Source organism: Amblyomma maculatum, chromosome 1, assembly GCF_055883805.1.
Source record: "Amblyomma maculatum isolate TAMU_Amacu chromosome 1, ASM5588380v1, whole genome shotgun sequence".
Classification (NCBI taxonomy): domain Eukaryota; kingdom Metazoa; phylum Arthropoda; class Arachnida; order Ixodida; family Ixodidae; genus Amblyomma; species Amblyomma maculatum.
In genome coordinates, this window is record NC_139344.1 from 351,006,020 (window position 1) to 351,078,108 (window position 72,089).

The window sequence follows — 72,089 nt, forward strand, 5'->3', positions numbered from 1 at the left end:
CTATTGATTTCAGTTCTGCAGTGCTGCAAACTTGTTGCGAGCAAGCCGCTACTATGATCAAGAAACAAGAAATTGCTGGAGCGCTCGCTAGTGCCGGAAAGGACTATGTAGTTCTGACACGACTTATCTAAACGATTAACTTCACCGCCTGACGATGAGCGCCGTCCAAGATTTTACATTTAACTATACAGTCCTCATTCAGCGTACGGCGGTTATTAAACACGCCCAAGGACACCGATATACTTTATTCAAAACGAAGCAATATCTTCGATGCTCATTTTGGAGCCCAGCATAAGTTCGTTAACTGTCGCGTAGAGGGCGCTTCTCGTCTCAGCATGATACAACCACGGCGGGCACGTCTTACAGCATGCTGGATACGTCCAAAAAGGGAGGCGGAGGAGCGAGAAATGTTTATCCGCCCTTTGAATCTGCAACTGATACGCACTTGCTTATGTCCTCTTCGGCAATGTGTACAGGGAACACTGTATTTTTGTTGTTGTTGTAATGTCGCTAGGCAAACTTCTTGACTGGCGGCTGTCACTGCATCCATCTGCTTTATCAAGAAATGTGCTGTTCCTGTTTGTATACTGCATTTCTGCAATTCCTATTTTTCAGGGCTCACCGTTAGGGGAGTCTGGGACCCCCCACCAGTATTTACGAGAGGTCTGAGTCCCACCGCATTCGAATGTATAAGGACTGCATGAATACGAATCAGGCTGCCGTTTTTCTTTTTGTTGTTTAGTTTTGTTGTTTTTTTTTTTCGTCAGTAGCGTTCAGAACATTTCTTCTCTGTTGTTTCCGCAATATCGTAGTGGGTTTTAATAAGATCATAACCACATTTTTTTTCATTGTACTCAACTATAGTTGCGTACTATGAGAAAGAGTGAAGATTAAAGAGAGCGGAAATGTGAACACCATGGAGCTAGTCCTCGATTGGCTTTCGCGCTGGCAGGGAATCATGAGTCGCAAAAATTTGGCAGCCACAACAAACTAGCGTTTAATTGGAGTGTAGCACACACAAAAACTACTGTTTGCTCAATGTTAACAAGGAGCTGTTTGTCCCCAAAAGTATAGTCATTTCGGTGGCAAAGAACGCCATAGTCATTTTTAAAGCCAATTACAATATATTGAGAGATCCCACAATTCATAGCATGCATCATCTGCTGAGTCCTATGACAAGATATTATGTTCTATGCCTCACACAGGAGCACGCGCGCGGCAGCACGTCAGTAAGACATTTACTGACATAGTGGGCGTAACGTAAATGCAAAGAAACTAATAGAGTCTATGTTATATAAGGAGTAGACCGGTCTGTAGAGAGGGATCGGGGAAGTACCGACCTTATCGCGCCCCAATGAAAACCGACACCACCCGCTACTGCGTTGCCCACGCTCTTTGCTCACGCGCGCACACAACACCGCAGAATTTGTAATACTGTCGCACTTCACGTCGCTGCCTTTCGACTTGCTTTGGGCAACGCATTTGTGGGAGCAGGGAACCCCGTGTGGAGAGGCGACTGCTCAGGTGAGAAATCGGAGTGCCCTCTGAAGCGCGGCTGCTTTTGGGCTCGGCGGCGGGACGCGCGGGCCCTTATCTCGATGGGGGAATCTCTATTCACACAGCAACGAGTCCGCGCGGTGCGTATCAGCATATCTGTTTCTTTTCTCCATTCAGCTTTTAGCTACTGTTGCGAGAGTGAGGACCCGAATCTCGCGGTGTGAGCGAGCTTTAGACTTTTGCGATCAAGATTGGGTCGAACCCCAGTGGGGAGCTGCCAAATGTCCGTTAATCCGAGATACCTTACCCTTCCGTTGAAAAGGCGGCATGTTACTTTTCTGGAGCGTTGAGCCCTGCCTGTAGCGAGCTGCTATTTTTTTTTCTTTACTTTCCTAACAATTCTAAACATCTGTCCATTGGGAGCATCTCACGGCGTTGAAAGGCGGGACATGTAATTGACTTCCCCGTAGCTTTTCTGCGAATAAAACTTACATGAATGCATTGGTTTGAGCAAATGTGAAACATGGTTTATTCTAACGGGCGCAGAGTAGTCTGGGCAAATGATGGCATCCACTATTAACTTCAATTTGGTATTTTTGATTCATCGATTGATTGGTAAACTTTACTAACTGAAAATTTGGGCTTAGGGATAGTGGGTTAGGAACGAGTTTGTGATGGAGCAATGGTCGGCAGTCCTTGGTCCAAGAATCCGTTGGCCTCAACTGCCGCTCTAGCTCGCTGCACCAGCATGAGCTGCTGCACGTCCGAGTTGGCCAGAAGGTCCTCTGCTAAAGACTGGTGTTGTCTGTATTAGGCATTATGGAGCTAGCCTTACATCCACATGGTGTGTATGTATACCAGTGCCTACCCACCATGCGCATTCGATTTTGTATCGTCTTGATATTATTTTAAAGTGCTAGCCCTACTGCGTTCATTTGTCAGTTCAGCGTCATTCCGCGCTATTCCTGGACCAGTACACCATGCGTTCCACAGATGGTGCTACGTACGCGTGCACCGCATGCTTTTTTTATCTTACGTTGTGCAGCAAACGTCGTTGTCTTCATCGTCGTGCCCACGCACGAGAGCACTGTGCTATCGCCGCAGCCGATTACGCCTCGTCTAAAAGTGCAACACACTCTCGCGCAGTGCAGTTAACATCGTCGTCTTCGTGAAGTTCGAACTGTGAAACACTCGCGCTCTGCATTGAACATCGTCGTCGTCATAAAGTTACATCTGCACCACTCACTCATTTATCCTAGGTAAACACGTCATACACAAACTCCATCTAGCTAAAGACAAAGACGGCAGCCTTACCAGACAGACTGACGAAACCATCGAACAACGAGAGGCCAGAATATCCCGTTGCCGAGAAACTTACCAAGCGCAGAAACAACCAAGATCGAATTGGCAGTAGCAACTGCGGCCGATGGCTATCGCTGGTGAAACTGGGTTGAAGAATATAAACATCTGCAATTTATAAGCTATATTTGTACTAGTTAATTTTGTTGTTTTGAAGTCGCACAATTTCGACCCCGCATTTATTGAAATTAATCATTTGCTACTGTCAGCCCCACCGTAGTGGTGCTGTGGTTAGGGCGCTCGACTACTGTGCCCAATTAAAGATGCACGGGATGGAATCCGGGCAGTGCAGCGGCTGCTTTTCCATGGAGGCAAAAAGCAAGACGTCTGTGCGCTATGCGATGTCAGTGCACGCTAAAGAACCCCAGATGGTCGAAATTTCCGGCTTCCCCCACTACGGTGTCTCTCATAGCCTGAGTCGATTTGGGACGTTAGACACCATAAACCAAACCAAACCACTTGCCTCTTCCAACAAAACACGACAGCCCGACGCATCACTTCCGGGGCAGCATCGACGCACCACCCTTTTTCATTCTAGTGCTAACCTGGAGGCATAAGGAGTGAGAACTGCCGCAAGCCTAAATACGCAGCCTCTCCGGTGTGGCCAAAGAGATGACAAAACCTCGTCCTCCGGCATCGAATGAACATCTAGCTCAGGAATGGCTTTCAATCTCCCGCTCAGCGTGCTTGCTCACAAACACGCCAACAGAGGCGGAATCCTGGACGACAAAAAAAAAAAAAAAAAGGAAAAGAAAAAAAGATAACTAACTTTTGTGGCCCCACATTTGAGGAACGCGACAAATGAGTCGACAAATCTCCACGCAGTCCCCAAAGTCGACCGCGCTAGGAGGCATGCTTGCTTCGGAGGCCGTCCAGTGCATGCACAAAGGTCGGCCCCGGTCGGCTGCCCTCCAGGGGTCCTCAACGCCGTGGACGAAAAGAGGGCCAGTGAATAAATTCAGCAAAAAAAAAAAAAAAAAAAAAAAAAACTAAATAAACGTGGTCTCAAATGGCGTAGATTTTGCGGACCGTTTCCTCTTTTTTCACAGTCGAAGCCGTGTGTTGGAGCCAAAGAAGGAGACTATACCGCGAACGGATTTGCACCGTCGAGAACCAGGGCGGGACAAAACGGCATCGGATAAACGATAAAAGCTGAGGAGAAGGTTGGAAGGGGCAGAGGGAGAGAGTGCGGCCGACCAGGAGTGAAAGACCGAGCTCCTGTTGTTGGCGTCTAGTCCTCAAAGGCGGGGACTTTATCCGGAATAAGTCTGAAAGGCAGCTCGGAGTCTATTGATCGATGTCCCACACCCAACACAGCCGCCGCCTACCGTATGGCACCCGTTCCAGCGGACTTGGCGCAGCTCGGCTGAAATAGCCTTGGCTTCCTGCTTTGTGTGGATGCCACTGCTGGCTCCCTTCAAGAGGCGGCGGCAGGGAGAGGCGATCGCTGTTCGCTCACGATGTCGCCGAGTCGAGAAGAAAGATGGCGTATATACTTACCTTCCCAACCGGGTAGACGTGAAAAAAATGCAGGCCACTCGACGACAGCATAGCGTGTCCCGGTATCGAGCAGTACAAATGCAAAAAAGAAGGGGAAAAAACCTCAAATCGCAAAATGAATGAGAAGTACTGACAAGGCAGTCTACTTTATCCATAACGACAGAATTTTCTATATGGGGAGAAGTACCTCAGATACGGTGGTTCTTGAGCCCAATTCTTAAATGAAAAAAAAAAAAAAAAAAAAAAGAAAAAAGCAGGCTTACACAAATGGTTTAGCTGCTGGTACTCTCTTTGTTACATTTTTCTTTCCACGTTAGGAAAGCGTTGGAGGTGAAAAAAAAAAAATACTGCCTTTGCTCCTATAGTTGCTCCTATAAAAGAATAAAAGTACTATATACAGCGCCATACCACCCTATCATTGCGGTGGAAAATTGCTCGACTGCTCGACTGCTCGAGACACTGCTCCGCTTTATGAAAAGCACAGGACTGATCGAAAGGCTATTTTTTATGTTACGTGATATGACTGTGGCGTGATGTGATGTGACTGTACTGTCGTCACCCATCCCTCTCTCACCCACAACTTTTATAACCACTTACCCCTCTCCCCCAGTGCAGGATAGCGAACTAGTTCCTTTACCGGTTAACTCCCTGCCTTTCCTCCTCATCTTCCTCCTCCTTTGAAGACAATTTTTTACCTTAATTTTTCATAAGAAGCTGTTTTTATGCTGCCTTCGAGGCTTTCATTTACCTTTTCTGATATCGAAGGGATTTTCCGAGCAGAACACTGTCACTGCACACTACAAAAACAGAAAATTAAGGCATGAAAACTGCAAACGGCTAAGAAATCTAACTCAGCTGTAAGAACTCATCTGAGGGAAAAGGACGTCGTACAAAGCCGCAGCTGCTAAGTCCGTTCTTATTGGTTCACATTTATGGGCCAAAACGTTTTTATACTGTAGAACAGAAATTTACTTCGAAGGCGCTTTCTGGACATAAATTCTGTTGTGGAGAATCTATATACATAGAGTGCCGTCTTTGCCAAAAGCAACCGGGCTGCATAAGGTATGCTTCCCAGTTGTATATAGCATTTATGTAATCCCTGTAACTGTGGAAGTCGGTACAGTTAAGCCGACTTAGGCGCACACTTGTCTTTATATTCCAAAGTGATTTGTTTGTCTACGAAGCCTTACGGGCTCCATGATATCGAATGAGAAGCAAAACGTGCATTCTGCCTGGTTACATTTAGAAAAGACGGTATTTCTCAAGCTTTACATAAGGTTGTTCTATATATTATAAAATTCACTTTTTTAACAGCATATCCAGAAAATAAAAAGAGACTTGCTTTAAGCGATGTCACACTAGAAAAAATGAACCGATGCTGAGGCAGCAATCGATTGTCGTGGCAGCGGGAATCGAAGTGTGCTCTCACTTATATGGCAGAGACAGACTGTAGGCGTGGCACCATTTGTTGGAGTATACGTAGCACCATCTAGCGAATAGATTCGGCACTAATCTGGGGCACCAACTTTATATGTTGATACTATGGTCATGGTGTATAACCACCTTCGCTATATCTGGTGTACCTCTTCGTTATATCCGAAATAAAAGCTGCGAGCCATATTTAGACCGCAATATGTACAGCGCAAAATTGAATCGTTTGACATCATCCGGAACGTACAGCAAGTAACATTTTCGCCGCAATGGCTGTTTGAAGGTTCCTGGAGGGCATGATTTGGAAAAGTAAAGGTCGTCTCCTCTGAATCCTCCGAGTAGACTATATAGGCTCTGATTCAAGTAGCAGTTTTCTGCTCCGTGACCAGCTGAATCGTTTGACACCACCCCGAACCTTCTGCTTGAAACTGGCGGCCTACAAATTTTATACAGATAGTGGTACTAAGCGGTCCCGCTTCAAAGCCAGCCATATTGGGCTATGTACAGAGGGAAATAGCATGCGTCTGGTGACTGCGGCTCTCGAGCACCACCGCTACGCGTTCGTTGTTGCTATACAACTATCGTGTCACGTGGTATGGTACTGTCTTGGTCACGATGTAGTGCGTTTATGATACGCAGGCGACGGCCCCGCTGGGTTGCCATTTAGAAACTATGGCTCACATGACCTTGGATTGCAGAAAACATATGACCTTGAGAAACGTAACTAGTAGAGCTAGCGCTTTAAAAAGCGGTTATAGACGTACCATGTCTCTTCTCTTCGCCATCTACGATGGGATTTTATATGGGGTCACCTGTAATCTGGTAGAGTTGAGAAAACGCAAGTGTGTAGCTCATTGTGATGCGTATAGCTTTCATATCGCTCACAATATGAAATCAAAATTTTAGTTATGTTCTAATTGCGTAAGGATGCACAATTTCTGAAATGTTACCAAAACAAAAAAGACACAGTGGTTCAAAAGTTTACGCCGTAGTCCCCAAGTTAGAGAGACATCCCGCGTAAACTGGTCTGTCGATATTCTATACGGAATTATAACGAGTTAAAAGGCTCACTGCATTTCCCGTAATTCAGAGTAGATATAAGAATAAAACTGGTTTATTACGTTGATGCTCATCGCAAGACTGGACAACTCCCTTAAGTGTTTTCACAGCTGTATCTTACATTATTCCACAGCTTCCTTGCGATTAAATTCGATATCCAAGAAAGCTGGATTGGGAAAAATTCAATACTGCGACAAAATACGCTCGCTTTTGAAAAAATTAGTAGAGTTCGGTCACGCTGATGACAGTGTACTCGAGTACTGGTTTGACTCACAGTTTTGTTCAAAATGAAAGGTCACATTAAAGGTCAAGTCAAGGTCAAAGGTCGGGTCATGGTCAGTCATTGGTCAGCCATAGGCTAAGCTATAGCGACCTTAGTTTGAATTACTCGTGCTAGAACTAGTGGTTATGACATCAAAAGCTGCTAGCCAACCAGAGCGACGTCACATGATGTTGGACGGCGTTAATTCTCATCTCCACCTTCCATATCGAAGAGGCATGCATGCATTTGGCAGTTCTAGTTGGCAGGTGACAAGGCCAGGCACTTAATGGTGTACAGGCTGTGTGATGTCATTTGTTCTCGTGAGCTCATTCCAACTCGATCACGTCACACATGCCCGTTGACCGATGAGTGCCCGGCCTTGTCACCTGCAAAGTATACGACCTGACCGATACATGCTCGTAAGTCTCATGGTGTACGCTAGTGAAAAAAGCCGTATACATGATTCACAATAACCTCATACAGATTTCTCATACTAAACTCGTAGAAATTTCATTCAATCTCATACAGTTCTCATAGGTTTAATAAGAACTGTATGAAAGGATATGAAATTTGCACGAGTTTAGTATGAGTTTAGTATGATAATTTTTCTGAGGTTATTGTGACTCATAAGGTTTTTTTCATTAGGGTATGTTTGCATGACAGCGGCTGATGATGACGCCTTTCATCATATTGCTCCTTTCATGTATCGCTCGTGTCTTTACGTGTTTCTTGGTCGCCATTCCTGTTACCATCATAGGTATATCTGCACCTGCTGTACTGCCAGCCGCCAAACGATACCAATACCATGCTAGCCAGGCGTGCGCAGCTGTCAGAGGTCAGATGAGGTGTCTCATCAGCATAAAATAAACACCGCCTGTAAAACGTCTGGCAAGGGCAGCCGAGTTGCGTCCCTAATGTCAGCATCCCGAGAAGCCTAGTTCCTGCTCAACCACATGGGCTAACAAAAGCAGCAGGGACCCATCTGGACTTGTCGATTTGTTCGCGGTCCCTCTTTCAAAGCACACCCGCCTCCGGCAGTCTGGTGCCCGAACAACTCGCGAGCAGCGAGCGGAGATGTAATCTTCAAGGGGAAGCGCTACGCTGGCTTTTTCGCTGCGCCCTCTGACGTTCCTTTGTCGCGAACGCCACATCACTGCTCGTCAGTCGAAACCAATCGGTCCGTGTGCAAATCGGCCCGAGAACGGGGCTTAGGGGTTTGGCCAGTAGCGCACGTCAAGAGCGCATGCGATATGTGAAGATCAGGGGTACAAAAAAAAAAAAAAAAAACAACCCGTTTTCCCACACTATTCGTATGTTCTTGCACGTGCCGAGGCTCAGTGACGACGAGCTAACGAGAACAGTGGCGTTTTGTACTTGTCAGGAGCTACGTACACATTCTGTTTCCATTATCTATGCATAAATTTGGGGGGTTGGAGTGCATGGACGCTGGCGCTAAACTGCGTAGCTATTAAGGCAATCAGAAGCCAGCGCACAAAAATGTTAAATGGTTTCAAACATCGCGTCTTCGCGACGCATTTAATTAATCCCGTGGCATGCGGTGAATTCTGGCTGCAAATTGTACTTTACCCTTGCACGACGTAAATTATATGCCATGAAACCAGGGGTCAAGTGGATGCAGCTAGCACAGAACCGGGTTCAAGTGGAGAAATAGGGGAGAGGCCTTCGCACTGCAGTGGGTATACTCAGGCTGATGATGATGATTATGATGATGATGATGAAACCAGGATTAATGGTCGAAGTGAAGTTTACTGCTGATGGCGCTGAAGCTTGAGTCTTGTAAATAAATATTCGGTGACACTTATAATCTCTGTCTTTAAATGTATGACGCCACAGTGTTAATAGCGCCAATCTGCGGCTCCCTTTGTGGATCCCCGTTGACGCACATTTGCTTTGTTACTCGCTTAATTCATAATTCCTTAATCTGTGCGTCTATCGCTTTACACCATACTCTTCAAATTACAGGCATATGTAAGATGCTATATTTTTTGAAAGACCAACTGTCATAGAAGAAATCACACTTTAACCTCTTAATAAGAAAGTGCATGCCTGAGTGCCAAATAAAAAGCGCGTCCGAGTGCAGATTTCATCTGCCAATTCCTGCCCTCATGTGAGCTTCTGCCAATTCAGCCATGTGTTGATTCTCCTCAGATGTCACACAACGCATCGCCCAGTCAGTGCCAGGCAATGTCACGCCAATAAAATCTGCCAAGGCCATTTTGGTGATTTTCCTCTCACAGCCACGCAGACACATTTGTGCGGCTTGTTCAGAGAGAGTATTTTATCCATGTATGTTGGGTTTACGCAACGTGTTAGCTTAACACTACATGCTTATGAGTTTGCGTTAATAGATGCTCAAATTAAGTAACTGGGGATTAAGCGACTAACAAAGTGAACCAACAAGGATCAGAAGGAAGTCTCAGACGGGAATTATTCACAAAGTTTACACAAACTTTAAGAGCTAAGCTTCTGCCCAACCGCAGTAAAAGATTCCTTGACAACGTAAAACCAATATTTTGTTATTATCACTTATTTATTATGCGAGGGTAAAATATGAGCTTATCCAAAAGATGACATTAACTCAATTTCTGTTGGGCGGATAGTTCCGGTTGGCCTTTCAGACATGCAGATCACTTTTGACGCCGCCTAAATTGGCACTCTGTCCGTAGCCGGTGATGCATGCATGCATGGGGCAGGGCGCGCAGGTTGGATTGTGCCCAACCTGGTTTGGCCGATCTATCGTCTTCTATGGGTCGAGTACGATTTTAATAGACATTTATTTTGGCTGCCAATCTGGAGACCTCGTTTGGTCATTGCTCGGCGACCCACGCTGAAATGGAAAGCTTTCGTGACGTCACAGTTCTCAACACGCACACCCAACCTATACAGTCGAGCCTTGTTACATCCAGCGGAGATCTTTTGAATTATTGGCCATATCAAGCACGCTGATTATTCAAAATCTAATCCTGTTCGGAAGTATAACAATTAAAAGCATGCTATATTTATTTTATCGGAAATTCGGCGTATCGAACAGCGATTCCTTTTATATGCAAGTGGCGATTCTGTGGCCTCTTCGATCGCTTCCCTCACGCATAGTTGATTCGGCTGCACGACCTTGGACTGGTGCTAGCTGTAACACCATGAAACCGCCTGACAAGGTAAACGTGAGGCGCTCTTGAGGATGATCACTCGGTTTCTTGCACTCATTGTCCACGCCTCATAGCTGCCATGCGATGAAGCCAACCTAACTACCCAAAGCCCTGCGGCGGCTGAATAAAATGAAGGTATACAGTTGATTTCCGCAGCACGTTATTTTTCACTTGGAAGTCATCGCTCTCGTATGCAACACTATTTCGCTTACAATCTTTCAAACATCTTCGTTATACATAGAGATGGTGACAGAATAGCTTTTGTTCAAAATTGCAAGCATTTTCCATCATAATTTCCCGTCAGTCCGTTAGTCGGATTCTGCTTGCTGTACATTACTGGGGGCGTTTTAGTGATAAATGCTTGAGTCAGAGCTATTAACTATGATATTATCGAACAAATTTCTGCAACACGACCTTCATTTCTGAGCGGAATGCTTCACTGGCTTCCGGCGAAGTCGTAAACTACTCTAAAGCGAGGATTAAATTAAAAGAGATAGAGAGAAAAGGGAGGGGAAAAAAAAAGCGCGTGCGCTAGCGAGCGATGGAGATGGGAGTGGAGAGATGGACCGTGCTGGAGAGGGGGGGTGGTGGTAAGAACATTTATTTACACAAGGATGTTTGGATCGGCCCGTAAGGGGCCGGTCCTTACAAACACTAGGTGGAGGTCCCTAGTTGGGGACCCCAGTGGCGGTTGCCGCCGCTCGGGCGCGTCCGACTAAGGCTTGTTGGGCCTGTAAGTCGTGGCAGCCGAGCAGGACCGCCTCCCAGTTCTCCCGGGTTGGGTTGGGGATGGGGGGAATAGACGGGTTGGAGGGGCAGGCCCACACCATGTGATAGATGTCAGAAGACACCGCTCCACAGTGTGGGCAGCTGCCACTAAGGGAGGGGTCAAAATGTTTTAGGGCTGCCGGGCACAGCAATGTATTGGTGAAAAGGCGGAGAAGGAGCCGCTCATCCGCCTTTTTGAGTCCTTTACATGGGCTGGGGTAAAGGCGATGACAATTTTGATAGTACGTCGTGATATCTTTGAAGGTGTAGGCCGGATTAAAATCGGGTTCCTGATCGGGTAGGGAGGAGAAAACAGCCCGGTGAGAGAGCGCGCGGGCGGCTGCGTCTGCTGCCTCGTTTCCTGCCAAACCCTGATGAGCAGGGGCCCATATAAGGTAGCGGTGTGCGGGGTCCGTATCCCGTATGCAATTTAAGTAAATTTTATAGGCTAGTAAGGGAGTCCAGCCTTGTCTGACGTTCCGACAGGCTCCTCGCGAGTCGGTAATTATGTATTTTGAGTCGGAATGAGAGGCCGCGAGAGCAATCGCCACCTCTTCTGCGTGTGTTGTACTGGAGAGGGGAGATCCCCCACAAAAGATTGGGCGTCTCTCACCAGCCTCCGATCTGGTGTCGCCGTGTTAACGTCCCCCGACTTTTTTTTAGTCATGCGCATATTTCTCACTCGACATATCGCAGCGGTGGCAAAGCCACGTGATGGAAAAGTGTCGAATGTCATTGCGGTTTGCATGTGCACGCCATACGCGTGCCGTTTATTGGCGTTGATTTCTGAACTTGTTCTTTACATGAGTGAATCTTTATTATGTATGCATGCATGTGTTGCGAAATGACGATTGTTTTTCGAGTCATATTACTCATTTCCCTTTAGAGACGCTGTGAAGTACAATGAGGCACAATTTTTTATTTTTTTTTTATTCGTCGTGCATGGCGCTTCAACAACGATTCATTGTACGCACGAACAAAAGTTCCGAATTAGGGACATATGTTTATATAGTCTCGGTCAAAAAAACTTTATCTGGCTTAGAACATTACGATTGCGGTATTCGCATATGCGCAGCCGCGGAGGCTGTGTTACGTAATTCGTTAGAAACTACTTTCCTACGCGGTTTCTTTGTTAGCGTGCTCAGAATGAATTAGCATGGCGATAGTTCATGGGTTGCCACTTTTACGCAACTTCCGCCCATTATTACTTTTGTAGCGCTATATTTTGGAAGGATGGCTTTCCTTAAAATGAAAGGGAAAGAGAACACTAAAGTGAGCGCAAAAGCCCAGTACAGCGTGTCATTGAAATCTTGTAAGAACAAAAAGCCGGGATGTATTTGCCCATAATATGTATGTTGTGAACATCAATATGTCATCACGTAGTCCACGAGCACTACTAAAATATTTCGCGCTAAATTATTCTCTCAACAATTTACCTTTATTTTTATTTTTTTTCCTTAACAAAAAACCTTTATTTACATATATATTTACAAGGCTGCAACTGAGCCAATACCCGAGAGCATTGATTGCTTGTCGTGTTAACGCCACCCATAAAAAACACTAGGAGCTTAATGCACAATAGAGAATTATATCGAGAGGTCTGGTAAGAAAGGGTCAGAGAAAGTTAGACCTATTAGCCCGAAATGCGCCACCAAAAGACAAAGGAGAAACCAGGAAAAAAAAAAACACTTGGGCAACGCTGCGTGCAGCATCAGCAGCACCCAAACCGTTCGTACTGGCGTGTCTTGAAGACAACCACTGCGCGGCAGCCCCGCTGTAGTTGCTCCTGCAGGCTGTCGTCGGAGCCTGACGACTCGAGTGCGCTCACTGTCCACTCTGTTTTTTCCACCAGGTGCGCCGCAACGCTGGTTTCGGCCAACGCACACACTCTACCACATCCACGCGCGCACGCCAGAGGGCATGCAATGCAAGCACTATCAATAGAATGTCTCGAAGCTCTGGACAATCCAAAGGCGCGTCGAGACAAGGCCTGGCCATGCGACATCCAAATCCGTGACGAAAAATCCCCGTACTTCATCCGAGAATATGTGCGCCGTGTTGCATTCCATAAAGGCATGTTGAGCGGTCTCCTGTCGGCCACACAGGAGACAGTTTGCGTCCCATGGTAGGAAGAAACCCCGCTCTTCTTGACAGGCTTTCACGGGCAAACCTCCTGTGCGGAAACGGAAGAAGAAATCCTTGGAGCCTGTTGGAACGGGCAGCCTCCTAACTCGCTTGAGCACATCAGTCTTGCCCACACCTATGGGTGCACGTTGCCGATATACTGGAGGGTTTAGAAATTGTGCCAGCAGGTCCCAGTAAAGTTTTGTTGGTTTGATTGTGAGCAAGTACTCCCAGGAGAAAAGCCCTAGCTTGCACAGCGAGAGACTGCGCTACCTCCTTGTTGAAAGCTGTGGCTCACATGCCGTGACATATTGGCTTAGTTGTGGCCAACCAAGGGGCCAAGTGCGCCGAGCCGAGATACTGAGTGGCCGCGCGAAGAAAAAAGATCTTTTTGATTTCGAAAGAAAATGAGACTTTGGACGACGAGCTTAAGCTCTATGTTCACTAGGCCCGTCCGCCTCACTCCATACTCCAGAAAAGATTGCTTCGGCGCATGGGCTAGCCGTAGAGCGCCAAATGAAGACTGCCCATGATCTGTGTAGCCTGCCCACAGAGCCCCTGTCGATTGTGGTCACTCTGGCTGAGTGCGGCCGGGTAAACCACCGCGTTGCATACATATATGCTCTCGTAAGCGTAGCTATGTGTCTCAGCCGCCATAGATGGTCTATATAGCTTCCTTTCAGCGGCAGCTAGTTTGGGTTGCCACCTGTTCATGATCGCTTTGCAAATGTTTAGATTGACGCCTAGGTATTTGTCAATTTTTTCGGTCCATTATACTCCAAGAGTTGGCAGAGCTTCCCTCTCCAGTCTCCAACCGGGCGCCTTGCGATTTTTCTAAATTTAGTTCAGCTCCAGAAAATTGACAGAAGCAGCTTGCCAATCGAATCACCTCCCCCACTTGTTGCTGGGATGTGCGAAAGAATTTAGCATCATCCGCACTTGAAATTTTGGTCTCTTGTAGAAGAGCAATGTCGACGCTGTTTTTATTAATTAAATCAAGGAGCCATATCCTTTCCTTTTTTGTTTTTATAAGGCTAATGATGGCCACTTAAGCGACAACTGAGAGGGAGCCATTGGGGGGAGGGGGGGGGGAAGCTTACCGGACTGGTGGCATGCGCCCCCGCTGCCACCGACCGAGGTTCCCCTTTCCACCTCGCAAGGGTGGCTGGCGGCTGCAAAGGCTTTCCTCGTCACGCGGCGGCCTTCTCTCTTCCCCTCCTTTCGCGCTTCTTTGAAGCTTAGCTCGTTATGTATATTCAACTTTAGCTGGCATTTCGTTTGTTTTTCCTCACCGCACAATCTCATTGCATTTAAAATCCAGGCAAGTTTGCAGCATTTCCTCTCAGTGCACGTGCATGGGTTGTAGTTCATTGTGCGAGAACTGCTACAGAAGATGTCCTTTACTGCGCCCTAAATTTTAAAGGTGACATTTAAATGTCACTCTCCTAAATTAACGCTGTTAGCTATAGAAGCAATGCGATTTCGTGCTTAACACCCGTTCCACATGCATAATGGTTACTTCCGGCGCGCTTGAAAGCCAGACTTTCACTATTTTCGGAGCTGATCCTCTGAAAAAAAAGATGAGTGCGCCCTTTGCCTTCAGTTCGGACCTCTTTCGATCAGATACGCCTCTCTGTGCGCGGCGAAAGCCCGTGCGCATTGTCACGTGGCTGAAGAAAAGCAAAGTCTTGCCGTTCGACTGCGTATTCCCAGTGGCGACAGCAGACACACGCTATCTGCAAACGTCGGACACAAAAGTGGTTGGTGGTCACAGAGCGACAGCAGGGAGAGCGATTTACATCTTATTCTGCAAAACACCTCATGTTTGCCCACATCTCGACCCCTCGAAGTAAGGGTTTCCCGAGTTGGGGCCGGTGGGGTTGGATAGTGTTAGAATAACAGATAGCGGCGGTGGAATTAGATGCACCCCTGTTTTGCGACCGGTTGCGACGCGCCGCGGGTATTCTTTGTCAGCGGGTCCAGGCATGCAGGTGAGCCGCCGAAATACCTGGCGGCGCGAAGACTGCAGAGGGAGGAAGCTGTCTCTGGGGCATCGCTGCACAGCGTCGCTAAAAGCGCAGGGTCACGGATCTTTCGACAGGGGCAAGGACACGGTGAAGGGCAAGGCTTTCAACTCCACAAGCGCAGACGTGGGGCGCATTTTGTTGTTGTTGTTGGGGGTGAGTGCAGGTTGTACGGTCGTCAAAAAGGAGCAAGAAGGGATGAAGGCAGGAGAGAAAGGCGCTCGCGTGAGGCGCCGCAGGGACTGTAGCAAGGCCTACATATCTACGTTTTCAGAGAGCAGTTCATGCTATGCGCAACGGGTGGCGCCACTTGTACAGCCACCAGCTCAGATTTTTTAAACCGTCTCTGGCAGAACAAGAGGTAATGTGAACCGCCTCCCGGCATATAGTATGCACGCGCTGTTGTGCAGCGCGGCTGTAAACGTTAAACCCCTCAAACCAAATGTTCTTCATAGTGGCAGCGGTGCGAAGGCGTCGGTAAGATATACCAGATTATGTTTTACAGTCAGCCTACATACAAGCTACCTCAACTCACCAATCTGGAAAGTGAAGTGCGTTATCTGCCGAAAGTTGCATTTTTTTTTCATAAAAAAAAAGGCTGTGGCTAAAGGTACGTCCGACGGACCCGATCAGTGGTCTTAAAGGTACGTCCGACGGACCCGGTGCGTTTTTCTTCGGAATCCGTCGGACGGATCCGGGAAATATTTTTCAGAGGTACGGCGGACGGACCCGATCGGTAGGGTTCTTCCGACGGACCCAACGCATTTTTCTCCGATATGGGCCTTGGGATCCGTCGGGAAAGCCGGACGGATCCGAGTCCGAGATCCCCAGATGTGGTTGTAGCAACAACATGGTAGCCATATGTAGCCAAATCGAAGTTGGTATGAGGTGTACGCATGGTGTACATACGTACGAGGTGCAAGAAGTATGTATACATACTGCATGCGTGAAATGTGAAATCACAAAGAATAGTACAGTGGCAAGAATAGTGCCTAGAATGGGTGATATACTACGTGATGGCATGATGATAGGTTTACGTGAGTTGGACCGCGGCAGGGTGGCAAGCACGACCAGAGCGCAAGCGCATGTAATCGCGGTGTTGACGGCCAGCCCGCGGCCCGCACGCCCGCTCATTTGGTCCTCGTTATCATGTGGATTAACGTCTACGACGGTCGTTATGTAATTATGTAGTTTTGATTCTTCAAAGTTTCCTCACTTCCATATGTGATGAGATGCGTCACGTAACGCATCGCTTTCTGCTCGCACTGAGGTTTGGTGCTGCAAGGTTCTACGTAGTACAAGCGGCGCTGAAAAAGCTGGGCACCGCCGGCGTGTCTCTAGCCCAAGCATCGCGTCATTCGTGTTTGTTGTACAACTGGAGGTGTGGTTTGTGCTTACCGTGAGATGCTGTGATTACGGATTACGTCCTACTAGAGTGCTGTGTGAAACTACGAAGAGTGCTGTGATGAGTGCGCCGATGCCCGGACGGACATCAGTGTGTCCGTTTATGATCGGCGATGTTGCACGTGCATGTCAGTGTTTATTAGGTGCAGTAGTAATTTATTTACACGCGCTGTGCAACAATCAGACGAAAATAAGTCATCGACAATTTGTTAGCCTGTACTACAGAGCTCAAAACTCGGAAAATGGGAATGCACATGATGCAGTTTTCGCATGTTGGAGTGGACCGAAAAATAAGTGCCCAGCCCACACCGCCGGGATGCGCATTCCTACAGGTGAAATGGTTCAGGTTTCTGTAAAATAGCTGCCTGGCACAGCACCTTTCGAAATTTTCAGGCTTTATACCATTGTTGAAGGCCACTTTATCATTAATAAAGGAACGAATATGCTTTATGTGTTAATGACTAGTGTTTTTTCAACATATTATGTTCATTTTTTTTCGCTTTTCCTTAATTTCCTTTGTTTTTCATGCTAGAAAAACACAAATAGTACACTTTTAAACTTGTCAGTCCAAAGCTGAACATGAATATCTGCCATGCATGTGACAGCTTTAATGCTAGAAAGGTTGACATGTATAGCATGTATGTACACGCTGCGACATCTTAGTGGCACGTTCGGCTACTTGCCCCAAGGTCGTGATGTTTAATACCAGTGATGGCAGTCGCACTTTGGTGCAGGTGAAATGCAAATGCTTCTGTTTTCTGCAAGATGTCAATGCAAAGTAGAAAGCCTGGGCAGTCAAATTACTCTGGAGCTCTCCACTACGGTATTCTTCATAGCTACATATGTCACTTTAGGATGTGAAACCCTACATGCCACAGGTAGGCTGCATTGTTTTTTAGATTTTGTAACCTCTCATCTATGTTTTGCAACATTTGGCTAATTTTAGTTCCCAAACAGTTGCTAAAGATAAAACCGAAGCAGTTCATGGCATGGTTTGCTGCTTAGATTAATTTTCTAATTGCAGTTCTTTGAAACTTGCATCAATGCTGGACAGTTCAAATAGCAAGCAGTTGAATTACAGAAATGATGTGGATCATGCATTTCAGTTCTGACAAGTGGAAAGTAATGGTCCCCTCCTTGCATGCATAGGTGCCTTTAGACAAATACATACTCGGGTGTGTGATTGTGACGCATATCAAGGGTCAACAGAAAGCCATGTGGAGCCAGTGTGATATTCTTCATGAAGGCTAAAGTAAAATTGTACAACAGCTGCTGTACCATGCAGAAAAAAATTGATCATTTAGTGTATGATTAACTGACCATGAATAGCATCTTACTCAGAGTATGATGTGTTATATATCTGGTTTAGCATCCCAAAATAACTACGGCTATGAGGAACACAATAGTTGAGGGCTCCGGTATAATTTCGACCACCTGGGGTTCTTTTACATGCACTGACACCGCACAGTGCATGACAGCCTATTGTTTCGCCTCTATTGAAATGCCTCTGCTGTGGCTGGAACCAAATCTGCATCTTTGGGTTCAGCAGCCAAGCACTCTAACTACTGAGCCAGCACAACGGGGCCAAGTATCAAAATGCATGCCATTACATTTCCTTCTAGCCTGTGGTTTTCTTCACAGAACTAATGTATACAAGAAAAAGTAAATAGCAATAAAACATTAGTTTTATTGCACATTATATTCACATTTCAGCAAACATTCTCTAGGAAAAAATTTCTCATAATGTTTGCATGGAAACCATGAACATTTACAAAGACAAAACAATGCACTTACTCAACTCCAATTATTAATGGGCAAGGTTGCATCTATGCTACTACACTGCACTTATTACAAAACCACAAGCCCCATCTGCTTTGGCCAATCACTTGATGAAACTAACGGAGACAGATGTCGCACACCACAGACTGGTCGTCTCGCAACATATCTCTGCATATGTTACATTTCAATTTCATGCCTTTCCACTTAGCTTCAACTGTTGCCAGCATTACTGGTTACCCATCTTTTCTGAAATTCCTTTTTTACGCTATTGGGATCAGCATCCTTGTTAACGATGGTCTCTGGAATTTTCGATGCTATCATTTTCACATCTTCCTCATCTGGAAGAACGAAGGAAATGACAAGCGTTGAGCAGAAAAAAAATTAGGGAGACTCCTTATCTCCACCTTTAAGGGTATGGTGTGCCAGCATTAATGGTTCTTGTCTGCAGATCCCACTGTGGATTCCCGTTAATTTACATGCCCTTTGCTACAAACATAATTACTAATTCCTTAATTCATGTCTCTGTTATCTCAGATATACTCATTAGCATACGGTCGTAGGCTGCCCTGTTAGGTGATAGACAACCTGGCATAGACCTCTGTAAGCCTCAACCTTTCTTAATTGGAGCTGAAACGTCGCAGAACATATTTCAAATATAACTTTGTAAGCTTGACTTAACAGCTCCTGCCATGTCGTGTGGCCTCGTGACATTTGGCTCATGGCACTTTTGGCTTGTGCACAGGGGTCATCTGTTAAATACTGGTTAACATGCATGACAAATACATTTTCACACAAACTGGTGGCAAATGGTCAAGTGGTGCACTGCAGATTCTGAAATGTATACCTAATATGCATGCAAGGATCGCACCATCACATAACATGATCAAGAGTTCTATCAGTACCTGTAGTTACATAGCATTTCAATGCCCATTAAAGGACCACCTCAGACAATGGTTGTTGTTACCACAAGACCTGTTCTAACAGCGTACTGACACCATTCCACTGAGCGATGGACATGTATATGCACACCTATCTACCTAGATAGCTCATGATTGTGGATCTCATTTATTTCTACGACTTCCAAGGAGTTCCTGTCGTCAGAAACCCTACACTTTATGAAATCGGGACAGTTGTCTTGAAAGGTGATGAAAAGAAATAACTAGGTTACCTTGACGAAATGCTAAATTACAGAGGGTGAATATGCTGCATGAAGATACCAAGAAGCTTGTACAAAGAAAAGTGAGAGTGAAATGGCAGGATTTTTGAAACAATGAAATAAACTACAAACTATACTTGTCAAACCTGTCATTAAGGAATGGAAATCATGCAGTAATCAAAAACACAACATGGAGGCCATTTTAGGTCATCTTCACAAAACACATATCCGCACCTCACACACAGCTTTATACTTATGAAAGAGGACAAACCAATATGCAAGGAGTGTGGAGATGAACTAACAATAAACCATATCTTACACGTGCACCAGAGTCGAGAAAATAAGAGGAAACATTTTGTACAATTTTGCAACAGATCCTTTTCCATACCAGCATGATTCTAGGAGAGACGTGCAAATTTCCTGCATTTTTGGTTTCCTAAAATGTTCCTAAACAAGCTACATCCTAAAGAACATTTTAGTCATTACACACAAAATAAATACATTACACCTTGTTCTTGGTGCATGGCAGAATTAGTTGCTTATGCACCATAAAAATCAATACAATGCTGTAAGGTATACCTTGGTTAGCTATGTTATATGAGACAAGCTTTCGGTCTGGTGTGGTCCTTATTCACGTGACAGCGCTGTCATGCGGGTCTATGTCCCAGCGATCGGAAAGTGACCTATTCCAATAATTCTACAAACTGAAGGCGATTCTACAGATTTCTAAAGACGAGTGCTCAACTGTTTTATCAACGTCCGCCTGCTTTGACAGCCTGGAGTGAAACTGTTGAAGAGAATACATTTTTTAACATTTAACGCGTTTCTGAAGGCGTTGCTTTAAATTACGGGGCCCACAAAAAGCAGCTGAATGTCAAACGCCGCCTAGGTAGGCTTTCTAGCTAGACAGCGGTGTAACGTGGAAAATCGCTCCGCCGGTCCATCGCTGGCGCCGCTGACTTGACAGGCGAACTGTTCCTTATAGCTACAGACCACACCTGAAACACTGAATTGCGCATGATCAAGGCAGAATTTCTCTAACACTGAGCACTGGTAGCTATCGATTTCGCGCCCAATATTGTGAAAATCTGTCCTCTCCTCGATCATTGATACGTCCACGGTTGAACATTTATGCGCCTCGGGGTAGGCCAGCCGTTGGAACATGGATGCGTGGTTGTAGCAACGATCACTTGCATGGCACACTCTGCAAAATTCCAAGAGTCAGCTTCTGCAACGAAATGTGCAGCGCACATTTTCTACCGTGTACCTAAGTCCGGCGATGCATGCATATCGATCCCGATCGTTTCAAAGCTGCGCGGCCGTTCAGTCGGGTCACGCTAACCTCGAGCATGCGGAGGTTTAAACTACATGTACGCAAAATTCAACGACAAGAAAAAGATGCAGGCTAAGCACAAAGAACATTGCTGTTCACATGGAAATCGGATCATTCGCGCTTCCGTCTTTCCGGTTGTGCACTCTTGCGGTGCGGTGCAGTAGGTCTTCGCCTCGACGAGTCGATGTGCAGCTCGCCGCAGTAGCAGCGCAGGCCTCTAGTAGATTCGGCATGTCTTCTGCCACGACTCTGAGGTAGAATTTAAACGAAGAATTTAGCTAGAAACATCCTGTTTCCTCGGTCTGCATGTGAGGAACAAGCATAATGCCATTTCACATACATACTTTGGACTGCTGAATGTTCTGCACGGCGAGGTGCGTGTGTGTTGTGCCAGCGCTAGATCTTCGGAGGTCGATGCACGACCTAAGACAGCGTAAATGCTAGGAATAGCTCGCTCGCATTACGGGCAGATCGAGGTGATAGTTTAGTGCGAAGCGAAAGCTGCTCGTGAATGTGCGTATCTCGATGCCAGCTGGTGGAGCTGGTGCAGTACGTAGCATCGCCTGCAGCTATGTGCGTGACAGCGATGCTTGCCGTACACAACCCTAAGTGAAGACCGTATTCTATGTTAGAACGGATGCACTCTTCGTAGCACCTCATCGAGAGTCCGGCTAGCTGATATCATAGAGGATAAAATCATTCACGCGTAGCAAGCGGAATGTAGCCGCGTTCGACGTGCATATAGCCATGAGCCTGTATATCGACGTCCGCCGTATCTTTACGAGAATCGAATGGATACGTCGGACGTACCTTTAGACACTTCGAAAAAAAAAAGGAATAGCCTAGTGCTTCCGATAACAAAAAGAAGAAGATATATACAAGGGACAAATCCACGTCACGAGCAGACATTGAGTCACAGTGACATGTTGCGTCACAAGCACCGGCGGCGTTGCTTGATATCGCAGCGCCTTGTCACAAGACTGTAGATTGGAACAGCTTTAGCACGCAAGCAGCACAGTCACAGCTGGTTTCGATTTTGCCTTTTATGCGCTGTCGAACGCTCTTCGTGTAGCACACACGGCCGCCACCAGACGTCCAGCGAGCAGCGGCGGTACCATTGTCAAAAGGGAGCCCCCGACGCTCGTCCATTTGCGCACTCTTCCCTCCCTGCTCATGCCTAAACGCCCGTCCGCTAATCCGTCGACGACGGCGCCATCTGCGACCAATTGCGCCTCTGGTCGAAGCGACACGGAGGCTGTCGACAAAACTGCCTTCCGAATCTCAATGCGCGGGGTGTTGAGCTAGCGCCTCCCCTTCCCGCCGGGGAAACCATTATCCGGCTTGAGAGAGGCACAAAAGGCACCGAAGAGGGCTTCAGCGGTGCCGCTGCCCGGATTCTATCAGTACTTTCCCCTACTTTTCCTGCGCTCGCAGCGCCTCGCTCGGCGACAGCATGGACAGCTCTGAAAGGAGGGTGCAAGAGGCGACGACTCCTGCAGTTGCCTACAGTGCATGACGCAGCGGCTAGATAACGTTGGGAGGTACATGAGTGGGTTATGAGATGGAAGGAAAGTACAGGGTAGAAGGGCGTACAGTTGCAAAAATTTTACAGTAGCTGTTAGCGCACCCTCTGCCGCCTTTGTCTTTTTTATTCGGATCATTTTAACGCCATGTAGTTTTCCTGTCGCCGTCCGCTCGTAAATCTGCTTTTCAAAGCAAGTGATGCTTCCGATCATCACGAAAGGTCTTAGGGACCATTTTCGAAGAGAAGGCCCTCATTCTGAACAGTTCTTACCTGTGTTCTGAGCAAAGGGATAGCAACACTGCAAGAGGTTGAAGTATACCTGCAGCAAGCGTTTTCAACAACTCGCAGGGACCGGCTGGCTGCGGAAGCGGGGTGATGGGAATGCCTTATACAGGAAATTAAGTCTTCATTCCACGTGTTTTCAGCACAATTCCTGGAAATATTTTCTTTGTAACGATTCTTTGGAGCAAGTGTGTCTTAGCCACTTTTATCAGTGCGCAAAAACAATGATTTTATTAATATTTGTAGTGTCGGTTTCTGTAGCTGCTTAGGCAGTGAGGCGTTCGAGTCACGTCTGACGACGCCCACTTGCTTTAGCTGAAAAATAAGTACAAGAGACTGAAGGCCATCATCAAGAACACTCCACGTTTTCTTCGTAACGCCGATTCACAGCGCTACTGCCGTGCCGCCAGCCCGAGACCGCGCAGCATCTCCCCTCGCGGAAAGTAATGGTGCTATACTTGTAAAGGAGATATATAGTGCCGTTTTGTATGGATGGACATGTAAGACGTACATGTTTGTGTGAGATTTTTAGGGGCATATTCTGACTGTTCGATATAAACTATAATTCGATATAACTGGACCTTTTATTAGTTGGCGCAGCAGCAGTGTGCCAGTATACGACAGGTTGCGGGGAGCCTTCAAGCACGTAAAGAACATTCATTTTAAGAGAGGCTCGCGTCACACCGTCCTGTATTTCAGGATTCAGCAAAGGGTGCGTTTCATCTCGCGTGCCACTTTCGGCTCGATGCAATTTTATTTTCGTCCACTTCGAGCTGAAACTATGAAACAGCCTTTTAAGACGGTCGGTTTAAAGGTCGCGAGGTATGCACGCGGTAACTTTTGGCGGACGCATAGTCGAGTGTTAGCCCCCGTTCGCAGTGGTTCCTTGTGTGTACATATAGTACAACGTGCGACTGTCGGAACTGAGGTATGCGCGCGATGCAAGGTGAACGGTATATATAAAGCCGTCGAAGCGACAGGTGCAACAGGGTTGAGTCGAGGTTGAAACGCCGAGGCCCGTATGAACAAAAGGGAGATGCAGCTGCTGGGAAGGGGTCAGTTGCTTGTCGTTTCAGCAACAATAAAGCGCTGGCAAGAGCGAAGGTGACTGACGGTGCAGATTCTGGAGTATCGGCAGGCCAAGACGACGGCCACTTATCGCGGTGCATGGCGCCAAGATATGGAAAGGATGTGTCGAAACGGCACCACCAATTCGGCATGGCACAACCGTATACGTTTGAAATAACCATGCGCGATGTCGGTGCGTATATATAGATGACACGGGAGAAAAGAAAAGGTTCCGTCCTCGTGTTTGTTTGTTTGTTTGTTTGTTTGTTTGTTTTTCTCTCTCTCTGTAACAAAGGGGCCAGTGCAGAAGTTAAGGTAGTGTGGTAGTGCCCGGAATTTGATAAGCCAAATTCTTTGGGTCGGGTGGTAGTTCAGGTGACTGCCATTTGTATGTTTTTACTGCTTTGTTGCCTGTTTTGTTTGCCCATATGCCCTGGGAGAGAGTTACTAGTACTGTAGTAAAGTCAAAAGGGGTCTGGTAGCAGCCAGCAAACAGTCATTCTTATGCTTGCTGCAACTTCGTTTCGGTTGTGGGCTGGGCCCTGATGCATTAAAACTGAGCCCGAGAGTCCAGTCCAATGTTCTGAGCTATGGCCTAGCGAGTCGTATTCGGCTAGGCCGAGGCAGCCAGATTCACGTTTTGTCCAACCTTGCTATGTGCTGTAAATATTGTAAAGTTTTTTTACATAAACAAATTTCAGTTAATCGCTTTGCTATCTCATCAAGAGTCGTTGTTCTCCATTTTTATCGTCACTCCACCTCATCGTCCCGGAAGAACAAGGCTTAAAATTCACTGTCGCTAAAATAGGTAAATGCTATGCTATAGAGTAAATGGTGTTAAGTCTTGGCACAGTGAATGAGTCCTTAAAACAGAGCCTATAACAATGATAGAAAATCGTTATTTTTGAAATGCGCAGTTCGTATATAACCACTGTATAGTGGCTGTTTTGGAACAATTTTCTATTCTGTATACGTCGACAGTACCAGGAATGTCACGGCTTACGACAGGCCTCCAGACAATGCCATTCGCTTCAGCCACGGATGCTCTTACATTATATAGCAGCGATATTCTTCCGCTCATGTATTTGGCGCGAAAGCTTCGGGCGCCACGCATTGCCAAAGCCTTCAAGCCATATACAGTTTGAACGAGATCGCAAAGTAAAGCAATCCGGATTCAGCATATATGCGGTGGCGTTGTCTATTAAGTTGAGAAATTTCTAATTAACGGTGTTCGAAAAGTAACGAGAAAGATTACTTTTTGGACACCGCTCGCACAACTATATGCTCAGGTTCGGCACTGTGCACCGCGATAGATTTATTTTACTGTTTAATCGTATGCTTACGGTGTCAATCGAAATACCCTCCTCATGACACAGCTAAGGTCATTTGCAGTTCATTTCCATAATAGAGAGATTTAGCTTACCGTGACCCGCGATCCGCCACCGTGACTCTCTACCGCTCAAGCTGATTGGTCCCGACGCGGCAGGTCTCTGTGCCGACATCATCAAGGGACTTTACCGACATCCAGTACGTGGCGCCATCTATCGGCTTTAAGAGCTGTCTGGGCATGCGCAGTGAAACGCGCGGTGGCGGATCACGGTAGCGGATCGCGGATCACGGTAAGCTAAAACTCTCTAATATTTCGTGTACGTGCTAATGTGGGAACATTTTGATACCAGGTGTCGTTGCAATGAATTCCTCTTTGTTCTCTTTTACCTGGGTATGGTGCCCTCTCAAGAGGAAAAGAAAGAATGCTCGCATACAGACTGTTAAGCAAATGCGCGATGTTCCGAACAGGGATTATCAAACGGGGAACTCGGTACATGAGGACGACATTGTTTTACAAGCTTGATAGCCGTCCTAATGCCACTTACTCTTTTACCTGCATGAAACATCCCTACGTTGCAAATATATATGTGAAGAGAGGAGTTTCCTAAACGAATTCTTTCCGCATTATTTTCGTTCCCAAGGGTTTAATTTCACATTCGTAAAGATCTGCATTATCTTGAAGAAGACCTTCTACATTCGTTTCTTTTACAGGAATTAGATGCCGATACTGGTGTGAATGTTATTTGGGTGTCTGTGCGTCTGCTTACAATTTTATCGAAAATGTTTTCTTGGCGTGTACATTGATAAGTCCTTTTGTGGCAAATAGTTAACCCATTTTGTTGTTCAAGTACGCGCTCTAGGTCTAAGAACGTCTCAGGAAAAAGAGACAGAGCAATCTCCCCTTCCTGTGTGCATGTCAGCTGCGCATTCTTGCAAGTGCTTACACGGTACGGCTAAAGGTGTGACGTGTCCGGCCTCTTATGAAATGCGTCTTCGGTTGGAAACAAAGAAAGCATCAGCGCCAAGTCACTGGCGGCCCCAACCCCTGTGCCTTCTTCTGCTGGAGTGAGGGGAGGGGGGGGGGGGGTGAAATCGATATTTTGCCCAACGCACTCGGTAACGACCGCCACTGAGAAATAAAGCCGCACCGCCCTGCCGAGACTCCCATTGGCGGCGCGGAAAGGGCGGCCACCGTCCACGCCCACTTGACTTTAATCGATAGCTCCAACAGGCCTTTCTCCTCTGACTTAAGAATGGTAAGCGTCGTCGGCGGGACACTGACTCAGACATCTGTGATCGTGAAAGCAATGTTGGCATTTAAACATGGTAATATTTTAACATACTTAAGTCGAGCAGGACGCTCGAAAGGTTCTGCGACAGATAGATGGAAAATGATGAAGTAACGACGACGGGCAATGCACAGTGCGAGAGTCGACGTCTATAATAACCAATGGAACGGCGCAAGGAGACGATCACAGGAAACGAAGAGGGATAGAATGAGACTGTAAGCGGGGCGATCGACTGCCGCGATATCTACTATAGGTTCTGTATTTGCTTCGTACGAGAAATTCTTTGGTTCGAATCAGCTCCACTCCAACGGTTGTTTTATTCTGGAATCACATGAGGGCATATATAGGCGTTAGCCGACTTTGAGAGTCTCTAACCGGGATTTACCTACGGTTAGACTAATGACACCGTGTGAACGCACTGTTTGAATTACCCGCGCCAGGAAACATGCACTGTGACGTCACGGTCTGGTGAGCCAATCAGGAGTGGAGCGCAAGCAAGGTCGTTGCTCGGCTATGATCGTGTGAGTTATTTCGCACTAATTCATCAGGACTCTTGCGATGCATGTTATGGAGCCGAAATTGATACTTTTTTTACCCACTTTTATATCGCCATGTCTCTTGATGTCGCTGAAAGCTAAGGTGGGCATCTTGGCCGGCCGTATCCAGAGGACAGAACACTTTGCAGGCCGTGCATGAGGCTGAGTGGTTCAATGCAGAGCGCTGACTGCATGGCATGCTCTATAGCTATTTAGCTACATCTGCCGTTTAGTCTGGTATAGTCGCAAACAATTCAAGTCTGTAGAAACAGACTGACACAATTCCTCCGCGACAGAAAGTAGGCTTTCGTTAAAGCTTTACCAGTTACACCACTAAAAAAGCTATAGCTATCACAGTATATTAAAACAGCAAGAATTTAATTCAATGCCTCTGGCCTGCATCTCCACAAAGATTATACGTGGCATGAAGGTTATAGCTCTTGAATGTTCTGGCAAGCGCCAACCTTCTTCTTCTTCTTATTCGTTATAATGGCACATACCCACAGTGGGGGATTGGCCAGAATTTATTGTAGGTGACATAATATAAATGAAAATGTCGATATGGCTGTATGATATATAACCAAATAATTAAGAGTTAGTGTTGCTAAAATAATTCTCTTAGCACCAACTATACTACAGCTTCGTCTTCTTTCTGTCTCACTGTTGTTGATCGTCGTCTTCTTAACGTTCAGCGAAGCAGTGCATGATATGTAACAATATTGTCAAATATCAAAAACTGGCTCCGTTTACTGTTCAGCGGAGCAATACAGGCTGCGTACCACTCACTGCCTATAGTAAGCAGTTGCTGTTTTTATTTTTAAGTTTTCTCTATACACTACAAATAAATAAGGTTATGCATATCAGGCAAGAATACTATAGTTCCCGCGCCCGCGCAGCAGAACAGTCGCCGTGCCACTGAGCTTGCAGCCAGGCTCTCTGCCAAATATAAATTGCTGCTGGCTTATACCATGCATGAGCAATTGATTCGAAATTCCTTCGTGCTATACAGTCTGTGCCACTTTGGCGTCACAGGTCATCTTTGTCATAACTATTCGCTCAGGTTCGTGCTCCAACCTGTAGAGAATTTCTGGCTGGAGAACTTTGTGATATATACCCTTAAAATTTCATTAGCGAAATTCTTTGAGTGAGTAGGTCCCGAACATGAGAAAATCGTGCACGGTGGCCAAGAAGATCACATGTAATTGGTGAACTGCATACTCGTTTGGCATCCCGTCGATCCTGAACCACATGGAGCTCACACTAGAGCACCTTTCTGCGGATTAGGAAAATATTTGACATTTTGCTAACAGATATATAGGTGTCGATACATGCTTGCAGGGTGTCGCGAGCGCGAATGTCTCCGTTGCAAGTATATTTCGTATACAAACTTTGCGCTCTTTGTGATGTGGAGCTGTATGATCAGAGCAGTGCCGGCAAACTACAGATCTGTGTCAAAAATACGACAAAATATTCTGTAATTCTGTCGTAAACGTCAAATTTTTCTGTAGTTCTGTAGTTTTCCTGTAGTAAATTTCTGTTGTCTGTAGTTCTGTAGCACTTTCCTGTTGTAGCCACAGGAATTTCTGATGTTACTACAGAACGTTCTGATGTCACAACTGGTTTCCTGTCAATAACCACAGAGAAATTCTGTCGTAATAACAGAATATTTTCTCTAGTTTTTTCCGACTGGGTGGGTTGCTCGCATAGCTTTTCTTTGCCTATAATTTAAACTCAATGAAAGACAACACATTTCTTCATTGTCTATAAACTGATAAAATGGAAGCAAAATTCCAGCTCCCCTGAGTCATAAGTCCCGACAAGTGGCCGCAGACTTCTTGATGGTGAATGCTCGATGCAAAATGAAAATAAAAAAGTTAGCTGTGGCTTAGCTTGTGGTTAAACCTGGAGTTACACGAAAGCAATTTGAATGGCTACACTTAGGTTCGGCTTCAAAGTAAAGACATGGCTTTTGCGCACAGCAGTTTACTTTATGGTTTCAGCCTTGTTTATGCCATGGAGGAATCACTTCACGTATGAACACCCCTTGCCTCTCGTCGTTGATCATTCTCATTCGGGTGTATATGACTTTTAGTAGTATGACATAGTCTCTATACGTCGCATTAACTGCAGGGCATACCGCAGTCACAACGTTCGAACGAACCTTCTGTTCTATAGCAACACGCTGTTGTCGTCCGCCTCTATACCAACTGCCGAGTTATCTGTCTTCTTCTTCTTCTTCTTTCCTTCTTTCGTCTTCTTTTTTCTTCTTTTTCCTATTCTTTTTTCTATGCTTTTACTTCTTTGTCTCCTTCGTCTTCTTCTTCGTCTTCCACAATGCCACGGTAATACGGTAATACGGCGCCACGCCGACGGCTTGAAAACCTAGTGCAGTGTATAGCGTTCGCTACAGAAAAAGCATGGTTGTTTATTTTGTTTCCTAATGTAAGCAGCTTACATTAGGAAACTTGTAAGCACTTGTAAGCTTATAAGCAGCTTACATTAAAATACTTAAATACAGATGAAAATATGCGCAGCGATGCGGACGCGGAACGCAAGATCTTTGATATGTAAGATAGAGAGAGAGAGATTTTAATTATAGAGATGCTCTGATGCTGATGCTCTGCCTAGCATTGTATACAAACTCCTGATGAGGGTGAAAAATAAGGGAAGGAAAACGGGAAAAATGAATGAAAGAAATCGGCCACACACACAAATGAGTTTCAAAGGGTCTCTGTAAACTCGATCTTAAGGAACGCTAATAAGGAGCCGACGAGTGATCGCAGAGCTAATCCTAAATTATATGCAATGTCCGGCGGTGTGCGTTAAACTTTTGGCAGGAGCATACCAAACGTTCGAAGTCTTCACATACATGCCATGTAGAGCACAAAGGGCTGCTAGATATGCTATTTTGTGTAGGAAGTAATTTGTGTACGACACATTTAAGCGTATTCGGTGCAGGCAGTTACGATGGCCTCTGCTCAAATTATGTGGCATTCCAAAGGCACAACTGGGTCTATTCGATGTAAAGGTCGGTATTGATGTTCCGGATCACACCACAGATAAAAGGCGGTTTTGTTTTTCGCTTTGTATTTGCACGCGTTTAATCCGCCCGCGCTTCGGTTTAACGAGCAGACTGGAGAGTGAAGGTGATGGGATTTGGGCAGCACGGAGTGACGTGCGTTGACGGGTGTCGGAAAATCCGGGTGCACCAATGACGCGCGAATGGCGGCGAAGGCCAAAATTTCCTGAGCCGTGGCGACGTAAGTAATCACGTACTCGAAATTGATTACTATAAGTCCGCAAAAAAAAAAAAAAAAACTGATTAACTGATTAACTGATTATCAGCATGCACCTCTTTAATAGCCCGACTGGCTCGAACCAGACATGCAGGAACTTTTGCCTATGCAGGGAACTATAGAGGCCGCTCCAGCATGATATCCATATTTCGCGATCGAACTCCGCAAGAGCACCTTCTGCCTAAAGCCGCGCTTCCTTCTTCTTCACTTGCTAAACAATTTTCAAGCTTGAGCTTAGAGTTAGGGCTCGAATCTGCATTCTGCATTTTTTTTTTTTTTCACGTCCTTATATAGCCCGTCTGGCTTTGGTATTCTTAGTCTCTGAGTACATTTAACTTTGCACTAGTAGGAATAGTTCATACGTTGCTGAGAGAATTGAAATGCATAATCCATGCAAATTGCTTGATGTTCTCTGTGCTAGGAAATGCATTAACACCGTTTCGCCTTTCTCAGCTATAGCATGCCGCTGATGGCGCCACTTGGCTCGTTAGTGAAATGTGTAACGAGTGCACATTAATGAGTACGTGCCGTATTCTTTCAGAATCTCTCATTCTAAAGCAGAACAGTAGCTATATAAGGGGATCTATAGATTTAAATTGCTCCGCGCAAGCACCACACAGTGCCAGGACGATTTCGCATTTCTCTGCGGCTCACTGAGATCAAATCTTTGACCCTTGCTCGGCGCTTGAGTGTCTTCACATCTTTGTCGGCACAGCCAATGAGTAAAGAAGAACGGTAGTTAGACGAAGCATAGGTCTGTTATGACAGCATGTCTGTATAGCATGTTTTCACTGTATACTCGTAGTCGTCGGTATCCATCACCTGTCTTGGACGAACTATACACCCACAGCGTGGACTCTGTTTTTACTAGAACACAGCAGCACGTCCTGAGTTTTTGTGGTGGTAACAAGTTTTATATTGTCAAGAAGAGGCACGCGGACCACATCTATATAAACTACCATGTCCAAAAGGTTTTCGAGTGCACTGCGTGCGTTTCAGCCGCTTGTTGATAGATCACGACAAGCTTACCAAAACATAAAAAAGCATTTAAAGGCTGAGGCAAGTCTTGTTCTCACTTTGAGGTTATTGGGTCCTTAAGACCCCCTAACTTCCCATAACTAAAGCCCTGTTAGGTGGCCTCCTAGTTGCCCTCCACCGCATGCGGCGAAAGTAGTCTTTCATCTCTACGTTAAGTGTGAGATTACGCTAAACAGGATGTAAGTATGCTATAAATTTTACTAAAGGAGACTGAGAAGGAGTCCCAGCGACGCATATATCGGCATCTTCGCAAAGCCGTGCAGGTAAAGAAAAGAAAAGAAAAGACGAACACTGCATATTTTGTGCTGGCCTGGCACAGTAATTGAAATAACTGTCGCAGAATTGAATTAATTATGATTAAAGCTTGGGCTTCTAACAAGAGAGCGAGACGAACAGCAAGAGAGCAAGCAAAGGAGCGTGGACGAGACGGAGACGACGCTCGCTGTACGTCAAAGAAGTGACTGGAAACAATCGATTGTCAAGAGCAAACAATCCCGGCTTTCCATGCGTGAGTATGAGTCAGAAGCCAAATAATAATAATAATAATTGGTTCAAGCACCGATCGCGCTTTCATCTCTCTGGAGGAGGAGGAGGAAACTTTATTGAGGAGAAATTGGAATATTGTTTCTTCGTGAGAGGATGGTTCTCCTTAAGCCGCCCCAGGGGTGGTCGTCGCTCGATGGCGCTTGGCGACCTCCTTGGCCCAGGCCATGATGGCATGTTACCGGCCTGAATTGGTAATCTACAGGCCCTTCGGCGGTTGCAGAGTTCATCTCTCTGTACGCTGGCTACTTCGCTGGATTTGAATCTCGCGCGCAACACAGCAGGCCGGCGGCATGAGCAGAGCGGCGAAGAAACTTAAGCAAGCAAGAATGGGCAAAGGGAAGAGGACCTGTCCGGACAATATGGTGCGGAGCTAATTTCCTGCTTCGTAAAATGTGACATGAGAGCTACTTTAATTTTCTCTTGTGCCAAGAAGATATATATGTAGACATGTATAAGCGCTCAAAACATTTTTTGTTTGCATTGCGCCTATGTCCTTATACTTCGTGAAGAGTAACCATGCATGCCCAAGGACAGACTGTGAATGTATAGAACGTAATTTCAATGGCGGTGTGTTTATAAAACATCGCGAAACGCACCGTTCAATTCACCTCTACGAGGCAGGAGCTCCACCCATAAAAACCCTTGTAGGCACGAGAATTTGAAATAGTTTTCCTCGTTTCCCGCCACAAAGTATACCCATGAAGTCGTTTTCTCGTTAGCAATTAGGGTTCAGTTCAGTTCAGTCGTTCAGTCGTGTCCGACTCTTCGTGACCCTATGGACCATGTCACGCCACGCTTTCCGCTCTCTCACTATCTTCCTAACATCACATAACTTCATCTGCAGTGCCTCGAGGATGCCATCTAACCATCGCGTTCGCTGCCTACCCCTTCTCCGGTGACCCTCAACCTTTCCCAACATCAAATCTTTCTCCTGCGACTCCTCTCTTCTCATCAGGTGACCAAAGTATCTGAGCTTTAACTTTAGAACTTGACCTTCCAATGAGCAGTCAGGGTTTATGGTCGACAATATCGACTGATTTGATCTTCTGGCAGTCCAAGGAACTCTCAAGAGTCTTCGCCAGCACCACAATTCAAACGCGTCAATTCTTCGGCGGTCAGCCTTTTTCACAGTCCAACTCTCGCATCCATACATCACAACTGTAAAGACCATAGCACGAGTTATACGGATCTTGGTTGGCAGACTAATGTCTCTGCTCTTTACTAGGCGGTCAAGGCTAACCATTGCTCTCTTTCCCAGAAGCAGGCGTCTCCTAATTTCATGGCTGCAGTCTCCTTCCGAGGTAATCTTGGAGCCCAACAAGAGAAAATCTGTCACAGCTTCCACTTGTCCATTGATGCTCCAGGACTTGATAGGGCAAGACGCCATGATCTTTGTCTTTTTAATGTTCAGTTTAAGCCCAAACTTATCACTCGCTTCTTGTACGCGCATCAGAAGTCTCTTGAGTTCACTTCACTTTCTGCCATTAAAGTGGTGTCATCCGCATATCTAAGGTTGTTGATACGTTTTCCAGCAACCTTCACTCCAGCTGAAGACACGTCCAGACCGGCCTTCCTCATAATGCACTTTGCATATAGGTTAAATAGGCAGGGCGACAGTATGCAGCCTTGCCTCACTCCTTTCTCAATCGGAAACCAATCAGTAGGACCATGCCCAGTTCTGACTGTGGTCTCTTGTCCTTCATACAGGTTCCTGAGGAGACAGATGAGGTGAATTGGAACTCCCATCTCTTGGAGAGCTTGCCACAATCTGCTGTGATCTACGCAGTCAAACGCTTTCGCATAATCAATAAAGCAGAAGTAGATGGGTTTCTGGAATTTTCTTGCTTTTTCCATGATCAAGCGAAGGTTGGTCTCTAGTTCCTCTGCCCTTGCGAAACCCAGCTGGCACGTCCGGAAGCTCCCGATCCACATACTGCTGCAGCCTACCTTGGAGGATTTTCAACATCACCTTGCTAGCATGCGAAATAAGCGCGATCGTGCGGTAGTTGGAACAATCTTTGGCACTGCCTTTCTTTGGAATGGGGATGTAAACTTACCTCCTCCAATCCTGTGGCCACTGTAGGGTTGTCCAAATCTTCTGACATACGTATGCAGAATGTTAACAGCGTCATGGTTGAGGTTTTGAAGCAACTCAGCTGGAATGTCATCAATTCCGCTAGCTTTGTTCTTAGCAAGGCTCGCTAAGGCCCATTCAACTTCACTCTTCAGGATGCCCGGCTCGAGATCAGTAATCACAACCGTGTTATGTTGGGTTTGCACATTCGGGTCCTTCTTGTACAGTTCTTCTGTGTATTCCTGCCACCTCTTCTTTATCTCTGAGGCTTCAGTGAGGTCCTTGACTCGTTTGTCCTTTATCACGCCCAGCTTAGCACAGAAGCTTCCTTTGATATCTTTGATTGTCTTATACAGAGCTCTTGTGTTCCTTAATTGGCTGTTGTCCTCAACTGCTTGGCACTGTATGTTCAAGAACGCATTCTTATCTCTCCTTGCTATTTTCTGAAAATCCGCATTGAGAACCTTGTATCTTTCTCTTTCCCCCATAACTTTTGCCATCCTCCTTTCCTCTTCAGATAACCAGTTTGCTTTCTTGCATTTCTTTTGTTTTGGAACTACCTTAGAAGCAATTTCTTGTTTTATATCACGAACATCAGTCCACATCTCTTCGGGCTCTCTGTCTTCTAGATCTAATTCTTGAAATCGATTCCTCACTTCCACAGCATATTCTAATAGAATTTGATCCAGATCATACCTGAAAGGCCTTCTAGTTTTCTGCGTTTTCCTCAATCGAAGCTTAATTTTGGCAACAAGAAGCTGATGATCGGTGCCACAATCGGCCCCAGGCCTTGTTTTTACTGCTTGTATAGCGCTTCTCCATCTCTGCCGGCAAAGAATATAATCGATCTGATTCCTGTACAGCGTCTGGTGAAGTCCATGTGTACAGGCGCCTCTTGTGCTGTTGAAAATGAGTATTCGCTATGGCCAGGTTGTTTTCTTGACAAAACTCTACTAGCCTCTGCCCAGCTTCATTTGGCTCGCCAAGACCGAACTTGCCTATAATTCCGGATATTTCTTCACTCCCGACCTTAGCATTGCAGTCTCCTATGAAAAAAAACGACGTCTGATGATGGGATGCGGTCTAAAAGGCATTGTAGGTCCGCATAAAATCTCTCAACGTCAGCTTCTTCAGCAGTAGTGGTCGGTGGATAGACTTGGATAACTGTTATGCCTTGGATCCGAAGTGAGATCATTCGGTCGTTTTTGGGGTTGTACCCCACTGCTTTTCCCATTCTTCTGTTTACTGTAAGAGCGACCCCGTTCCTCTGTAGCCGACGCTTTAATTTTCTCTCTGATTGACTTTAGCTGTCCCAGTCATTAGTCTGATGTGATCGTACACCCTCCAATTCAATTGTGGGGCGACTTTAAAATCCAATTTGCCGACAAATTTGTTTTTAGCCCGAAATAACCGAACAACCAATTTTTCCAGTCAAAAGTAAATCCATGCAGTTGTCTTGAGTTGTTTTAATCAAGGAAACTAGAGACGTGTATTCATTCTGCAATGCGGTCGTCCAATCACTATAATTTCGATTTCTGCCAGTTGATGAAATGTATTATAGGGGCTTTCGCGTTTCTGCTTTACGTTCACATCGAGCTGTGCGCCTCTTGCAATGTGGGAAAATGTCGGAGGCAGGTCGGCCTTCTGCGCTCCTGGAGCACAGCCGCCAGCGAAAACCGTTTTTCCCCGCCGTTATCCTGCGCTGACAAACTCGCCGCCGAACGACCAAGACCAGGGCTAGTTCTAGCCAACCTACCTAGCAGTTCGTGATCGTATACCCCCCAATTTTGGGAGCATGTCCCCTCGTTCCCCAAGCTCACGTCAGCCGCCGAGTCCAGTGATCCTCCGACGACGCCATCTGGGGACGAATTGTGCGACTCCAGCGCCACCAATGGCGGCGGCCGGCACCACGAAAGTGGCGGCGCCGGGTGGCGACAGCGGGGAGGACAATAGCGACACCCCCACACATCTTAGCATTTAAATGGGGGCAGCTTTCCCCTTCGTCCAAAGAGCGGAAACCATTATACGGCTCGGGGTGGGCACAATGGAAGAGGAGAATGGGAAGCCGAAAACGCCACGCGTCCGCCGATCAGCCGCTTTCTCGCCGACTCTGACGCTGCATATGCAGCAAAGTAGGGCGGCGGCAGCGGCGACATCAGCGGAAACAGTAGCGTACGCAGCAGAAGAAAAAGCGCGACTTTTGTAGTGTCGCAGCCACCGCGCGGCCTGGCTTGGAACTTGAAAACGAGAGAGGGGCCAGAAAGCCGATAAATGCCGAAAGCAGGGTTACCGGAGAGGGGAGGAAAAATCGGGTTGCTTGCCTCTGGTCGTGGTGGAGGCAAGGCCAGACCGGCAGAGAAATCGCTCGCACAAAAGCACCGCGTTGAAAGTCGCTACTGGCCCGTACGTATGTATAAAGAGGAGCAAAGGCAGGGACCTCTGTTCCCCACCGCGCAACGCCACGTTTTTCCGCTTGCCTTTCTATTGGCAGGCGCCGAGTCTCCTGCTGACATAAAGTCTGCACAAAAGATTGGAGGGAAAGAAAGGACGGCGAGAGGGTGTTGAGCTTAGCGGAGCCAAAAAGGTGGGGTATACCTTACTAGCAAGCCAATCCAGCCAACCACCGAACACCGAACGAAGCGCTATAAGGCAGGTTTTTGGACGAAAGGATGTATGACCGGAGGGGTTCAAAATGAGCAACGCGCGGTGAGGTTTTGTGTAAGGATATATATAGGAAAGCGCCACATCGCTCTGGATCGGCGTTGGCTGGTTTCATAAGCTTATCTGGTTCAGCTGGCTGCGCGAAAGCAATGGAGCCGGAGCGGTGTGCGACCAAACGCGGTGGGTTGCTGCATACCAAAAGCAGCTCTAAAATGGACGTTATTAACCATGGGCCGCAACGATTATTTCTTTTTCTCTATAACGTGGTTTGTGCCTCTTGACACTGCTAATGGAGCACTTTTGTAAATCGACATATTGGACAACAAGTGTCAGAGCGTCGAAGTATACTTACAAATTCACGGCAGGGCAAAGTAATTCTTTACCTGCTGCTCAGGATGACAGGGTATGTTTTCTCACCGAGCATGATGTGATCGGATAACTTTGAATACACCGCTTTGCGAGACAAAAGTGACGAATTTCGCATTGGTCAATACCACAATTGAATAAAAAAAAAAGTAGGAATATTCTCCTGCGCTTTCTTTGGTTTCAATGAATACGAACGACCTCTGACCAAAGGGATGGCTTTATATGATTTTTTTTTCTGGGGAGGGAGCACGTACTAAATTCAGCCTATAATATGAGCAGAAAGTATCTCTCTTTATTATGATGATATCTTGCCAATACTATAGCGGTTCTAAGTTATATAATCGATGGCTCGTGTTCTATTGTAAAACACTAAAGCCGCATGGCTGCAAAAACCTCGTTTTATTTCTTTGGCCAGGCATAATATGAAAACGGGACAACCTATATGCACATTTATCTGCATATAGATCTTGGGGAAAGAAAACCTTATTCTTTTGTGCTCAATTTGTAGCGGCGCTATCGCCCTTGCTCGCGACACGCACTGGCGCAGGCTGCACACGCCAGAAAGAACCTGGGAAAATAAAGTTCTTAATAACAACAAAAAATACTAAAGTCTCTTAGATGTTAAGAGGAAAATGGCGAAGGCATACTCTTCCTCTCCTATCATTTGCCTCTCATCGTTTGCCTGTTATCGTTGCAGTGCTGCATGTGATTATAATTGGTTTATATGAAAGGGAAGGTGCAATCTCGAGCACCAACTCTCGCGCACAGAATTTCACTCCATGAGCCTAGACAGGCGTTCGCCTTAAAAAGCGTTGTGCTGTAATCTGCCGTACAAAAAGTGTTCATTCCTCGCGTCGTAGTCCATCGTATACATGAAGCAAGCGAACGCACGCTACCGCGTCTACTCCTAAGGCGGAGAGAGTGGAGTTGGAGCAGGGTGTATTTGTTGGGGTTGATGATGGAGCTTCTGCAAGGTCGAGATAGGTGACCGGGATAGATGCTCTCAGGTTGTAGGTGCGTGGGCGTGGAAACAATTCACACAAACACGCACGCATGCACGCTATATTTCCTGAAAGATGACCGTACTGCTATAACGGAGTAAAACGTTACATTGCGCTTTCATGTGCTCGGCAGTCGCGTCGGCATGGTATGAAAACTATACTATGCCTTCGTTGTAGTTCACTTCGTTCATTTGTTCGTATTTTCCCACGAAGGCTCTCCCTTTAAAAAAAAGTGCTCACACCGCAGCCTCCCAGGGCAGCCGTGAGTTGGCGGCGGATTTTGAGCGCGTCCACCATGGAACATTGGCAATTTTTTAACCATATTCATGTGTGACGCCTGCGGATGCCTTCCTACCTGCAGGGAAGCAGTTTGAGTGCATGTGGTCAGGCTATTGAGTGAGAAACACAAAATTACAAGTAAGCACACTTTTTCATCTGAATGCGCTCCTCCGCAATCCGCTAATCCTGGATGCCGCCTGCACTCAGAAGCGCACTTATGTATCCCCCCTGTGTGGTTCTCACGCCGCCAATAAGTGAACGTCACTAAACGGCTTCAGTCCGTGCACTCGGCGTTGAAGGCTGGCAGGCGTGACGGGCGGCGCCACGTTCGGTTCTTTTCGTTGTTTTTATGCCATGGCTCATCGCACGGTGGCACCACGGGTGGGTGGGGTATCTACCACTACACGTGCATGTTCCATGACGCAGGCCGATGACTGCGCCTTCTTTCCTTCCCCTTCAACCACGCGCACGTACATCTATGCAGCGGAGCGATAATTAAATACTGACTCAGCGGGATCAGTTCAGCCCGGCAGCAGAGCGTGCATTCCATGGGGAAGGTGTCAACGTCAGTGAGAGCATAAGGGAAAACGGGAGAGCTTGTGTGAAAGTAGCAGCTCTTCCGCACAACGCGTTTGGTATGTAACGCGTTGGCTGCGGTTAGAACGCCAGTGCATTCAATTGAAAATTGCCATTGGTTGGTTGAACTCCGAGAACAAACGGAATTTATCTACTGGTACTGACAGTAGCCGCTGTATATGGCTTCGTTGTAAAATATGATATTCTCTCTACGAACACGCTTTTCATATGTAGGGTGAAAACTCGCAGGCTCAGGCGTTTCGGACCCATGACTCAAAAAGTACAATGGCCAAAACACAGCAATTGTTTAAACATTTTCCACAGTGTCATAACAAGTAAAAACCATGCATATTATTACCCGCGAATGAAACCTAAGGCGAATGCGAACCAATAGGGATAAGAGTGCGCTCATAGAAATGGCTAGCTGCGGGTGGCGTGCCAACAAAAAGGGGTCACAGCTAGAGCAAAGGGGGTATACGCGGAAGAAGCGAAATCTTGCTATCGAATATAACGAACAAAGGCGCTATGAACAAAGTGGATCATATAATCCAGCGTGATCCGATTCAGTCCAATCAAGTACAGTTAATTCCAGTCAAATACAATCCAATCCAATTCTGTCCAATTCAATCCAAACTAGTTCAATCGAGTCCAATCCAGTCCAATCTAATCTAGTCCAATCCAATCTGAGTACACGTTCGCCCGAAATGCGCGTATGATTCAATTGGTTGATGACTACAGTGAAAATCAGCTAAAAGCACTAAAATAATAAATAAACAATGTCATGATTTGCGGTATTAAATATATAGAAATCAGACACCAGCTGCAAACGAAGCAACTTTGAAACACGAAAGTTTTAAATCATGTTTAATCAGCACTGTATTAAAATATTTGGCATTAGCATATAACACATCATACATTAGAGAAATCCGTATCTCAGCAGAATAGATTTAATGAAATGTCAGGTAAAATTGCTCGAATATTGCATGAAATGAATCCTGAACTCACCCCGGACTAATTACGGTTGTGTGCTTTTATTTGTTCAGTTTAAACGGCAGGCTATTGACCAAACACCGCATCTCATCGTTTTTCCCGAAACCTGTTTCCCAACACATCAGTGCCCCTCGTGTTCAACTTTGTGTTCCTATAGCCCCATGATCTCCGATATGCTACACGATCTTCTGCATTGTAAAATATGTGCTGATGCTACTTTTATTCAGCGAAAGCCAAACTAGCTTCCATTACATTTGTAGATTGACTTGTGTACACTGATTTTATGTTATTTACGCTTTGTGAATGTTGTTTGTTTTATTCTGGAAAAATTTTATTTTGTACTGCTTGTTTTTACTGTATTATATTCATTGTTCTGTATCCTAATTAACCCACTCCCCTCTGTAATGCCTTTGGCCCTGAGGGTACAATAACTAAATAACTAAATTAAATAATTAATTAATTATTAATTAAAAGATTATTTCGCATGTGGACCGAACAATCTTATTGCTTAGACTGCAGCGCTGCTATTTTCTCACACTGAAAATTTGCATTCGTTTTATTTATTTTTTCGCCACACAATAGTGCGGCACGAACAGCTTAAATGCATCATTTCAAGGAACCGTGCGTCGGAACCGTTGCGCGGAACACGCTGAAAAAAAAAAAAAAAGCCAGAGGCACGTGCTTTAGTGCCTAAACATGCAACATAGTTATTAAGGAAGCCGACGCCTTTATGCCCCTGATTCCGGGGCCGTAAAAGACCTTGGTAGACTGCTCTTTACGGAGTGAATTGTGTGAAGCTGAAATACACAAAAGCGGCTTCCATAAAGGCGGCAGTCTTTCTCGTCAGTTTCGAGCGTATATACACTATTTGCCTTGGTTGACTATCGAGCAGCAACACATTTTGCGTGTTCTTCACGTATTGTGATTTTGACTACGTCCGCATACCTGCCACTCTCAAACGGCCCATATATACATATCAGGGGTTTACGACAACCTATTCAGCGCATTTATTCCATTGTTGGTGGCGCATATGCGTTGGCGCGTGATACACGGAGACACATCTGCCACGTAAAGACGAGGTGAACATTAAAGGCCGTTAAATGATCGTGGCGCTGCTGTGTGTCGTCCAAGGTGTTCGAAGAAATACCTAAACGCATTGCTTTTCCCAAAGACCTCGTTTCGATTTGAATTTGGGCGCATATACATGGTGTTTGTATACAGTCGGTAGCTTTTGTGACGCGCGGGATAGAAATGATATACGAAGCTGCGCGTATATATGGTCGGGAGCGAATCGAAGCACGATGAAACGGCAAAGCGACACAGTTAGGCTAGCGTGACTAGCTAAGTCGTTATAGCGGGTTTAATTAACTCGTTTTGAGCTACATAGCTTTTCGTAAAACATAAAAGGCTAAACAAAAAAATTTTGACGACGATTACCATACCCCCAATGCGAAATTTGAGTGCACCTATTTGAGCATTTTTGCGATAAATTGCGACGAAGAATTGTGTGTGTGTGTGTGTGTGTGTGTGTGTGTGTGTGTGTGTGTGTGTGTGTGTGTGTGTGTGTGTGCGTGCGCGTGCGTGCGTGCGTGCGTGCGTGCGTGTGTGTGCGTGCGTGTGTGTGTGTGTGTGTGTGTGTGTGTGTGTGTGTGTGTGTGTGTGTGTGTGTGTGTGTGTGTGTGTGTGTGTGTGTGTGTGTGTGTGTGTGTGTGTGTGTGTGTGTGTGTGTGTGTGTGTGTGTGTGTGTGTGTGTGTGTGTGTGTGTGTGTGTGTGTGTGTGTGTGTGTGTGTGTGTGTGTGTGTGTGTGTGTGTGTGTGTGTGTGTGTGTGTGTGTGTGTGTGTGTGTGTGTGTGTGTGTGTGTGTGTGTGTGTGTGTGTGTGTGTGTGTGTGTGTGTGTGTGTGTGTGTGTGTGTGTGTGTGTGTGTGTGTGTGTGTGTGTGTGTGTGTGTGTGTGTGTGTGTGTGTGTGTGTGTAATTTCGACCACCTGGGGATCTTTAACGTGCGCTGACATCGCACAGCACGCGAATGCATCTTCGTTTCGCCTCCGTCGAAACGCATGCCGCCGCGGTAGGGATCGAACCCGCGGGTACTCCGGGTTCGGTCCTTACCGTGGCGGGTGTGTTTCGATGGAGGCGGAACGAATAGTCGTCTGTGTGCTGTGCGATATCAGCACAAGTTATCTATCTGTACGTATTCTTTGGAAGTTGATGTTTTATTGCGAAAGGAATACTATACGCCAGGTCTAACCACTCGTCGCTGTGTGCTATGTCCGTGTCCGTGGTCCCCGAGCCGGCGCTGCGCTTTACAGCAGAAGAAGAGCGCCGGTCACCCGCAACAGCTAATGCTTTGGCTCCATGTTCGGTTCAGCAGCGTTGAATCCTTCTAATTTCTTTTTTTAATTTGTTCCTTGATATGTACTGTTGCCGCAGACAGAGCTCTCTATTTTATATTATTTGTCCCATATTGGGCCCATCGGGAATAAAGCAAAAGTCGTCCCATGTACCCTGACTATATACGATTGTTTCCCAACCACTCCAAACGGCGTATCCACTAAACCTATCGCAGTCCCGCTATTCCTATTCCTCCAAACCATATAACGCACTCAGATTTCGGTTTTTCTGAACTTTGCCTCTTTGGCATATGCGGCCTTCATAAACTTCGCTTCGACCAGCCCAAGCTTTTATTTACTCTTATTATTGCTTAAGTTTAGCAGTGCGCATCTGATTCGTAATGGACCCAAGCCTCCACATTTTCCCATCGCTTGACTCCTGGCGAGCCATCCACGCTCGCAGCGCCCCGTGTCGGTGGCGGCAGCGTTCCGGATCACAGCGCGCACATCTCCCTAGCTCCCGTGACGAGTGGGTTTGATACCGAGAGTGCTCCTCTCATTCAACTGCCTCCGCATTCCCACATTTATCGCTCTATTTCTGTTTTACCCGGGGCTTGTGATGGTCACATACCTGCAACGACGCTGAACGTGGCTGCCTTTCCGCCCTGATCGTGCGACCGACGTTGTGCCGCAATGACGCCAGGTTAATCGTGCTAACTTTGCTTTGAGAGGACGAGCGCGCACTCATCCGTGGTAACGAGCGCGGCCGATGCAGTGAAGCGAGACGTGTGGGACGGAGAGGCGTCTGCTTTCCCGCGCGTGGAAATATTCGATCGACGCGCTTCATGCTTGAAAGTCAGTGTTTTATCATAAATATGGTGTCCTTTTAAGCCATTTTTTTTTTGCGGAATTTGAGCGCCGGAATTTGAACATGTCAGCCGAACTGTTCCTTTAGACGTGATTATAATCAATTCTTTGTTGCCGCAGATTAGTATAATGATCGAGTTGTGACGGTTTCTTGTTTTTTTTTTTACTTCTTTACGGCAACAAGTAATCAGTGACAGGGGCGGATTTCAGATGGGGCCAGGGGAGGTATGAGCTCCCCCTTCCACCTCTCCCGCTCCTACGAAAAAAAAAATAATCTGTTCAAGAAATCCGTGGTTCCTGTGGAACCGCGGCCACTCAACCACCGTCTCCAAGAGGGACCCATAAATTCACTCCTGTTCGTATATGGGAACAACTCCACCATCTAACACAGTATTGAGGAAAAATGTCTCAATTTCGACTGTCCAACCCCATTTCAGGACCTTCCAAACTAATTTTGAACGTGGGCCACCCAAATCTCGGGCCTGCAGCCCAAGAAAAATATTTTGGCGGTAAGACAAGTCGGCTGAATTCTCGAATTGGGCAAAGCCAGTTTTTAGGTTGGACCGAGCCAATTTCGGTAGTAGCTAAGTCGGTTTGGAAGATGGGTCAACTCAGTTCTCGAATAGGACGAAGTCAATCTTTGGGATGGGCCAAGTTTATTTTTGGAGTGCACCAAGACAGTGCCACGAGCCTCCCTATCCCAATTTTGGTTATGGGCCAAGCCAATTCTGTTCAGAGCCCAACTAGACTTGTCAAAGCTCAAATTCGGACGAATTCATTCCAAGGTCAAATTTCGAGTGTCTCATGGCATATATGCCCTATACATGCCCAATATACTATACCATGGATCGCCCTTCATATCTGGCAGGGTCATACCTATAAAATGAAGCCTTGCTTCATAAATAACCATACCCACCCAGAGCTGTGTTATACAGGCTTCAAATGGTTCAAATGAACCGGGCTCTACGTTCTCAGGGGCCCACAGGGAGGAGGGAAAAAAATGGCGGATTTCGACGTTTGGTTCGGAAAATAGTAAAATTTTTATACTATATTTATATTTATATATTATATTTTTCCTTATTTCCCACGATTGAAATTGAAGCTTATGTATTGCAATGTTGAATGCTTCAGAAGGTCTTTGTCGCCTCAAATGCTTAAAAATAAAGTCAGCCTCATATTTCACCAGTCAAAGTACAAAAGTTTGTATCCGCCCAAATAGATGAAAAACAAAAAAGTCCAAAATGGTTTTAGCTGGTTCCAACTGATTTCAGTTGTTTTCACCTGGTCCCAGCTGATACTCAACTGGCATTAACTGGTTCTAGATGCCTAGAAATCAGCGGGTCCTAGTTGGTCGCCAAGTGAAATTAGCTCGTACCAGCTGGTAATTAAACCAGCTTTCCTCGGTCATTGCTGCTGTTGAGGTCAGTTTTGCGTTTTAATAATCTATGCGTAAGCAGTGAGAACTGTGGCAAAAGCAATAGTTATTTAGTTAGAGATGACTGGTCATAGCTGACAGCCGCCTCAGTAATTTGTCGCTACCGCTAGTGAAGACGCATGATTCTCAGGTTGGTCAATGTTGATCTCATCAAGAAACCCTCTCTTCTAAAGGCTCGAAAAAGCTTGCAGGAACGTAAATGCCTTTATTGACTTGCATGGAAGTGGAGGGGTAAAATAAAAAAACAGACATGCTATACGGATACACGCCCCTTTCAAAAGTTGAATTTCAGTGAAATATTTAAATTTATTTCCTTCATTGTGTAAACGTGTGATGCTCCTGTTAAAAATTAGGAGGGCGTTTAAGCTTTGCCTTGTAATAGACGCGATAGCATGGCTTAAGTTCTCACCCCATTTTAAAGAAAAGTGCACGTACGCGAACGAGGATCCCCAATGGGAGCCGGCAAATGGGAGCCAACAGCGCTGTCCCATAATACACGTCAGCTTAAAGACCGAGATTACGTGTCCACCGCCGTCTACGGCAGCGGCGGCTTCTCGGTGGAACGAGCTGTATAGTCTGTTTCGTAAAATGTAAAACTATTCTGTACAGTGATAGCAGAAAACGTGATATATGCAAAAGTGCGTCCTTCTGTTTTATATGTGGAAATTATGTGTAAAATGTAAAGATACTTCCTTTATATGCATGAATGCGAATGTATAATATTGATTATTAGGCTTGATAAAATTTTAATTTTGCGATATTTCAGCAGCTGTGTCATTTTCTACAGGCACCACCATTTCGAAAAGATTTAGTACCCCGCATTATGACACAGCTCGGAGTAATAAACATTATTTGCCTATACTTATAGGTCAGCATATAAAATATAATATCCAGTTTCTGTGGAAACACCGCCTTAGGTGAGCTTCGATTCGTCTTTCTGAATGAATTCACAAAACTGTTAGATGATCGGTAGCGTATATACAGTAAACATTTTCGAACAGCTTGGGAACAAGACCCATCTTACACGCAGCCACTCGTCCTGCGCTATGGATTCAGTCAAAAAATAATCACTCGAGAAATATATCTATCACGAATGCGAATTTTGATTTTTGAGCCAGGATGTTGAGTTTCCTGTAATTTCTTATAATCGCTCAGTCTAGATGCCAGTCTGCCCGTCTACTCCTACACTACGGCAAGTATATATGCTCAGGCGATGTTCATAAATAGCCCGCAGAATCTTCGAGCAAATGTGGCGTGTGTCTCTAGGGAATTCTAAAATGGTTCCATTCTCAAACACGTCAAACGGGGTGCGGGGTAGGGTAGTTATAGTGGGGGAGGGGATAGAGTTACTGTATAGGCTTTATTAACTTTGGTGGGGGTTTAGGGGCCCTCAACTTATTCGAACCGGGCCCTCATATCGGTTAATCCGCCCCTGTACCTATACCATTCTTTTACTGAGCATTTCAGGCATATAGCTTCGTTTGCTTGGTGGCCTACATCGTCTAAGTCGTTTGAGGCTAAAACTGTTCTGGCACTAAAATATGTTGCGGTGTGAGGGCATCACTGTATTCCAACGATGGAAAAGTGTGGTTTACTTGTAAAATGCTGTATTTTATTCGGACGATCGCTCGGTGGCCCCGGGTCATGTTACGGACTAGCAAGGAGGAAGAAGCGGACAGTGGCGCGGGCAGGAGCGCTAGCACTATAGGCCCGCTAGTAATTCATTAAACGTCATCTACCATCACCATCGGTCATGTTCTGTCTTCTTTCTTCATCGGCTTGCCGTATCGTAACAATATTTTTAGCTTGACGGGGTTCCTGCCCCTGTCTTGGCATCTACATGATTACCTGATTGGTCGGTAAAGTCCATGGCTTCGCAAGGTGCCTCAGTTCAGTTATGCCTAGACCTATAAATGCTGATTGGTAGACGGGGCGCGTGACATGATGACATCACGGGAGCACACCTCTCTCGGCCAATCAGGGAATCTTGTAGTACATTCACCTGGATATTTTTTTTTTTTTTTCCGGACTGACTTAATTAATGATCTCGCATTAAGAAACAGAACCGCCGCTCCTCATCGTTACTGATGTAATAATATAGCCGGTAATAAAACAGCAGAAGCTAAATAAAGGTTTCGAAATTTGTCTGCTTAGTTCTGTCTCTTTGCGGTGGCGCTTTTGAATTGTTTAGAGGTGCTGGCGGAGCAACACTGCTAGGTAATTCCCTCTGTGGCACACGTTTCGTATTCTTTTTTTACCAATCAATGGTGTGAATAACACCGACCAGTACTTGAGCGTTTGTGTGCGAAACGAAGGGAGGCATTTGAGTGCATGCAGAGAGGTAAAAGCAAGACTGCGCAGTACAGCGAACATATATTTCTTCTAATTTGTACTCAAAGTGTTTGTTAGTCTCAGAGCTGAAGCCATGGCTCACTTATGCTTTTCTTATGTCAGCTTTATTTTTGTTTCGTTCTTACGCACGCGGCTTATTCAAGTAGAGGGTCGCGGTGCCCAATTTCCGACACGTCGCGGCCACCTGGCCCCTCGCTGTCGCGTTCAGCAACTAAGAAGCTGCAGCGCTTTGCTGTTGATGCGTGTAGTGAAGGAGTGCGGTCTCGGTTCCATGGGCCTTGAGCGGAGGTACTTATACATATAAGGCGACGGCTAATCTTTAACCGAGAACTCCTGACTTGCTGGCGATGTTGCTCACTGTAGCTCTGTATACATGGACTCGACAGCACCGGGTCGGATAAGCGTCGAGTAAGCGAGGTCACCATTACTCGACCCGATTGGTGTCTACATTAACTCGCTTTCTAGCGAGTAAGTATCGCAGCGGTGCGTAGCGTCGAGATTTGAAGTTATTGTGCAAGTTTCTTAATCGTATTTGATTCCGTTGCCTTTTACTATCGAGAGCTTCGATTATTATTTTTTATCGTTGATGAGGGCTAAAAAGCATTCAACTTCGCTGACGCTCCTCGCCGTTCCGGTTGCTTTTTAATCCCAGAGTTCGCCATAACTCGACTCCCTGACTCGACAGCGTCTACATACTTTTAGACAAGCGGGTCAAGCGAGTTAACCTACCCCCTGCAAGCGAGTTAACGCGACCCGCTCCGCGGCTATTTTACTCGACCCGACTGGGTATACATGAACCCGACAACTGGTTTTTTACTCGACAGGCTTACTCGACCCGACTCTGTCGAGTCCATGTATACAGGGCTTGTAAGAATTGTACTTATAGTAAACTTTCGTCGTTTCGATCTTTCTTGCAATAACCAAAACTTAAACTATATAACAGATTACATATACTATTTCTGTTCTCTTCCTCGGCACAAAGTAATGTTGGCTGCAGTGGTCTGCTTTTGTGTGAGGTATGAAACATTGGGACAGTTCTTAGACTCATGTGTTTGATCGTCATGTCTTCAAAAAATCGGAAGATTGACTTCATATTGCCTGTATGTGTTAGTGCTGTCGTATCGCGCTGCCATTTCCCACGAATCGCCAGCTGCTGCTGTGAATCACTGAAGTGTTGAACTTCTATAAATTTTACACATGTCTGTCTATATTCTCGATATATATATAGCTGTTAAGGCGTCTATCAGGTACCTTCATTCTAATTTGTGGTGCTCGAGACAACAACGCATGCTATAGAGCAAATGCCTAATGCCTCTGTCACTCTGTAAAATTTATTGTGATTCGAATCGAATGGCATCAGCATCTAATGTTATTACTATAACTGATATACACGAGAAAATTTAGTACCGTTAGGTTTCAATAACGTTCGCCAGCGAATGAATTCCAAAAAACACCACAACAGCATAAGCAGGCAGCGCAAGTGTATATGTGGGTGTGTTCAGTTAATTAAGAACGATATTCAAGGTGCCATGACCATTTTTTGCTTCAAAATAATTTTTTATATGTGGTGGGCAAATGTCTCCGCACAAATGAATAAACCTTAGTCTTGCAAGATACGGCGTAGTTATCTTGGGAAAAAATCGTATATCACTAGAGGATGAAAACGTCGTTTTTGCCATCTCAAAAAGTGGCAAGTTTGGAGATCTGCTGCTTCCGCGCTAAGATCTTGTCATGTATTATTTTCTTACTCATTAAATCTATGCATTTTTACTTTTAGAACAAATATTAAAAACCCGTTTTGTTGTTGCAGTTGACTTCGTAAAATATCGCTAACTTTGCTTTAGGAGCGGCGCCATGGAAAAATGTTCACTTTTAAAGTTTCAACATTACATACTGGCATGATGGCTTAAGTTGTTCGCACTAAAACGTTTTCTCTTCATTATGCGGGTTATGTTCTTGATTTCAAACAAACATTACAGTTCTAGATGGCTAGGTGTGTTCTCCGCAACGCATAGAAGTCGTCAGAAATTTGAAAACAGCTAAAAAAGGCAACTTTAATTCCACATTAAAAAAAAAGAAGAAAACAAAACGTCACCTCGATTTGTATTAAAATCCCCTTCAAGAAACAGCGTTACCTCTGAAATTTTACGGACTGTAAAATGCTTGCATTATACTGTTTAAAATTATAAAAATATAAGATTGACCGCTTGTCTTGAAAATTGCCAATATTCAGCCTACATTTCGGTATGACTCAATGCATTGTTGTCACTGAAACTTCTTACCCATATTATTCAGGCCTTGTTTTTTACTTGTGTAAGAATTTGAAGCTTTAAAATTGTCCGTTCTTCCTCCATAAATATCGGCCAAATTTCAAAAATATAAATTTAGAAACTTTGATTCAAATTTAAAAAAACTACCGCAACTTTGATTTTTATCGAAATCACCTAAAAACAATCCTAAGTACTTTATAAATATCAGACACTAAGAATTATTGTATTATGTAAACAAAGGTTATAAAAATAAATATGAAACTGAACGCATTTTTTAATCTATATAGAGGCTTAATGGCTTCCCTTAAAATGTAGACCTCAAAACATTGATTCATTATTTGTTGAATTTAGATGCAGAGGCAACATCCGAAGCCATATCAAGGCTTATAAATTCTTCTTCTTCTGGCTGACAGGGTTGATGGTAGCTTAAACTGAAATAAATTCGCTTTTTTTTTTTACAACTCAGTACACTTAAAATCAGGCGAAAACCAGTGTGCAGAAAAGTAATCAAATGTCCTGCACGTTTAAGGGAGATAGTGAAAATAGCGGGCTCTAATCCTCCCTTCTTCCCGCCTTTGATTGCAAATATGCGCCAGGTCTTTTCATATGTTCCGAAAGAAGTAAAGATGGAAATAATGATAAAGACTAATTCGTAGCAGCATATGCGTTGACTTCAAAATTTTCCTCTAAGGAACGTATACTGAGAACTACGCTCGGTGCGCAGCTGGCTTGCTGTCAGACGCAGAGGTCGAAAGCACTATAATCGGCGCACTTTCACCTCATTCTTGTGACATCGGCAGATCACGATAGTTGCTTCTGTGTTGTATATGCCACGTTTTCCTATATAGAACACATGCTGGAAAACGTTATGATGTGAAAACATCATCAAACCCAACATGCAGAAGTTTTAGCAGGCCTCCAAAATTACTCGCTGGCGTGATTATACATGCGTGTTCGTATGATTGCATACTTCGTAAGAAAAACAAAAATGGATAAAAGAAAAATATTCCCTATTTTCAGAGGCGCATGGAACGTCAAGAAGCCCGAATTCCTCTTCAGCCCTCTTCCCGGACGGCGCATAATCCGCGTGGGACAAAACGACTGGGAAACGGGGGCGCGCTGCGCTTTCAAGACGCGCAGAATGGGCTTGAAGGACCGCTAAAGCGCCCGCCGGTTGTTGCCGCCCCGTCGACTGCTCTCCTCCTAGATGCGCGCCTTCCATATGCTCGAGCGTAATACCTATACGTTCCGAAGCTCCAGAGCTGTAGTGCCTCTGAGGTTCAAAGCAGCATAGACGAGAGGGCTCGGCCGCGGGCATTATGAGGCATGCGCGAAAGACGAGGTAACAAAGGCTGGAACGGAGCAAGTGGTATCCCTTCTCTCTCTCCCTCTTCGTTATGCTCGACGCAGCCTTTCCCTTTGCTCTGCTTCCCTCTTTTCAGCGATGCCTCTTAAAAGCCAGCCAAAGTCATGCGTCGCAGCACCACGTCGCATACATATTTAGACCAGGCAGCACTTATGCCTTCGGGCACTATACACCCAGGAGTCTAGAAAGCATTCTCGCCCCGAGATAGAAAGCAAGAATGCGTACCCTTGTTGTGTCGAAGGTGGACGCCGACTAGCCGCTGAGCGACAGCCTTTCGGGTACAGCGGCGTCAGCACGGTAGGGAAGCTCCAAGGTAAAGAGTCGGCGGCGCTTCTCTACCCAACGGCGACAAATGAGCTGACAAATCTGTGCACGGTCGGAGACGCTGACCACCACCGGGGATGTGTGTACAGACCAGCGGCGCTTTGCGGCATCTGAACGTAGCTAGACCAAGGGTTTTTTTCCTACGGCTAGCTGCTTGCGGTGAGTTGGTTCAGCGAAAAATAAAAAAAAAATAGGGGGGGGGGGGGGGGGGGGAGGGGCGTAACTGCTTCACTACGACCACGTCGACAAAAGCGGACGAGAATAATGGCGTCTCAGATGGCAGCGATTTTTCGGACCACTTCTCTTCTTTGCATGCAGCCCGATTGAGAGAGAGGAGGCGAGGGTCTCCCGTCGACACTCTCTGGGCGCGGTGGGGCCAGAAGCTTGGTGGAAACCTAAAGAGGAACCTTATGAGAGAAATAGAAAAGCGAGAAGCGCAGCAGAAGTCGACCGAGTGAAAGAGGAGCCGGCCCCTCTTGTTGGCGTCTTCGCCTAAAAGGCGGGGACTTTATTTCGGTAAGTCCCAAAGGCAGCTAGGAGTCTATTGATGTGTCCCGCGCCGCACCCAGAACCACCACGGCCGCCGCCCGTCTGCCGCCGACTTGGCTCGACTGTGTGCATAGTAGCATTGGCTTCACGCATAGCATAGCAGCACGTGACAATATATACTCTGCGCATATGCCTCTGAATGCTCTAAATGTCTTTCGGCAAAGGGAACCGCAAGATAGGGTTGTCGCATGGTGCTTGACTACGGTGCCATGTCTCACAAGAGAGTTGAGACTGGGATCTTGCACAAATGGGAACCAGTATTGAAAACTCGAGGCCAACTAGCGATACTACGGAAGTTGTGAGCTGTGAGGGTGACCCAGGGTTTGCCCAAGGTAATTCCAAGGTTTCGGCTTCGAAGGTGATAAAAAACGTGCTGCCACCCCTTTCCCTCCGATGGTCAAGTTCCTTAATCAACTTCATCCTATCATTCCTATCAAGCAAGCTGCAGCCAAGATGAGGCTGAGATCAACGACAAGCAAGGAATCGGTATTCAGGCCTGGAAAATGGTCACGGTGCCAACTCCGATTCCCGCGGCATCTTTGGACGCTCCCGGACGGCACGAGAGTCCGAAAATGGGAACCCCTTTTGAGGCCCGTCCTACAATGGCGGCTGGCCGGACGCATGCTGGGGTGAGTCCCTGACGCCTACTCCTCCTGCGCACCGAGCAAGAATGCGCAAGGCGTGATGCTTGGGCGGGCGGGGGTGCCACTGTACTTACCGCCTACCGGGCGTGTTTGTGGCTTGCCAACGGAACGGCGGGAACCCGTTCATTGTTGAAAGCTTAGGCCGCCAGAGCTCTCCCCGTTCGCCCTCTGCGGCGGTCGACCACGACAAATGGACGGGGATGGCTCGGGACAACTTTATCGCAAATATAGTCTCGCCTCCTACTTTCTTGCGTTGTTCGACGACCTGAAAAGAGCGACTGGTGAGAGAGTTCGTGGCACGAAACACTTCATTGCCACTGCGCTCTCGCTCTGAACGGCGGGGTTTTGGGGCGAGTGTCAAAAGGGCTCACTCGGAGGGCTTTGGTAATTGATAATTAATTTTTGGCGTTTCAAGCTGCATACTGCAACTCAACAATTAAAGCTTGTTTTCCGAATAGTCAAGGAATGAAAATCAAGAAATCAGAAATGTTTATGGGGCATATTACGAAGTGTAGAAAGTCTTACGTGGCTTCACATTATAACGCAGAAGCTGCAGTCCATCATGAGAAGACAGCATCGTGATTACAGCGCAGTGCGATTCGATTTGTTTAAAAGACGTTGACATCTTCTGCGCGTGTTGCGATGCGAAACCACATACCAACGTGACTGCCTGCCTATATAGTATCGTGTTGAAATATTTTGTATGACTTCTTTTTATCGGCTAGGCTGTTTTTGGGAAAAATCGCATTTGTTCAAATACTATTGGGCACCAGAAATGAAAATTAGAGAAATTCTTAAACTATACTATAGCTAGTTATTCCGCTACCTAATTGCCATTCGTTCACTTTTCTGATCTCAGTTGTATATTAATTTATACGTATACGTATACACCTCGTCGTAGCCCCTAACTTTGCACCCTCTAATGAAACCAGGGGACGTTTGATCCCGTGAAAATAAAAAAAAAATCAATTTTTAATACCGTGACGGGTTAATGACTGTTTTTTTTTTTTTTTTTTTCGCGCCCCGCGCGTCTTACTTTTCTTTTTTTCTGGTGTCAAGCATGAACCGAATCTAAAGTTCTTTAGTTCAGCCTACGTTACGGGCATCCTGTCTCATCCTTCAGGTTTTTTAGCGCAATTACAAGCATGTTTAGTTCTATTTACTGCTTAGGTCCTTTGACATGCGTTGAACGAAGGGATGCTGAATGAGTGGGGTAATGCATCATATCCGGATATCTTTTTCTCTAAAACAGACCACGAAAGAGATACACAAAGAGAAGGACTATGATTCCTTGCTTTTCATGCTGGTTTCACGCCGAATACTCGCAAGCCAATACGTGGTACAGGGGCTAGAAGCGCACTTAAACAGATAGTGGCAACAAAGATTTATATTTACTTGTGGTCATCGCTTTGGTGACATTCAAGTCAGGTGGAAATATTTACCACTGACGGTTGTTGCCTTGCATGCATTATTTCTCACTACGTGAAGTGTTGAAATCAGGATATGTGATCAAAAAATCCAAAGACGATTATTTACGACACGTTTGTAACGAATCGAAACTCTGTGACCTCCATAAAATGCCACATTACAAAGAAATGCCTCTAATATTGCAATCAAGGTGGAACTTTTGTAAGCAAGACAGGAATAAACAATGAAATGTATACGTGTAACCAACATCCTTCTATTCCGCGAGTAAGCTCTCTTGTTTCTCGCCTTCTATGATGGATGGAATTATGTATTCCTATCCGCCCAGCTGACCGTCTCAAGCCCCCTGCTATGTATACGCGTCTCATCTTGGAAACCACTACGTTAGTTTCAGGGAAAATCAGTCCTCTTGTCGTCGCATTACATGCGTGCACGCCCATGCCCACACTTATTTCTTCTTGATTTCGACCTGGATATTATCTATTCTCGTTTTTTCTCTCACCCGTATAGTGCTCCTTTTCTGCCTCTTAACGCTACACTTGTCTTTTATTTTCTTTTTTTTTGACATCTCGCTGGGCTGCTCTCGACTTAAGTTCATTCCTTTTAGTCTTCACGTTTGTACCTATGATATAAGTACCAGAAAGGTCAAGCTATTAGATACTTTCCTCGTGACGGTTGTCGGTAAACTTCTCTTCGCCAGAGCTATTGACGAATACCACCCATAACATTTTAATTACCCTGGTGATTTTGCCCTTATTGGCAGAGTGGCGTTCCATTACCACTTCCAATGCTCCGCTGTGGAGGTTTTCGAACTTGCTCTAACACACACACACACACACACACACACACACACACACACACACACACACACACACACACACACACACACACACACACACACACACACACACACACACACACACACACACACACACACACACACACACACACACACACACACACACACACACACACACACACACACACACACACACACACACACACACACACACACACACACACACACACACACACACACACACACACACACACACACACACACACACACACACACACACACACACACACACACACACACACACACACACACACACACACACACACACACACACACACACACACACACACACACACACACACACACACACACACACACACACACACACACACACACACACACACACACACACACACACACACACACACACACACACACACACACACACACACACACACACACACACACACACACACACACACACACACACACACACACACACACACACACACACACACACACACACACACACACACACACACACACACACACACACACACACACACACACACACACACACACACACACACACACACACACACACACACACACACACACACACACACACACACACACACACACACACACACACACACACACACACACACACACACACACACACACACACACACACACACACACACACACACACACACACACACACACACACACACACACACACACACACACACACACACACACACACACACACACACACACACACACACACACACACACACACACACACACACACACACACACACACACACACACACACACACACACACACACACACACACACACACACACACACACACACACACACACACACACACACACACACACACACACACACACACACACACACACACACACACACACACACACACACACACACACACACACACACACACACACACACACACACACACACACACACACACACACACACACACACACACACACACACACACACACACACACACACACACACACACACACACACACACACACACACACACACACACACACACACACACACACACACACGCACGCACGCACGCACGCACGCACGCACGCACGCACGCACACACACACACACACACACACACACACACATTTTATATGTAATTTTATCTACATATATATGTTTCCTGCTGAGACTTCAATTTTCGATTTATTCTTAATAAGCGTTTAGACCACTGCTCTGCTTTTGCTATATTTCCTCAGTCTTGCTTTGCCTTTCGGCAGTTAACTATACTCATATTTCCGGTCAACGCCATAAGCAAATTAGAGTTGGCTATAGGGCCTTAGAATTTAGCATATATTTTTATAAGCAACGCGAGCATAACCTAGAGTCACCACGACCGCTTTAATGGCAGTTATTCGCGGCCTCAACGCTAAAGATGAAGCACCATCATCATCTTTCAGTGCTTTTTAGAGTAACGCAGACAGAGTATTTACACTCTCTCGTGGTGCAAAGACTCAGCTAGGTTTATTTTCTCGATGTCCACCGAGACAAGCCAGATCGACAAAGTTGTCGAAAAAGACATTGTTCGTACCAGCTGAAAAAAGCTCATAAGTCTCTGTAATCGGCATTCACGAAGATTTTTCCCTTGTATCAGGATGTAAAGTGATCCTTTGGACTGTGAAACAGCAAGTGTCATGAGCTGAGCAAAATCAATGAAGCGCGGCTCAACACCTCCATACCTGCGAAAATAATTTGGATTCCAGGATGACATAAACAACATTGTGGCGGAAGATAAATTACATGTACTTATGACGTTCGTAGGGCATGTTTATCTTCCTCCGCCATGTGAGACACCTACAAAATGCAAGGTGTTATTTTTTGCAGCAGATGATTCTGACAAATCGGTAGTTACATAATCCTCACCAGCCTCTTGAAAACTTGTTCAAAATGGGCATTTTATTTTAGTTCACGGAATGTTTATTCGTTTTATCCAAACCACGAAAATACAAAAATAGCACATGACGGTTACTATTGCGAGGCTTAGCGATTGCCGCTGGGGCATTTTCATTTGTCGATATATCGGCGCAAGTAATATGAGAGCATAAGACAGGTGCAGCTATCAGATGAATCTATTTCATATTTCTGCTCGTAACCAGCTGCCGGTTGATAACCGCAACTGAATAGTAGAAGGTTGCCGAGGGAGCTAGACGCGCATATATATTACTCAGCATTAAAGCAGACATATATATAGTTACAGCATACTTGTTTCTACTGTACTGATTGCCAATTTCACGACCTCGTATAAGCTTTCGACTATTTGTGCATCATTGCTAGATGTCAGTGCGTAGGCCTGTTGCGAATCGAACTGGGTGACTTCAAGTTTAGGACTGGTGCCCTCTTGTAGGAGAAGCGGGTGTTATGTACCACTATACTATTAATCTATACTTCTCAAATATCGTTCTTGAAAAACTCCATCCGCAGCAAACTACATCAGCTCGGTTTGAGTATAATTCGGATTTTGTTAGGTTAGAAGATAATTGTGTAGTGTGTTTTATATAGTGCACTGCACTTGGCGCAGTTAATGCATTCAGAAAACCCAACAAATAAAGCTCGGTATTTATATGGGGGCATTATATGAAACAGGAGAGCGGTGCTTGCGAAAATACCTTGCAGAATGCTTTTCAATGGTGCTCAGCTTATGCTCCATTGGTCATGTGCGCAGTACTCTCACACAACATTCGTCCTATATGAACTAAGAGTTCCCTGGCAAGAGTGAAAGCTAACGTCTGTTTTCCGCTTGCGGTATCTCTGGTTGTTAGTGAGCGTACTAAGCACCTGCTCGTTAAATGTTCGGAAATTGTGCGTGACGAACTGGCATTCCGACAGAATTTACTTTAGTCATAGGCGAATCCATGAAGCTGCTGACGTGGAGGCAAAAAATATAAAATAATAAGTGGCCGAAAAACCCCCAGCGAGCATTCCTTCCTATACCTACGGCCCAGGTTTTGAGGATGAGTTCGAATGCATTCTTTCAAACGGAGCTCAAAGCGACGGATATCCGCCGCCGTGAAAAACCTGCAATTTCCGGCTTATTCCACCGAATCTTCCCGTGTTTACCTTGTGGTGCAGCCGGACCCAGATCTCCGCGGTCATAACCGCTCAGCGCTAGGAAGGCTGACGCGGTGGTCGGTAGCTCCAGGGCGGTTAAGCTGTCGCCGTCCGTGGCCGCGGTACACAATATACAGCGGGGGCTTTAGGACGCACCCGCTCGAAGCGCGCGCCCCACTTGGTTTTCGTCTATTCTTCTTCCTAGGGCACCGACAACAGAAGCCGCTCCGACAGCATGGAGGGAGCGTAACCGTGACGAAATTGTCCGTGGATGATTGGGGACGCTGCGGCTCCGCGCGTCTTTAAGGAGTCAACATATACCACCCGCGAAGAGGATTGAGAAGCCTGTATGGGAGGCCGCAGGTGGCGGCGGGCGCTTGCTATGGGGGAGGCCCTGAATGTTTCAGAGTGCCGACAGCCAGAACATGATGAGCGTGAAAGAAGATGGGTATAGGGCTGCGTTACAATGAGACAGCGCATTTAACTGGGGACGGAAGCGGACGCGTCGGTCTTCCAACACGTGAGTGCCATAGCGGGTGACGTACCGTGCTCGTACATCACAAGGACGGGCGCGCGAGCGTATCTCTAGACGAGTCTTGCAGATGTCCCGTCTTTAGCAATCTCTCCCAAGATCACACATCATGTCCAAGCCGCATGGCTGCTGTGCGCACGCGGGACGCGTTCTATACCAGCGTAAGGCCTAAGCCACCACTAAGCCAGTACTCCTTGGTTGTGGCCAGGGTGTGAAAGGCTTTGGCGTCGTGGGAGGCTCCTAGTTCTTTACTGGTCCACACTGGCTTGTTTGGCGAGGTTTGCGATTAGTGCGTGTCTTGCTGATAGGAAACGGGTGGAAGAAAGAGGCACACTGTTTACTTCCACGCTCTCTTCGTGTGCCACGCGACTCCATGGCGCCAGCGACCCTCCGTCGTCCACGTGGACAAGAGGAAGACGTTAGCGGGAGCACGCGGAACTTTCACGGTTTTTGGGGAGGCAACTTGCCTGGACATCTGCGACGGGGGGCCAAGGGCGTTGACCTGTTGGTGATAGCTCAGCGACGCACGAAGTTGGCCCACACGTTCGTTCCTTCTAAGCAGCCCGTGGGGATGCGTGTGCAATTCCGCAACTTGCTCGGTGTTAAATGCTAAAAAAACATTACCATCACTAGAGTAAAATGAGTTACAGTCTGGGAAACGCGAACGGCATTTTTGGATAATTTAACACCAAGACACCTTATATAAGAAGACGAAAAGTTTAACTTCCCGGTGTGCATTTTCGAAGGTTGTTTCGCGCTAGGCATTGCTCGACAGTAGACGAAGAATAATTCAGTTCAATTCAGTTGCACTCATTTTATTTCCCAGAAGGTTCTGGTTGGCTGCCTGGGTTAAAAGCTGTGAGTAACAGCTTGACGCGACGCAGGCAGCGGTTACAAGGTATGACAGCATACAATAAAAGAATATTCACACACATCAAGAAGCAAATATTTTTTACACCTCTCAAACGCCACAAACCAGGGTCTCTAATTGATGTAATACGATGCAAATATAGGTATGTCAAAAGAACATCAAAATATAAAGTCAACAAGGACCACGAACTAGCGGGAAGTATATATATGCAATCAGATGATATATATGACAGCAATAGGGTGGCCATACGGCTAGTTGTTAGTTATTCATATTTAGTAGAACACAGCGTAAAACGACAACGGACAGACAAGCGCTGACTCGCAACTATTCTTATATCGGAAACCATAAACACACATAGCTGTTTACAAGACACATAGCTCCTGCTCACATGCGCAGACTATACCAATCCTCGAAGCCGCATCATGTGTCAAAGACTAAAAGCCCTCACAAACGATAGCAGGACGGCTGTGAAACCATAAAAAACCCTAAAAAGCCAGTGCGAGGACATCATGTATTACCAAGACAGTCGATTTCTTTGCATATACCATCAGCATTAACGGTTGACTGATACATTCTTCTTCCCTTTTTTGAATATGGTATGCCTCAATTCGCTCTCGTGTTGATTTATTGCTGTGGCGGAACAGAATTCGCGTCTGAGCCACTAATGGTTTGCACACTTTTTTTTTTCTTTCGTGCGTTGTTGGCAGTGCTTCTTCAGAATGCACGAAAGAAAACAAAAAAGAGTGCAAGCCATTAGTTGTGCAGACGCGCATTTTATTCCGCCACAGAAATAAAACAACACGAGAGTGAATTGAGTAATATATACCACATTAAAAAAAGGCAAGAAGAATGTATATCAGTCAACTGTCAATGCTGATGGTATACGCAAAGAAATCGAATTTCTTCTTAATACATGAGGTGCTCGTACTGGCTTTTTAGGGTTTTTTTATGGTTTCACAGTTTTCCTGCTATCGATTGTGAGAGTTTTTAGCGGTTGACATATGATGTGGCTTCCAGGATTGGTATACTCTGCGCATGATAGGAGCGAAATTCGTGCATGTTTAAACAGAGGTTTAAATGAGAAAATTATAACATACGCCACGATGAAAATAAGAGAAAACTGTGTTACTGTGAAAAAAAACATCGAGTTATATAATTACAAAATGTGATACAGTTCAGGTTTAGTGGGTTTATTTAGTTGTTTGTATTTATTTAAAATTGACGAAATAGTATTTTCTAATGTCTGGAGCCTGTAGTACGTGCGAAAAAATGGTACTTGTCACTTTTCTGCGTTGAGTATACGCGTGTTCATCAGATTTTAATTTTCTTTCAACAACGTATTATCTTCAACCACAGATCTAAAGCTGGATTCATGGTTCTGTACATATAGTTGGATCTACTGAATGGTACTAAAAATAAAACTTCTTATTATCTGTGCTTTGCGTCACAATCAGTAATTCAAAGCTGCGAAAAAACATCGCATGCAAAGCGAAACCACCGAAGGGTGTTTGGTCCGAAGAGCGTCTTAGAATTTAGATTATATTCAAAAATTGGCCATCACAAACTGTTAGCCTTGTATACGCGATACAACAGGCGGCAGACCTTATCGTTATTATATAGTTTCATATTCACAGCTTCAGCCACCAGACTCGGCATTCCATTTCCCGTGTTCTGGATGCTTTTCTAAAGCAATACCTGTTAACAAACAGCGATAACTTACGTGTTTGTTGTTGCTGCGAGGTATGGCCCGACGCACCCGTTACGGCCACGCAGTTGTCCTTGCTCTTCGTTGTTTATACTTGTTCACGGGCTATTAAAAAGTATCGAAGAATTCCGCACGCATGCACGAGCTCCCATTGCTAAACTAATGAAGGCATTTTACAAAACCCATCCTAAAAGCATGATACAGGATGGTGAAACTTATTACTGAAAAAAAAAAAAAACATAATGCACGGTCATTTTTCTTTACATTAAGGCGTTCTTTGCAGTGTATACCCTCTTTTCTCCCTTTTTTTTTTTTGTTTTAGGGGGAAGGCAAGCTTATTCCAACTTCAATACAGCGAGTGAGCACGAAAGACAGTATCATATATAGTTGACAGGGACGCTCCCTCATGTTGCACTTGGCGCAGAAACATAAGCTACATAGTTTGCAAAATTCGCGCATAACAGACATTACATATATTACAACGGCAATTTACTCTGTACTTGTTTTGATGTGTAATAAGTGTAAGGCTACATATTTCATTACATCCGCCCCTTAACTGCAATATAGCCAAGACATATCTGATTACTCCAACGAGAAATTATTTTTGTATAGTTAGTTTCATTTCATACTAAATGTTCAAGGGAGTTGCAGGTTGAAATTATCAAGACAGCATCTGGTATGCACGCACAGCTATTTCCCCAACGAACATACCGCGCCACTGATCGTAAAGCCTCAGATATGATTGATCTACGTAATTCCACACTTTTTGGCTGAATGTAACCCAGCTTTTAAATAGACTAAGTGCCCTATTACGAGTAAAAGCAACTGAGGGTCACTTGGCCTATAGAGTGCAGAGGAATATTCATTCTACCAAAATATATCTTTTTTGCTGGGACTAAGCAGCAATCTTTTCAGTTATTGGCTTCAGAAATATAATGTCGTGTAAGTTGTGAATTGTCTTGAGAAACAGCTGAGTAGTATTTTAGAACGTTGGCTCTATATACTACTCACATTGTCAGGGTCGCGTTACGCCGAGATTCGGCCTTGAATTCTCGCGCTACGAAAAAGGGTTTCTGAAAGACATTTCCGAGGATTGGCTTCGAACTCGAGCCAAAACGAACAGACAGCTTCCTTGGCCCAGTCACGGGAGTACTATAGCTATCGCCGCAATTTTTTTTCTCTTTATTGTATGGGAAAACTTCCGAGGGATAGAAACTACAACAGCTCACACCATCGCCGCAGACGATCACGCCTCGTCGAAAACTGCAACACACTCTCGTGCTCTGCAATGAACATCGCAGCCTTCATGAAGTTTCATCTGTACCGCTTCTTCATCCTCCAGGCGGCGTGACAACATTGACGAAAGTGCCATGAACATCGTCGTAAGAAAAGAAAAAAATATCGTAAATAACTTGTGGCGGATGGGTTTCGCGAACCGGCACCTGAAGGAGCAGATCAGTTTCCCTGCCCGAGGCACGAGAGTACTATGCCATCATTTCTAAAGAGCCCTGAGCTAACTCTAGATAATCCTGTTCGGCAGTGTCGAAAAGACTCAACTTTTTCTGCAAATGAGCAACCGTCTTGCCGAGGGCAGTTCCTTTCGCCTGTCTCAAAAGAGAATCGCCCAGTAAGCTATCTTCCACATGCTAAGCTGCTATTTCGGTGTCGACTTCTGAGAACAAACTCCGCTTTCCTCTGGAGTGCTTTCTACGAGGGTGTTTTGCTTATGCACTGCAGGTAAGGGGTATAATGCACCAGCAGCTAGTCATATTCGGCAGTGTCTTTTAAATCCAATAACGAAGGTGCAGTTATTGTCTCTTAGTGCAAGCATAGCAACCAGCTGGTTTTCAAGACAATCTACAACTCCTGAGCTTATTCTTCATTCCTGAAGTCAATAATTAGGAAGTTTGCTCATTAGCCTTTACTATTATGAAAATTTGGAGAAAGAAAAAATTACTGCTTACCATGTATACCTCGGCAAAATCACGATTCACTCAGACTCGCTGACAAAATGTTTGTTAACCTGCGGACTCACTAGACTTATCCACGTTCGGGATCAGCGAACTGATTCACAAGTCACAACACACTCGGACTCTCCAAATATGGCGGCTCATCCAGAGTCAACCACTTCCTGCGGCTCATGCCTGACTTACAACTCAACTGAGCTATAACTGAGCTCAGTGGCTCTTATCTGGGCTCACTGATTTAGTCTCGTGACACATTTTGGTTCACTCGCTCATCTCGAGGCACAACCCATCTGGACTCGATCATTTATACTTCGACTGGCGCCTAATTTCAACTCGCTCATCTCACCAAGTTGAGTAATTTCTTTAGCACAACTGGCCTTGGCGAGGGTAATTATCTTTAGGTAGGACGCTTCGTTTTTTATACCCCGGTTCGGTTGATTGTTCTCGTGTGAGTGAAGCACTACATTTGATTTTTACTTTGTTTTTACACAAAATCGAAGTTTAATAATATGGGTAATCAGCAAGCATAAACAAAAAGTCTCGAAGGACTTGACTATCCTCTATCCACATTAAGTTGTACATCAGTGGCAACATTCACAGTGCGCAAAATACATAAGATGTGCCTCTTCCGGTCACTGAGAGACGTTGGTAAGCCATCGCACCAGCAAGCGTGCTTTGTCGCGGCCATAAATCTTACCTCCGTTGTGAATAAATGAGCAGAAAACAAGGTTCATATTGCAGTTACGAAAGCATCATTCATTATCTGACCCCGCGAACACGAATCGGATAATGGTCCAAATTCGAGCCCGAACTCACTCACCTGATATCATGATCAGAATGCGAATCCGTACTCACTCATTAGATCATGATCTGAATGCGAGCGTGTGTGAGCCCGAATGATTCAACTCATGAGTAATTCGGCTTATCTATGACACGGGGCTTTGAACATGTCCTCAGTATAGCATTGCTTGGGTAGAACACTCCGTTTTCTTTTCTTAATAAAGCTTGATTATCTTTAGATGGGATACCTTCTTGTATATACGTTCGATTTTCACGTTGGAAAGATATGTGCCCTTAAATAGCCCTTTTCAAGTACCCGCATTTTTACAACGCCAATTACGATTTTGTCGCTCTGATCCCATCGTCGTTATCAGTACATGTGATTCTATATTATGCAGGTTGGCATTTTCTTCTACGTCGTGTACGTGTAGTGTAGGCAGTGATGTCGGTTAACGCGTATGCCCAGTCTAGTTCCCGGATCAGGGATCAAGTATAAGCGCCCCATTTCCTTCTCGAATGCTTATCTTTTCACGCGTACACAAAAATGCACGCCCACACAGCTTCATTCATCGTGGATAAGCGTGTACGCAGTCTGGAGAAGGGATCAAGGCACTGGTCGCTTAGTCGTCCAGCTGCAGCCTGACCTCTGTGATTTGTGTATGAAAGGCGATGGCATGAATCGGATCGGCGCGCCATGCGAGTCCGCGGCTTTACGATGGGCTTGTTCTGGGCTTCTTTGCAAGCCAAACGGTGCATGCATGTTGGTTCGCTGGAGGTGCGTGAAAGGCTGGTCGCTGATTCTTGCCGTTGCGGCCTTTGTATTTCGTGAACACGCGCGAATCACGCTTCTCTCTAAGCTTTATCTTCTACTTTCCATCCTTTGAGCGGGCACCACACCATGTGGCCATGTGTATGTATAAGGTATACACATAGCGATAACAATAACAACAGCGTCAGAACGTGCGTTATATATTATGCAGCTATTGTGTCAACATGTTGAGATGATCCGTATAACTATACCGAAGCACTCATAGTTCGAGAGAAGCTGACAATACAAACAAGCGAAGTTCAGTCTCAGACTTTTGGCACAACATCGCATTTACAGTTGGGACCATCGTTTATCTCTCCAGCAAGTAAACGTATGAGTTTCGCTACATGGAAGCAGTGCAACAAATAAGCTACAAATGAAGCCATGTCCACGTGACTTCCTTCAAAGACTATACTTCGGAATTCTATATACGCCTCCAAAGTGTTGTGGCTATAGTTGGGTTCGTCACAGGTCGCTTCGTGGCAGCTTATAACATTGAGCTGAACCGCCTTTTCTGTTTAATAAGCACCCGCAGTGAATATGAATTGTAAGCAGAAGGAAATATTGTTCACGTAAAGTGATAATTTTAACTTCGCCACTAATTACTAATTGTTCGTGTTGGTCAAGGACGTTATAAAAACTACATTTTGCTACCTTCGTTGTATTTTGCTTTGCATATTGCCCTATTTTATTTTGCTCCAGCATGCTTCTGCAGTCCCTCTGTGGGCTATTGCTTGTTGAGTTGTTGAGTGCTTGTTGAGTTGGATGTTTCAGCGAAGGTGAACCAGAATTACAAATGAATATACATAAATATGGATATTAATATTTTAAGCACACAGCCAGCTAAAAGAGAAAACCGTAAAGATGGAAAGATATAGACATCGCCGGGCGAAAGAAAACATCAGGAAGCTGTAATAAAATTGAATAAGTGACATCTAATGGAATCATAAATTACCCGGAGATTTTAAAACACCATTTCATAGGTGGCTTTCACGCTTGATTAAAGCTATTCAGGGCAATATTGTACTCTTGTGGCGAGATATTCAATAAAGACTAAACATATTATTTTCTTGGTATAAACTACGGAAGGGGGTGTGGCAGCATGTGTCGGGATTACTTCTTTCTTCACCGATGCTTTATATATATCGAGTACCCGGCGTGGCTCAGTCAATGTGATATAATAGCGAAGAAAACGTAACTGTGTAGCTGGTGAAAGTTAAATATATATAGTTAATTTTCCGCACCGTTGCTGGTACTAAAAAGTTCATTTTGTATTATTAGCGATTTGCTGAAGTTGTTTACTTACTCGCTTGTTTGGGCTCCTGAACAGCTAAACAACTATACCGTGCACTGTTATGCCATAACACAAACTACTTTTGCTTAAATAATTCATCTGATTTATATGAATAATTCGCATACTTTGCTCTCCCGCAACATTTATTAGATGCCGCCACGGTTCTGAACGTATGGTTGGAAACATGGTCAACATATTTATCTCATTTGAAGAAGTCGTCTGAGCACAAACCCAAGCATGAATTCTATTTTTGACCTGTAACTTAATGGACGGCTTTAAGCGTTGTCATATGGCATTTGGCATGCAATGAAATATTATCAAATTCAGCATGCTTACATGAATTATTTTACCGGGGATTTTGGGTTTGATACGGTTTAACAATGTCATTACTGAGCATGTAACTTGGTATACCGTTTTATATTTGTACGTAGACGACGATTATAAATGCTACTGTAATTTTACAGTATGTCATCATATCTCTTGAAAAGAAACAGAAGATTGGCGGAGTCTTGTATTCGTTACCGTATGGTTACTTTAGTACTTTGTTTACTATTTTGCCACTTTGATATCTATCTGAAATGTTATCATGTAAGTATTTCCCTCTAAACCTTAGTAACCCCGAATTACAAGGAGCATCATTATTGTGTCGAAAAGTCTGGTGATATCCAATAATAACGCTCAAGAAATTTAATTATGCCTCAAAGCTGTATTAGCTGCGTCATTCAATTCCTATGTGACTTTATCATGCTTCTGTCCTTCAATATCCAAACATGTGTTGCGAATAGCAAGTGTTTAAAAAAAATCAATCTGATCATAGCATTCCAAACGTGTTTTTTACATATGCGTTAGAAAAGGTAACAATGCAGTTACCAGTAGTTGCTAATGTCAGCTCTTTTTCTTTTTTTTTTCTTTTTGCTTGAATTCTATTTAGTAGACAAGAGGGCCGGATTTTTCTCGGTTGCAACAATTCTATTATCAACTTGAAGGATTCATGTTGTTCACTTATTTATTTTACACGAAGGTGTCCACTCTCGATATATATGTTTCTTGTGAATTGGTAATTGTGATAGTATGCGCCTTAGATTCATTTCGGTTATCGATTCTATATATACCACGTCTTTCAAAGATGACGCGCGACAGCAAGGGTATGTTACCTCGATCACTAAGGCATGCCGATGTTGTCCCAAATGCTGAAGCGAATCTTTCGCACAGTTCAACCGACTCGTAGAATCGAAAAAAAAAAAAAAAAAAGACTTTAAGCGCTGTTGGCGAATTGTTACCCTTATCTCGTCATATATGTTTTCTTTTGTGCAGTTTCTTTGTGTTCCATTCCTGCTCGTCAAATTTTGCATAAATATTATCATTTATGTTCGGTATTAAACTATTACGAACTGCACGAAACTTATGCTTAAATGCAGTATCTTTATAATTTTTCTTTTTTATGTTGTTTATTTTAAGGCGCAAAGTTCTAATTTTTTTATTCGCCCTTCCTTTCTTCCTGCCATAACTTGTGGGTCATTTTTTTATATTTATATGCCTAATTAAATTTATGTGTTACGTAGAGATCAAGGTGCTATATAGACACAATTAATAGTTTTAATGATTTCATCCAGCTATATGTTATCAGTAATTTTTAATGCGGTGCACGTTGTTGTTGAGCAAGTTGTTATATTAGCGCAAATCACCAGTTTATGTTTTTGACAACAACTGAAAAATAATGATTTTTTTCCTTTGGCCCGTAATAGGATCCACCGACGTTTTTGTAAGCCTGTTCGTTAAATGTTTTACCTGGTTAATTTATCTTTATTTCCAAAACGATATAAACAATGTTTAGTCTTAAATGCAAGATTTGACTAAACTGAAGGTATTTTTCCCTTTTAGCAGTGTTTGTATCTTAGCAGCCAATTCGTCATAACTTGCACAAGAGAAAAAAAAAAATGCAGGGCTTGATACCCGCTTAAGTTTTAACTGCTATAGTTCAGATTTTCCATTCGATTATTCTATTTTCTCGGGTTGTCAATTATATTTCGCAAAAACAAATATACCTCCTCCGCTTCAGTTCTAGTAATCGCTAAAGATTATGTACAAGTTCTCAATCAAACTCTTTGATATTGATTTTGATTGAAATAAATAAATCCGTTTTGTTCGCATGTCTTACTGCTGTATAATTATTTTATTCTAATGATAGATGCAGCTTACCTGACAGCCATGCCGGATTTCCTCAATAAATCGAGAAGTCGGGAATTCATTCATCGAAGAACTTCGATGAATTGTCGTCAAATAAAAAGTGTTCTAACCCCTTACCTATACCAATTTGCGGAAGGTCAAGCAGAGCATTCGTCTACGTCTGCCATTGCGAGTAAGCAGAACAGACCAGCTGGGCAGAATGCCTTTCTTCACGCATTATTTAATTCCTAATCTTTTAGAAGTAAAAGTCATGAACATCACTGAGAAAATTTTCAACAAATTTTATTCTTAAAGAAAAGCGCTTACTTCGCTTAGTATCTCCACAGAAGTGTACATTCTTCGCTATTGCACAAGCTCCGCAACCCAAAGTTTTGTTTCTTCGATCACGTTTTAGTATTCTGTCCGCCGTTTAATTTGCTGATTCACTTGCATCATGTTTACGCGTAAACATATATATGCCATTTGGTTTCACAACAATCGCAAGAAAAAATTTTGCATACATTTTATATTTTATCACGGTGCCCCATTGTGTAATCGCCAATACATTTAAGCAGTCCAGCCTCGTGTTGAGAAATACGAGGAGCGCTATATAGCATTGACGACGCGGACGCAGCTGAGGGTGTTGGCGATCGACGCCTTCTCCTGCTGCCGTGCGATGTTAGTTTATCATGCCGTTTGAGAACTATCTTTTGTATATAGAGCTCTATAAGGTGCATTGTTCTGAATATATATCAGCTTGGAAACACCTTCCACATTTTTTGTAGAGGACTTAAAGTAGTGGAATGTCAGCTGTTATAACGAGCTTCTGCATTTATAGGTCAGCTCAGAAACTGCAAAACTATTTTGGAGAGTTTTGTTCACACCTGTCTTGTGTACTCTTCATTCTCGCCTGATGCCTTCGCCTGAGGGAATTTAGGCAAGCACTCTTGAAATTACTTTACATGCTTCGACGATGTATTCGGCATTGATGACATAGAGACATCATGCAGGTGCCCAGCAAATGAGAAGACTAATTTGATAATTTTGTTCCCATTGTTATGAACAATGTGTCTCCAGCTGTCCAGTGAAATGGAGTCAATTAACAGCGCCTCTCCATCTTAAGTCACACGCTGGGTTTGTTTAGGGGCATTTTATTGACGCCTCATTCATTTTCATACCTACATAGTCGTCCTTTCATCCTTTACTTTCTCTAAAACGGATGCTGCATAGACCTTTGCGCAAGACTGAACCACATTGAACTGACTGATAGCTAACAAAGAAATTTCTCACCTGGCCAGTGAAATGGAAGTTGTAAAACGGGAACTGAAGCAATACAAAATAGTAGACGAAATAAAGCTATGGGGGGCAGGATGCGCGTGAGTTCAGAAACTATGCAAATCGGGAGCCTCGACGCCATCTCATGGAACAGTTAATAGTTTTCAAAAGCTGCGATCATTTTTTACCCCGGTCACAATTACTACAATGGGCTCTCGTATGAAGGACCCTCACATGAAGCTTCCACGACATACAAGCCACATTTTGTGGTCGAATGTGCGCCGGCAGTGAAAAAAAAAATTGTATACGATGCTGCAAAAGCGTTCTGAACTTCACGATAACATCCAAGAAATACAGACCAGCCGCCAAATAAAAATAAAGGTTGTGTACCTTATGCAGTATTTCATTGTAAAGTTCTTGAATAGGTTTGAGGGCTAGCTTTACATTTAGCGGGATAATAAAATGTCTCGTTTTGACGAACACAGAAACTTTGGTTTCGAAACTATATACATAGAAGTTGCTCTCTGAAGGAAATGTTGCAGCTTCTGCACCACATATGAGATAAAATAAAACAGCAGGAATATAAACTGTTCATTTGATGAAACGTTTCGGCTTATTACGGCGAGTAAGGTCCTTAATCGTGCTTCATTTGAACGTCGACCCGTGACCATCACATTGTCACATCCGCATGGGTCTGCCTCGTTCGCAGTTTTCGTGGCACTGAACATGCACGAACACATGAAATATCATGGTGCATCTATTTATAACGTGATTATTTATATCAACATTGACTAGCAAAACACAGTTCCGGCGTTCACTATCACCGTTTCTCAACCAAGTTCTCATTTATATAGTCCAAGGGCAGCACTGCAGAGGCATGATGACTCTTCTGGGCTGTTCCCCAGGATCTTCCTTCTTGTAAGGAATCGTCGATGCGCTTCAAGAAGTTGTGCTCATAAGCGCGGGAGTAATCTCACTAAACTCAGTACACACTTCAACACTTCATCGAAGCACGAAACGAAGATCCTGCAGCCCTTTCGCGGCACTCTTGTCGCACACCATGCAGACGCTAGACGACGTTCTTCAGAGTGGTAAATCCTGCATGTGTTCCCAGGGAAGTTCGCGTCAATTCTTCTGAAACAGCGAAGACAGAAAATGATCGCAAAGATAAATTTACTGGATTGATAATAATAACACTGAATTGAAAACTTGCTATTTATTACCAAAGTAATTATTCGCACACGTCTATGATCCGGGACTAAGACGTGCAACGCCTGTGTACTTGACTCATTAAAAGAAATTTATTCCATCATAACAATTTTTCCATAATTAATATTGCATTGCACACACGTGCACACACGTCATAACAATTTTTCCATAATTAATATTGCATTGCACACACGTGCACACACGTGTGTGCAATGCAATATTAATTATGGAAAAATTGTTATGATGGAATAAATTTCTTTTAATGAGTCAAGTGCACAGGCGTTGCACGTGTGTGCAGCTGTTGAACAAGTAAGCACATCTCGGTTCGCGTTGCGAAACAGGCGGCCATAATTCTCTGGTCTTCCACTCGTCCTGTAAAACAAAACAGAACTAGTGGTCCAGTTTTATTTACGCGATTTAGTATCATTATGTTCCTACTGTTTTTCTTGCGCAAGCCGCTGAATTTTATACGTTGTTTTCAGGTGTACATTTTCTAATAGCACTGAAGAAAGCATCGTGATTAAGGACATACGAGAATTAATTTTGAACATTTCTACAGTGGTGTACTTTCGCACTCATAAAATACGTCGATGAAGAACATGACGGCGACACAGCGCCTGTTTCTGCATAAAACATTGACAGTTTTGCGCAGCCCGCTCAAACCAGAGAACCTGAAGCCCCGTGAGCTAAGTGTTGATATTTTCTCATTTTTATCGATACTCACAGTGAAACACTGGATGCTGTAGCAATGTAAGCCAGGTTCAGGACAAAGCGCCCCAAGGGTACGATCTGTCCCCAGGGTCCTGGATCGTGACAGCAGATGTCCATAGCAGTCGCGAGCGTGACTGAATGGGCCAACTTCCGGCGCTTGTGGCTGGTACTGCTGCGCTGGTTGTCGATGACCGACGGGTGCATTCATTCAGTGTGTGTGCATGAAATTAAGATCTTTTTTCTGGCAGAGAGACAAGTACCACACTGAACCCGACACAGCGCCATCTCTTGTCTCTGGCACGAGTGAAGAGCAGCGTGTCTCCACGGCGTGCCTGCAAGCGACATAACAAAACAGCCAATATATTATTTGTTTCTTTCACCTGGCATAAGTAAAATAGTAAGCGTTGTTGCCCATTGTCATGAGGATGACGTAGCATTTAGCGACCAATCAAAAATGTTGTGCCAACAGGAGCACAACATATTTGAATCTACCGTGCATGGGCAAATAATACAAAGTCTAATTTGGCAAAAAAAGAAAAAAAAAGCAAGAATGCTCTGTGTCCTGCCAGCTGTACCAAAAGAGATTGATGTATTTCGGTCTGTTTGAAAAAAAAAAAAAAACTTAATCTAAGGAAACAAACTTAGAGACGCATATTATGTACAAAATTTTCGCATTCCGTAATAGTCTGTTTACAACTCTGCTGTCTTTAACGTGATGCCTGTCTGTACCTTAGCTTGTGCACGACGTTATCTAAAACAGCCTTTCCGAGAGTTTGTGTATTTCTTGAACCTGCTGTTTTAGTTAATACGCATTGTTTTTTTAACCAAAAATTCTGAAAGTTTTTGGAACAAGGAACAAGGAACATGGTGCACAAATATTAAATTTTCCCAACGACACTGTCAGACATCAGTATATTCATTTACAAAAGGCAAAGCTATGCTGCTAAGGGTACAGTCGCTGTTTTGAGCGTACCATGACGGGTTCAGAAGTCTCCCGACTTGTACATGTCGCACAGTAGCCTCTCTATGGGTATAGCGCCGATGGTCTTTCGGAAGAACAGCTCCTCGATTGCCAGGGGGGACACGGTGCGGAGGCAGGGCAAAGTGAGCAACACCTTCCCGAAGCGGGACGGTTGATCCGGGTACGCCGTCTGGATGTATCTGGACAGAGTCAGCTGTGCCTGGTCCTGCATGGCTGCCACGGCCCGAACGTCCCTGAGGCTGCGGGACTCGGACGTCTGGTCTTGGAACGCTGCACAAACGACAAAGTCAAACATCAGGTCGCGACTATATACACGGATCCATGCATATGCGCATACACAGACTTGAAAGTGTCTGAGAGATTTGAATCGATAATTAGAAGAGCGCGGCTTTTTCCCTGTAATTAGCACATGTCAACCCGTTGACTCAAACTGCATCATCCGTAAGTGCAGTATATGATGATATATGACGAGGCAGCAAATTATATATACTATAGTTTTTGCGAACGATATGCGAACGCCGCGTATATTCCCCATACACCGTGCATTCATGCAGGATGGTATTGATGA

At 45.0% G+C, this 72,089-nt stretch overlaps 1 protein-coding gene across 1 annotated transcript in view; it reads right to left on the reverse strand.

Moving 5' to 3' along the window:
• Positions 1-70,558: 70,558 nt before the first annotated feature.
• The window catches only part of tll (nuclear receptor subfamily 2 group E member tailless), a 38,865-nt gene continuing 37,334 nt past the window's right edge, over positions 70,559-72,089 (reverse strand). The window contains exons 9-10 of the mRNA XM_084587155.1: positions 71,513-71,791; positions 70,559-70,871 (exon numbers count right to left, since the gene is read on the reverse strand). Coding sequence (XP_084443281.1) covers positions 71,523-71,791 — 269 coding nt within the window. The 3' untranslated portion in view covers positions 70,559-70,871; positions 71,513-71,522. The remainder of the gene's footprint in view (positions 70,872-71,512; positions 71,792-72,089) is intronic.